Source organism: Myotis myotis, unplaced genomic scaffold (genome assembly GCF_014108235.1).
Source record: "Myotis myotis isolate mMyoMyo1 unplaced genomic scaffold, mMyoMyo1.p scaffold_m19_p_20, whole genome shotgun sequence".
Classification (NCBI taxonomy): domain Eukaryota; kingdom Metazoa; phylum Chordata; class Mammalia; order Chiroptera; family Vespertilionidae; genus Myotis; species Myotis myotis.
The window spans coordinates 13,980,424-14,047,710 of NW_023416325.1; the positions used below are offsets into that span (position 1 = coordinate 13,980,424).

At 57.9% G+C, this 67,287-nt stretch overlaps 4 protein-coding genes across 26 annotated transcripts in view; 2 read left to right on the top strand and 2 right to left on the bottom strand.

Moving 5' to 3' along the window:
- PITPNM2 (phosphatidylinositol transfer protein membrane associated 2) overlaps positions 1-8,053 on the top strand; it is a 102,940-nt gene extending 94,887 nt beyond the window's left edge. For 8 of the 10 annotated variants that reach the window (XM_036353609.1, XM_036353611.1, XM_036353616.1 and 5 more), the window contains 9 exons: positions 1-4; positions 831-979; positions 1,984-2,100; positions 3,246-3,362; positions 3,476-3,624; positions 3,726-3,875; positions 4,828-5,011; positions 5,095-5,223; positions 5,316-8,053. The exon at positions 1-4 is cut by the window's left edge and continues 140 nt beyond it. In XM_036353609.1, coding sequence (XP_036209502.1) covers positions 1-4; positions 831-979; positions 1,984-2,100; positions 3,246-3,362; positions 3,476-3,624; positions 3,726-3,875; positions 4,828-5,011; positions 5,095-5,223; positions 5,316-5,639 — 1,323 coding nt within the window. In that variant the 3' untranslated portion in view covers positions 5,640-8,053. The remainder of the gene's footprint in view (positions 5-830; positions 980-1,983; positions 2,101-3,245; positions 3,363-3,475; positions 3,625-3,725; positions 3,876-4,827; positions 5,012-5,094; positions 5,224-5,315) is intronic. The other 2 variants (XM_036353615.1, XM_036353618.1) reach the window with 1 other exon arrangement.
- Positions 8,054-8,433: 380 nt separating this feature from the next.
- Positions 8,434-10,719, bottom strand: ARL6IP4 (ADP ribosylation factor like GTPase 6 interacting protein 4). 3 transcript variants are annotated; one of them, XM_036353622.1, is made up of 6 exons: positions 10,576-10,719; positions 10,017-10,190; positions 9,359-9,652; positions 9,159-9,276; positions 8,774-8,843; positions 8,434-8,694 (listed from the first exon to the last, which is right to left on the bottom strand). In XM_036353622.1, the coding sequence occupies exons 2-6, from the start codon at positions 10,177-10,179 to the stop codon at positions 8,638-8,640; spliced, it is 702 nt and encodes a 233-aa protein (XP_036209515.1). In that variant the 5' UTR covers positions 10,180-10,190; positions 10,576-10,719; the 3' UTR covers positions 8,434-8,637. The 3 variants fall into 3 exon arrangements, with proteins under 3 accessions (XP_036209515.1, XP_036209514.1, XP_036209516.1); XM_036353621.1 differs by having other exon boundaries at positions 10,450-10,585; XM_036353623.1 differs by lacking the exon at positions 10,576-10,719 and adding an exon at positions 10,311-10,382.
- Positions 10,720-11,261: 542 nt separating this feature from the next.
- On the bottom strand, positions 11,262-16,072 carry OGFOD2 (2-oxoglutarate and iron dependent oxygenase domain containing 2). 2 transcript variants are annotated; one of them, XM_036354076.1, is made up of 8 exons: positions 15,840-16,072; positions 15,389-15,445; positions 14,568-14,681; positions 14,378-14,477; positions 12,839-12,966; positions 12,334-12,591; positions 12,012-12,259; positions 11,262-11,845 (listed from the first exon to the last, which is right to left on the bottom strand). In XM_036354076.1, the coding sequence occupies exons 1-8, from the start codon at positions 15,969-15,971 to the stop codon at positions 11,713-11,715; spliced, it is 1,170 nt and encodes a 389-aa protein (XP_036209969.1). In that variant the 5' UTR covers positions 15,972-16,072; the 3' UTR covers positions 11,262-11,712. The 2 variants fall into 2 exon arrangements, with proteins under 2 accessions (XP_036209969.1, XP_036209970.1); XM_036354077.1 differs by lacking the exon at positions 11,262-11,845 and having other exon boundaries at positions 11,876-12,259; positions 15,840-16,069.
- A 7,044-nt stretch (positions 16,073-23,116) lies between these two features.
- ABCB9 (ATP binding cassette subfamily B member 9) lies at positions 23,117-49,642 on the top strand. Of its 11 annotated transcripts, XR_004974855.1 has the most exons (13): positions 23,117-23,272; positions 27,865-28,572; positions 33,247-33,361; positions 33,825-33,955; positions 34,880-35,085; positions 37,750-37,947; positions 39,165-39,293; positions 39,863-40,051; positions 40,499-40,672; positions 43,381-43,540; positions 45,998-46,134; positions 48,259-48,438; positions 48,518-48,660. XR_004974855.1 is itself a non-coding variant. In XM_036353835.1 (12 exons), the coding sequence occupies exons 2-12, from the start codon at positions 27,966-27,968 to the stop codon at positions 48,793-48,795; spliced, it is 2,304 nt and encodes a 767-aa protein (XP_036209728.1). In that variant the 5' UTR covers positions 23,117-23,272; positions 27,865-27,965; the 3' UTR covers positions 48,796-49,642. The 11 variants fall into 11 exon arrangements, 10 of the variants coding, with proteins under 10 accessions (XP_036209728.1, XP_036209731.1, XP_036209730.1 ...); XM_036353835.1 differs by lacking the exon at positions 48,259-48,438 and having other exon boundaries at positions 48,538-49,642; XM_036353838.1 differs by lacking the exon at positions 48,259-48,438 and having other exon boundaries at positions 48,518-48,746.
- The last annotated feature ends 17,645 nt before the right edge of the window (positions 49,643-67,287 follow it).

Here is a 67,287-nt window from a genome sequence, read left to right on the forward strand (position 1 = left end):
GAAGGTACCGGGCATCACATGCCCTCCACGCACACGGCGCCTCCTCTCACTGGGGCACTGCTGTTTCCAGGCACATGTCACTGCGGGCTCTGCTCACCTGCCCCGCTGAGGCCTAACCGGGGAGCCAGAGGCTGGGCTGGGAGCCCTTGGACATCCAGGGAGGAGGCAGGAGCAGCTGGAGTTGGGGGACCCATGGAGCTGGAATGAGGGGGTGGGGGGCCAGGACTGTGGGTCCGGCAGGCTGCTGGCAGAGGGCAGGGGGTCCCCTTTACTGAGTTTCCTGGGCATTTCCTGCACGTGTGGCCACCGGGAGGCACTTTCCAAGCCTCATCTCTAGCCGGGGTGGTCGCCAGCCCCGAGTGGGAGTGGAGGTTCACTCACCTGTCTGACCTCACCAGCTCCCAGGTGCTGAGTGGGCACAGGTCCTGCCTGGGGCCTAGGAATTAGAATAACCACTGATGGGAAGCCTTTCACATCCTTGAGGCCTGGGGTGGACCGGCCCAGGAGACCACAGCAGTAGGGCCCAGGGCAGGATCACCAGGATCGGCGACAGGACCAGGGATAGGAGTCCTGCCTCCCAAGGGCTCTTCCCCTCCCCCTCTGAGTCGCACCCCCACCTGCCCCTGGTGCCCCGCCTGCTTGCCCCTGTCCTGCCTCCTGGCCCTTCCTTGCTCCCCTCTGTTACCCAGCCTGGCAGAGGGACTCTCGCTTCGGCCGCTGCCCTTTCCCTGGTTGGAGGAGGGTCTCCGTCTTTATGCTGAGCCGGGCCTGAGAGGCCAGGGACTCTCTGGGGTCCCAGCCCAGTCACCGCCCCTGCCTCCTCCTGTCAGTTGCTGCGAAGTGGTGGGGCCAGAAGCGGATCGACTACGCCCTGTACTGCCCGGACGCCCTGACGGCCTTCCCCACCGTGGCCCTGCCACACCTCTTCCACGCCAGCTACTGGGAGTCCACTGACGTGGTCTCCTTCCTGCTGAGACAGGTACGGGGCGCCTCCGCCAGGCACCCAGAAGGGCTGCTGCCAAGGAGGACGGTGGGGACCCTGCCCTCTGACCCCCTGGGACAGGAGCCAGCAGGATGGAAGAACCTGTGGGGAAGTTGAGACGGGGTGAATGCATCTGCAGTCGTGGGACACATGTAAAATTGGGGGGCCCAGAGGGTGGGCTCTAGTGGGTTGAATAGTGCCCCCCAAACCCTCACAGCTTCCTATTTTTTTAATGTTTCGTTTTTTTATAATCCTCACCCGAGGATATTTTTCCATTGATTTTTAGAGAGAGTGGGAGGGAGAGGGAGAGACAGAGAGAAACACCGATGTGAGAAAGACACATCGATTGGTTGCCTCCCACACACCCCCGACCAGGGCTGGGAGCCTGCAACCGAGGTACGTGCCCTTGACCGATATCGAACCCGGGACCCTTCAGTCCACAGGCCGATGCTCTGTCCACTGAGCCAGACTGGCTGGGGCAGTGATGGCGAACCTATGACATGCGTGTCAGAGGTGATACGCGAACTCATTTTTTTGGTTGATTTTTCTTTGTTAAATGGCATTTAAATATATAAAATAAATATCAAAAATATAAGTCTTTGTTTTACTATGATTGCAGATATCAAAAAATTTCTATATGTGACACGGCACCAGAGTTAAGTTAGGGTTTTTCAAAATGCTGACACGCCGAGCTCAAAAGGTTCGCCATCACTGGGCTAGGGCAATGTTGTTTTTTAATTGATTTCAGAGGGAAGAAGGGAGGGAGACAGAGAAACATCCATGATGAGAGAGAATCATTGATCGGCTGCCTCCTGCACGCCCCCTACTGGGGATCGAGCCTGAAACCTGGGCATGTGCCCTGACCAGGAATCGAACCGTGACCTCCTGGTTCATGGGTCACTGAGCCACGCTGGCCGGGCAACAGCTTCCTCTTTTCAGATCCTAGAACAGGAGGCCCAGGCTCCAGCCTGCTCCAGGTGCCTTCTCCCCCTCCCTTCCAGGTCATGAGGCACGACAACGCTAGCATCTTGGAGCTGGACGGCAAGGAGGTCTCGGTGTTCACCCCCTCGAAGCCCAGAGAGAAGTGGCAGCGCAAGAGAACCCACGTGAAGCTGCGGGTGAGGGTCCTCTGGGGGCCTGGGCCCCAGGCGTGTTGTCCTGGGGAACCCTCACAGGGAGACCCATCTCACAGATGCGGTAACTGAGTCACGGGCAGCGTGCCGTCTCTACCCTCGGTCTGTGGGACGGAAGCCATTGCCCCGTGTACAGACAGGGAGGTGCAGCAGGCTTCCTCGTTTCCCCCAGGCCACGTGGCTCCGCGGTCGAGCTGGACTCGAACCTGGGCTTTCTGGCCTTCGGCCCTGCTGGGGTCCAACCCCAGCAGGTCCATGGGTCCCCAAAGGTGTTGATGGAGTCGGCGAAGAAGGAATGACACGGAGACAGCGTTCAGTTGATCAGCAGCCTAGCCAGGATCTCTAGCCAGGATCTCCAGCCAAGTTCTGGTCTGGATCTCCAGCGAAGTTCTGGTCAGGATCTCCAGCCAGGTTCTGTGTCCATGTTCTCTTGCTAGGTTCTCCAGCCAGGTTCAGTCACCAGGTTCTAGTCAGGTTCTCTTGCCATGTTCTATCCAGGTTCTGTAGCCAGGTTCTGTCTCTAGGTTCTTCAGCCAGGTTCTCTTGCTACGTTCTGTCTCTAGGTTCTGTGGCCAGTTTCTGTCCAGGATCTTTTGCCATGTTCTCTCCAGCAAAGTTCTTCTGTCTCTAGGTTCTGTGTAGGTTCTGTGTCTAGGTTCTGTGTCTAGGTTCTGTGTCCTGTTGTCTTGTTACATCTGTATTTATACCAGTTGATTCCAATCCTATCAATCTCTATTCCAAAGGTTAGGGCGTTTCTTATCTCCATTCCAGGGAGTAAAGATTATGTAGCTTAAGCATGATTGTTCGTAGTTAAAGTGATTAATTACCCGCCTGGCACTTAGTTAAGGGCTTTTATTCCCTCCCTAACTTCAGGGGAAAATCCCTACCTGGGGAAACAACCTTTCTCAGAGAGGTGACCTTGGTTAAAACACATAGTGCCAAGAAGGTGAGCAAACATATTAAGAACAGTATGCCATATATGCCAGGTCCCTTGAAACAGCAAGGATGGACGGGCTCCCGGCACGGCCCAGCTCCCCCCACAGGCCCACAGGAGGCCTGAGCTGAGCCCAGGAGACCCCCACCGCCCCTCCATCCCCCACCCTGACCCAGCCTCCCCCTCCCCTTCCCAGAATGTGACAGCCAACCACCGGATCAATGACGCAGTGGCCAACGAGGACGGCCCCCAGGTTCTGACGGGCCGGTTCATGTACGGGCCCCTGGACATGGTCACCCTGACGGGGGAGAAGGTGAGGACACGGGGAGACGGCGGGAGCCCATGCCTGCCTGCCTCCCTGTGGTCGGGGGTGGGGGTGGGAGGCCAGGGGCACGGCCCACTCGTGACCAGCCTGCCCGGCTCCAGGTGGACGTGCACATCATGACGCAGCCGCCCTCGGGCGAGTGGCTGTACCTGGACACGCTGGTGACCAACAGCAGCGGGCGCGTGTCCTACACCATCCCCGAGACTCACCGCCTGGGCGTGGGCGTCTACCCCGTGAAGATGGTGGTCAGGTATGCGCCTCATGGGACGGCAGGCGGGCGGGTGGCCTCCTCGGGGACAGAGGAAGGGGCGCTGGTGAGTGCTGATGAGCGCCCCCCCCCCCCCCCCCCAGGGGAGACCACACGTTTGCCGACAGCTACATCACGGTGCTGCCCCGGGGCACGGAGTTCGTGGTCTTCAGTATCGATGGCTCCTTTGCCGCCAGCGTGTCCATCATGGGCAGTGACCCCAAAGTGCGGGCCGGGGCCGTGGACGTGGTGCGGTGAGTGGTCCCAAGGGGCGTGGTGGGTGGGCCCGGGTGCCAGAGGAGGGGACATTTGGCAGGGAACTTGAAGATAGCACCACCGCTTACTAGCTGTGTGACCTTCACTTGACCTCTTTTTTAAAATTTTTTTTAAAATTGATTTTAGAGAGGAAAGGAGAAGGGGATAGAAACATCAATTATGAGAGAGAATTATTGATTGGCAGCCTCCTGCATGCCCCACCCTGGGGATCAAGCCCGCAACCTGGGTAGGTGCCCTGACCAGGAACCGTGACCACCTGGTTCATAGGTCAACGCTCAACTACTGAGCCACACCAGCCCGGCTTCATTTGACCTCATTTTTTAAAAAATATACTTTTATTGGGGACCCTTTTCCCCTCCCTACCTGGGAGTTCATTTTGTAGACTTCCCTCTCCCCACGTGGGAGTCTGTATCTATTCTTCAATAAATTTCCACCTTTGCTATACCAAATATATATATATATACTTTTATTAATTTCAGAGAGGAAGGGAGAGGGAGAGAAATAGAAACATCAATGATGAGAGAATCATTGATTGGCTGCCTCCTACATGCCTGCCACTAGGGATCGAGCCTGCAACCTGGGCACATGCCCTTGACCGGAATCAAACATGGGACCCTTCAGTCCGCAGGCCGACGCTCTATCCACTGAGCCACACCAGCTAGGGCTCATTTGACCTCTTGATGTTGATGCTTCAGTCCCCTCCCTGGAAAGTGGTCCTCACAAGACCGGGCGCACTGTGGGATGGTGTGGCTTAGGCTGTGGGTGCTACACAAGGGCCGCCACCACGTTGTTGCTACTGTTACTGTTGGAGCCGGGCCAGAGATGCCCTCTTCTGTGGCCCAAGTAGGGGCTGGCTGGGCAAGGTGACGGGCGGCCCAGGAAGGTGGTCGGGGTGGCTGTGGAACACCCAGGCCTGCCCCTCACCCCCAGGCACTGGCAGGACCTGGGCTACCTCATCATCTATGTGACGGGCCGGCCCGACATGCAGAAGCAGCGGGTGGTGGCGTGGCTGGCCCAGCACAACTTCCCCCACGGCGTGGTGTCCTTCTGTGACGGCCTGGTGCACGACCCGCTGCGGCACAAGGCCAACTTCCTGAAGCTACTCATCTCCGAGGTGGGTCCTGGGCAGAAGGGGTGGGGTGGGGTGGGGGTGGAAGGTCATGCCTGTTCCCGGGCCCACACCGGTCTCGCCCATAGCTGCACCTGCGCGCGCATGCGGCCTACGGCTCCACCAAGGACGTGGTGGTCTACAGCTCCATCAGCCTGTCCCCCATGCAGATCTACATCGTGGGCCGGCCCACCAAGAAGCTGCAGCAGCAGTGCCAGGTGAGTGGGCAGAGCGTGGTGGGCAGCACAGGCGGGCAGCCACGAGAGCCCTGCCCTGTGACAGCCGCCACCTCACTGCCCCTCCCCTGCAGTTCATCACAGACGGCTACGCGGCCCACCTGGCCCAGCTCAAGTATAACCACCGGGCGCGGCCGGCCCGCAACACGGCCACCCGCATGGCGCTGCGCAAGGGCAGCTTCGGCCTGCCCGGCCAGGGCGACTTCCTGCGCTCCCGGAACCACCTGCTCCGCACCATCTCAGCCCAGCCCAGTGGGCCCGGCCTCAGGCACGAGCGGACGCAGAGCCAGCCGGACGGCGAGCAGCGGGGCCAGCGCAGCATGAGCGTGGCGGCTGGCTGCTGGGGCCGAACCATGGCCGGCCGGCTCGAGCCAGGGGCCGCCGCGGGCCCCAAGTAGGGCGCCCTGAGTGAGGTGCTGTGGTCTCCATGGTGCTAGGCCAGGCGGCCAGCCCACCAGGAGGCCTGGCCTGGGCACAGGCGTCGGCTGGGGACAGACTTGTCCCAGGGCCCAGCAGAGGACACCGGCCGTGCCACACAGCCCTCCCACGCGTCCTGGGGTCTCCAGGGGTTCCCGTTGGAAGCTGGCAGGACGGCCAGCCCCAAGACGACAGAGGGACCAGGACCCCCCACGTGGGCCAGCCTGGAAGGTTCTCCGGGACAACGGCCTGGGCCCGCCTGCCACCTCCCCGGCCACTAGCTTGCCCTGACCCCACATCCCCTCCTACCGGGTCGCAGCTGCTGCTTGTTGATGCCAGTTAACTCTCCAACCTCACTGGTTTTGCACTGATTTCTGAAAGCAGAGACCCATCATCCCCTCCTGTGGCTACAGACGCGTTCACCCGCCTGAAAAATCAACTTTTGCGGATCCAGGACCTCGTGCCACACGGAAGGCCCCAGGGCAGCAAATCCCTGTGCAAGCAGGAGAGAAAGGCCATATCTTAATTTCTGCAGCTCCGCCTGGAGCCCAGGGAGGCCGTGGGCCTGGCATCGTCGCCGGCTCTGGGCACAGCCCTGGCCCAGCCTGGCTGCCTCTCCTCGGCCCGGCCCGCCCGCCCATGTTTCTACACCTTTCTACTTCTCCGATCTGATTTCTACGAGGTTTTTTTAAATGAGCAATCCTGGGCTGCTTCCCTTTCTTAACTCTTTCAGTACCAAGCGCAGCCCATCCACGTGGGAACACCCAGCACTGTGAGGGAGTCCAGCCCGGCTCTGGGTCCCAGGCCCAGCCTCCTGCCCCTGCAGAGGGCTGTGGGCTCCTGCCCCACCTGACCCCACTGAATTTCTACTTGGGTGGGTGGGGCACACACTTAGGTTTTTCTTAATGCCAGTTCCGCTCCGATGCCGAGTCTGAGAAGCCACAACTCCTGTCGTGCGCTTGAGGGCAGGCAGCTACGGCTTCCCGTCCTGCCTGGTCCAGACCGGGCTGTCCTGCCAGGTCTGCGCGCCAGCCCTCCCGCCCCAGGCCCGATGTGATCTCAGCTGTGGCGCTCGGCTCCAGCGTGGGGGTGCCCTCTGCGGCTCCTCCACCTTCTTCAAGGCCGGGGAGCCTGCCTGACCTCCCCGCCGTCCAGCCCGGGGCTCCATATCTGAGAAGCTGCTGCCAACCTGGATACGGCCTCGGGGCCTCACGGGCTGGGGTGCGGAGGTGCCCCGCCCGCCGTTCCCATCTCCCCGTGTGTAGATATGTACAGCCAAAGGGTCGTGTAAATGTTCCGCGAGGGGGGGTGTTCTGCGAGGGGGGGCTACACAGGGAAAGCTATTTATTTTGTGTAGAGAAAAGTGTCTGGAGGGATGGGACCTTCAGTTTATTCGTATTTAAGATGTAGCTTTTTTGTTGTTGTTTTGGGCCTTATGTATAAAGCAACGATTATTTTATAGACCGAGTCCTAATGTAACTGTTGCAGTTGGAAGTGCAATATCTGACCCCCCTGCTCCCCAGCGGGGAATTGCTCGGCCGACAATCAGCCCCGCGAGGGGCCCTGTGGCCAGTGCCGCCGCCTCTACTGGCCCCACCTGGCCCGTCGGGCCCACGCCTGGATGACTAGCCATCGGAGAAGCACCTGGAAGAGCTCGGCCCGCCTGCAATAAAGGCTGAGGCTCCTGGCCGGGGGAGGCCGTGTGGGCAGGGGGCTGGCCTCTCCCAGCGGGCAGCCCCCCACAGCTCTGCGCTCCCCAACTTCCTGCCCAGCCGCCAGCCATGCCAAGGACAACAGCAATAGCCCCGGGCCTCTCCTTAGCCATAGATGGCGAGACGGGCAGCCCGGCCTCCCTGCCGACTTCTCTTCTGTGCCCAGGTGTGCTTCCTGCCTCCTCACCATTCTTTCAGGCACAGTCTCCTTGAGGAAGCACCAGTTTTTCAGAAACTACGAGAGGGAGGGCAGAGTCCTTTAAAAAATACCAAAAATGTTTACAGCGTCGGGTGCTGAGCTGCAGGGCTCAGGCCTGACTCGTCATTACCAAAGGGTGAGGCGGGCCTTGCTGACTGCCCCCCACCCGGGCCTGTTAGGGTAGCCGCCTTAGCCCCACCCCAGCCCACCCCGCCCCACCTGCCTTCTGGATCTTCAAAGAGGGAGTCAGCAGAGACCCACAGCCCGCCCAACTCTGTCCGAGCTGCCCACCCGCCAGCCACGTTGGTCTCTACGTCTCAGCCCCCTCCCGTCTGTCTGTCTGTCTGTCTGTCCAGGCCATGTGTGAGCCGTGTCCTGACTCCCCCGCACCCCCCACCCTTGCTGTCCCTGCACCATCGGGCCTGAGTGTGCTCTGTATACAGTGCCATTGTCTGTCACACAAATTAAAAAGCTCAAAGGCTTCCTTCTGGGTCTCGTTACTGCACCAGCCACCAGAGCAGCATAGCTGGGGGGGGGGGGGGGGGGCACGGCCTGTCCCGCACACAGTGCCAGCTGCACCCATGGGAGCACTGGACCGCCCGGCCCAGCACAGGGACTCCTGGCTGTTGTCACCTTCGGACCGAACACACAAGGGCAGCAGTCTCCCTCCCAGCCTGAGGGCATCGGGTCAGCGAGCCAAGTCTCTGGGTTTGGGATGCGGCTGGGGTGGGGCGGTTCTAGGCGGGCTCACTGAGGAGGAGCGCACGACCACCAGGCACACCCGGCTTTCCCTGCAGCCCTGTTGGCCCCTGCAGTCGGCAGCACCCTTCCCTCCCTCTCAGCACAAGAAACAACAACTGCGCATGAGGTCTCAGCCAGGGGACGTTTAATACCGGGGAGCTGTGCTCTTTCAGGAGGGAGCTGAGTAGGACAGTGACCCCGTCCTCCATCCCTGCATCTGAGAGCAGAGGCCGGTCCACAGGAGAGGACAGACAGCACCCATGTGGCCTCCTGCTGCCCACCCCGTCAGGCCACCAACACCGCCCACAGACCTTGGTCAGCTGGCCCTCAGGGCAACAGCCCCGCTCGCATCTGGAAGGCCAGGCCGTCCCCTCGGGTGGCTTGCTAGGTGAGAGAGCACACAGGAGGGGGCGTGTCACAAACAGAGCAGAGGCTGAGCCCTGGGCGGAGGGGCGACACCCACCTTGTTGATCTCCCGGTGCCGTTCCTTGGTTACGATTTCCTCTAAGACCTCGCCATCTCCCTTAATGAGCCTGGGGGAGGAGGGGAGCAGGCTGAGCCTCTGACCCAGAGCACCGGAACAAGCCCCAGCCCTCCGTCTCTCCCACCCTCGGGACAGGGATACAGGTGGCCGGGTGGGCTCTGCCACCTGCCACCGGATCAGCCGAGAATGGCTCTCCGATGACCCTCGCGAAGGCCCTTCCAGCCCCTGCAGCTGCTTGGGGGGGAGGAATGGCCTCAGGAGTCCAGCAACACGTGACTTTCCCATCCTCGGCCTTTTCATAGCAGCCACCACCCCTCCTCCTGCAAGTGCGGGCCGGGGGCTGGGCCTCGTGCCCACTCCCCACCTGGTGCGGCCGGTCTCCGGGTCCACCACCTTGCGGATGACGCTCTGCCGCGCGTCCCACTCCTCCTTGGTCATGGGCTTCATGGCCTGGATGCGCGATTTCTGCTCATCCGTCAGCACTGGGAGGGGAGACGGCAGGGAGGTGGGGGACGGCCGCTGGGCGGGGACCCTCCTGGTCCCGCACGCCCCGCAGCACGGTACCTGGGCCGTCCTCCTCCTCCCCGGCAGGTCGGTGCCACTGGTCCAGCGAGGGGCCTGGTAGAGCCTCCGGCGGCTGCGCCTCCGCCTTCTCCTTGCCTTTCTTCTTCAGCTTCTTCTTCCTCTTCTTCTTCTTCTTCCTCTTCTTGTCCTTGTGCTTCCCCCACTTCTTCCGGCCGTGGCTGGAGGAAGAGGAGGAGGACGAGGAGGACGAGGAGGACGAGGAGCTGGAAGAACTGGAAGAGGAGGAGGAGGAGCTGGAACGCCGTCTCCTCCGGGCCTGGTGTTTGCTTCTCTCTGTGATGCGGGGAGAAGGTGAGGCTGGAAGGCCGGGAGGGGAGTAAACCTGCCCCCTTGCTCTGGACAGAAGAGCGAGGCCTCCTGCAGGGACCAGCGCTCTCCCGGGAGGGCGGCACCGGCTGACCAGGTGCAGGGCGGCCAAACCCCCAGCTCAGGCCCCGCTGCACGGACAGCAGGCCTCCGCGCTCGCACGCAGCGATGCACGCTCAAGGGGCCGGCCCTGCCCCTGGGCCCGGGGTGTCGATCAGTCCCGACGCCCACGCTGTGCTCTGCACCCCTCTGACCACCGCCCCCCGCGACTGCCCTGCAACCGTCCGCAGGAAGCCCGCCCAGCTGACCTGCCCACGCCCCGCGGCCTCACCCTCCGCCCCCGAGGAGGTGGTGCTGGCCTTGCGGCCGTGGGACCTAGAAGCCGAACAGCTCCCCCGGGCGTCCTTGCTGCTCTTCTTCCTTCTCTTTTCCGACCCTCGGCCCCGCGAGCGGCTGCGACTCCTCGAGCGCTGGCGAGAGCCGACGGGAGCCATAGCGCCGCGCTCTGCAGACGGGGAGGCGCGGTCAATCGGAGGCTCTCAGCCCGCAGACTGGGCGCCCAGGTCCTCGGGGCCCCTCCCCGATTCCCGCCCCGGGGCAGGGATGGGAGCCACCCCGCAGCCACCTCACGATCCTCAACCACCCACTACCCGCAGGGGACGCCGGGTCCGCCGCCGCGGCCCCTTTAAGGGCCCGCCCTCGCCGGGAGGCTCCACGCCTGCGCAGGCGGCTCCGGCGTCCCTGGGAACGGCCGCGACCCTCACCCGCCAGGTGCGTTCGGAACCCGTCTTCAAGCGCGCCGACCCGCACCCTCCCGCCCTCCGCCTTAAGGAAGGTCCCCGGGGTGGCCCGTTCCCTCCTCAATTGACCACCAGGCCCAGCCCCTGCACCACGCGCTTGTGTGAGGAAGCGGTGGCGGCGAGGCGACTTCCGGCCGGGTCGGTGCTCCGAGAGGCCGTCCGGCTGCGAAGCGGGGCTGTGCCTCCTTTAGTTCCGTCTCTGGGGCATCTTGGGAAACGGGAATCTGGCGCGCCCACCTCCGTTTCAGAGGCGAGCCGGAGCCCAGGTTTCACCCCCAGGCCGGTGCGAGGCCGTGTCTGCTCCCGCAGCTCCCGGCCGAGAGACGTGCTCTGCGGCCTGGCGCCACCCCCCGAGCTCGCAGGCCCTTTGCTGCAGTTGTGCCCTCTTCCAAGATTGCCCTTCCAGGGCCCCCCGCAGAGATAGAGACCCCCCTGCGCTCGCTTCCCAACCTGGGTTGCCTGCCCGCCTGTCCACTCCATCAGGCCGTGAGCTCCAGGGCTGAGGCGCCCTGGTCTTTCTCCAACGTCCCCATGTGGAGAGGGTCAACTCAAATGTCTACATGGGGCCAGAGATCATGGCAGTGAATGAGGAAGGGACCCCTCTGAGGGGTGCACGTCTGGCGTCTCCAGACCTTCCCACCTTCCCAGGGAAGCCAGAACTCAGGATTTCCATATGGAGATGCCTGGTTTCCAGATGTGCCGCCCGTGTGCACAGCTGCTCTCCTCACCCAATGTGGGGGCCAGCCCTTCAATAACGACACCAGCGAACGCAGGGGGCTGTTATAAAGCACTTTATAAAGCTTATGTATCATTTGACTCTCACAACAGCTCTAAGACATAGGCACTTTCCAGATGAGGAAACAGAGGCACAAAGAGGTCAAGGGGCTCACCCAGTCACAGGGCTGGAAGTGGCAGAATCAGAATTTGAACCCAGACAGTCTGGCCAGGCTCTTAACCCCTCCACACCATCTACGAGATGCTACAGGTGACCCACCCAAATTCCCTTTATAGACGGCACTCACCCCAGCTGTCGAGCCAGATGCTGACAGCTACACCTGGACGTTCCACTGGGAGCCACCTGTGCTGGAGTCGGACATCTGGGAACTTATTCACACACATCCCCTCCCCCCCGCCATGCCCTCTCCCAACACAGCCTGTAGCCAATCACCGATGCTGGGGCAAACTGGTGGATTCACGCTCCAGAGCTCCCAGGGGATGGGCCTGAGTTTACTTTAGATGCATCTGAACCTGCCCCTCGGCCCAGCTCCTTCCTGCCTTGTCCTGCTCCGTGGACTCCCTCCTCCTGAGGGCGCTCCATCGATAAGCAGGAACCCCCATCTCCGGTTCTAAGCCAGCCCACCTGCAGAAAGAAGGACCCAGAGCCTGCTTGTCCTTTTGAACCAAGAAGTGCCAAGGGCTACAGGGACTTTATTTCTGCCCTGCCCAACCCAAGCCGAGGTGGCAGAGCCCTCTGCCGTCACGCCACCCCCGACACAGGTCCCCACCAGGCTCAAGTCATCACACACACGTCCACTGTGGGGGGCTCCTCCCGGGTGAAGCCGTCACCGAAGCCCTCGTCGTCCACCAGGTCGGGCTTGCGGCAGCACATGGGGCAGAGGCGGTTGCGCACAGCGGAGGCCCGGAGCCAGACGATGAGGTTCCATCGCTCGCCCGTGCCCAGGGGCCGGGCCCCGTGCAGCTGGCCGCCCCGATGCAGCACACCCTGGCCCACCACGTGCTCCACCTCCAGGGGGCTGGCCAGGGCCGAAGGCGCCTGCGGACAGCTGGGGTCAGGCCTGGGCCCTCGCAACTACCCCAGGCCCTGCCCCGGGGGTCACACACACTCACCTGGAAGAGGCCCCCGAAGTATAGGGCGCCCCCGGTGAAGACCTTGCCCAGGGACACGTTGATGGTCAGCTCGGCGTTGTCATAGTGGCAGCCCAGCTCCCGGTCCTGGCCTGGTGCATACTTGACCACGAAGGCTCGGTGGCTGTCGAGCCAGCCTCCGCCACAGTCTGGGTAAAGGAGGGCCATCAGTGGCTGGAGGAAGCGCTCCCGCAGCGGCGTCACCAGCGGCTCGTCCAGGCCCAGCTCATGGAGCAGCACCTGGAAGGGGGGTTCCAATGAGGCCCCGAGATGGGGAGGGATCAGCCGGGAAGCTGGTGGGGCCCCACCCTGGGTCCCTGGGGTGACCCTTGAGTTGTTTAACTTCATAATCCTGTGATTTTCATTTTACAGACGGAGAGACGAAGGAACAGAGAGGGCTACACAGCTGGTCCATAGCGCTGCAGGTCAGTCTCCCCAGACCCATGTGTCCCTGCCTCCTCAGCCCGCCTGGCTGAGCCGCACCCACCCCATAGTTGTTCATGGTGTTGGGTCTTCCCTTGGGCATGTCCGACTGCTCGAAGTGCTCCAGCTCCTCCAGCAGCGCCTGGCAGAACGGCGCCGTGAACACCGGCATCCGGTAGATCCGCTTCTCCTCTGCAGGGAGGACAGTCTGTCGGCCAGGAGCTTCGGGCTGCGCTTCAATCTCCCCGAGCTGTGTGAGCCTGGGCATGCCTTTTCACTTCCCCAGCCTCAGTTTCCTCATCTGTATAATGGGGATAACTCTACACCCCTCTCGGGGCCATTATGAGGATTAAATATGCATGGTATGCACAGCCCGGGGGGGGGGGGGTTCTATTCTCCAATTCACACACCCCCCTCCCCCCGCCACACACACACTCATCCCTGGAGCCCCTCATCCTGCTTCCAGGGGTGCCACGGTCTAGCCTTCAGACTCAAATGTGAGTTCTGATGAGGCGCTGAGATGGGGAGGGATTAGCCCAAGGACACCCAGCAGGCCAGCCGCAGAGCCAGGCCAGGACAGAGCCTGCTCGGGCTCTCTCTGCACCCCTCCCCCCAGTGAACCGCCAAAGTCTGCACCCCAACTCAGAGGTTTCTTGGAGTTTCTGTTCCCCACAAGGAAGGCTGAGGGGGGCTGCTTTTTTGTAGGGCGCTGGTGGGGGGAGGCGCGGCTCAGAATGGAAACGGGGACATTCTTGGCAGACACACACGTTTGGGCCAACTCACAAGCAGCCCCAGCCCCACCCAAACAGCCTCCTTACAGTTTCGGCTGCTCTGGAGTAGATGGCAATGAGTCCCCTCCCAGCCTGGAAGGGGAGTCTCGTTCTACCCTGCGCCCCCACAGGATGCAGGTGCCCGGAGGGGCGTGGCTTTTACCTCTGTCCCCCCACCGTATCCCCCAGACCCAGGATAACAGTAACCGGAAGACCCGGAGAATTCTGGACACATACCACGCTCCAGCCTCTCACCCGATCATCACGGCACCTTTCGAGATGGGTGGTATTATCGTTCCCATTTCACAAAGGAGGAAACCAAGACAGATTAAGGCTCCCTGGCCTAGGACTTCTGCTGGGTTTAGCCAGGGGAGGCCCCAGCAGGAGGTGGAGGGCAGAAAGAGAGACGGGGCATTTTGGAGTCTGGCGGGGCTGTGTGCTCCTGCCGGTTGTCTGGCAGCCCCTCCCACAGCTCCAGGTCCCGGCAGCGTCAAGAAACTTCATCTTGCCCACTCCTTCCAGTGCAGAGACGGGAACGCTCCCCTCTATTGCTGGCCCTGCTAGGGTCCTTCACCTCCCTTGCTGATCCTTTTAGCTCAGCCCACACTCTCAACTATCCCTTCCTTAAGCTCTTCAGTCACCCCAACTGGTTCATGCCTGACAAGACACTGAACAGCTGTGTCTCTTGGGTGAGTGCATGGATGGACATAGATGCCCTGCTCCTGTGCCTTCCAGCCCCTGCTGGTTTGATTTTTGGAGGCACACATAATGGACAGAGGGGACCCCAGCCTCCCACCCCCTAGTCCTGCCAGGTCATGGGGCCAAGACCTCACCCGACACCGTCTCCAGCCGCTGGAGGAGGCCCTTGAGGTCTGCACCTGGCAATGCGCTGTACTCAGCTGCGGCCAGAAACTCGGGGGCCAGAGCCACATCCTGGGGGAGAGAACACACACCCACTGTGGGGCAGGCAGCCTCCCCAGCCTGGATACCTCCTCCTCCCAGTAACCTGCCCCTGCTGGGTACCTGCAGTGAGTTGTAGATTTCAGGCCGAGCCGGGTGGTAGGAGCTGGCGATGAGGGCTTTCCTGGCAGCTGACTCCTGCCCTAGGCGCTTCCGCCGCTCCACCTCCTGCTCCAGCTGGGGTGGCACAGGGCCTGGTTACCAGGTCAGGGCCTCTCATCCCCTCGAGGCCATTGTACAGATGAGGAAACTGAGGCTCAGGAAGGCCAGAGCAGGGCCCAGGCCGGGAGCCAAGTCTTCCTATGCCCCCGACTCTGATAGGGTTGATTGCGGGTGCCACGCTATTAGCTAAAGGGGACTCCTTCCAGAAGGGGGCCCAGCCCACTCTGGGCTATGACAGCCCTGCGATGCCCCTCAGCCAGCTGGGGCCATGCAGGGAGGGGAACAAAGTCCCAGCAGAGGGCTCTCCCGGGAAGCTTCCCACCATTAACCCCCAGGTGAGGGAGGAGGGGTGAGATGGGGAGCAGCCCTGGTGGCAAGGGAAGCAGGGTCGGAGGGAGCCTGGCAGCCCTGGCAGGACCTCAACCCCAGGGGCTGTGAAACCTTGAGCAACGGACTCCCCTTGTTGAGCCCATTTTTTTCATCTCAAAAGAGCATGAAGTAAGGCAACTTGGCAGCCCGCCCTCTTTCTCCTTTTCTGGTGCCAGGCCCCGGCTGCTACAGTGAGTGGGCACAGGAAGGGGGAAAGGAGGGTTTAAGGAGCCCTTCGGTGATCTGGGACTGGCAGGCCTGAGGCTGGGACACCCCTTCAAGCCGCCGACACAAATCTAAAATGGAAGGTCTAGGCCGGGTGTGTAGGGGCGTTGGAGGGTGGTGAGTGTTACCTCTTCTAACAGCTGCTGGAAGTCCTTGGGGGTGACACAGCCTCGGCTGCGCAGGATCTAGGAGCAGAAAGGTCAATGCACCCGACTACATGACCCTGGGCAAGTCACTTAACATCTCTTGAGTCTCAGTTTCCCCTCCTAAAATGGAGATGAGAGCCCGGACCGCAGGGGACCACCGTGAGGATGAAATACGATGAGCGCTAAGTCCAGAGCGGGGTTCCCTGAGCCAGGCCCTGCCCTAAGCACATATGTTAGTTCACCCTCTCGACAGCCTCACTAGGGAGTTACGCTTATCCCCAGTTAAGGGGAGAAAACTGGGGCACCGAGAGGGCAAGCCACTGCTGCAGTCAGATGTGAGCACGCGGGCAAAGCCAGCGACCGCGGGGACAAGGGTCCCTCCTCCGCCAGCCCTCCCGCGCCTTCCTCTGCGGAGCCGATGGAGGCCACTCACGGGGCCGTAGTCCGCGCGCAGCTGCTGCTCGCCCCGGAAACGCACGTGCAGCCCGTAGCGCGCCACGTACAAGTTCTCGGAGCAGAAGCAGGCGCAGCGGCAGAAGCGCTGCGGGACGCCCGCCGTCGCCATGGTGAGGGGGCGCGCGCGGCCCCGCCGGCTTCCGTATGAGCACTTCCGGGTACGCCCACTTCCGGCAGCCAAGGGTCCGGTCTAAATTCCCGCGCGCAGAGAAGAACGAAGACCCCGCCCCGCCCCCCGAAAACGGTCTGCGGTGTAGAAAGATGTTCCCGGGCCTTCCAGTGCCGCCGCCTCACAATGTCCCCATCCTCGAGGCGGGGACTCGGACCCCCCCCAAGACCTTTTGCCACCTCCCTTTTCTGCTCGGAGCTTTTGAAGACCCAGCCAACTCCACGGGGACAGTTAAAGGCGCCCTGAGGTTCCGTCGCGTTTCCTCCAAATGCTATGAACCATCCAGTTCTGTGCGTTTGAGCTTGGGGTTTAGCATTTTTACCCGGTCCCTGTCCCCGCTCTCCCGTTGCCCCCGCTGTCTCCTAGGAGTCACCGCCGGTTGCCACAGTGTCTCCACAAAAAAACGTTCCGTCCGGCGTGACTTCCGGTGGCAGTCAGGTGTGGGGCGGGGGAGTAGGGCGTGGTCTTCCGCGGCCACACCCCGCACAAACCTCCCAGATCTGCGCAGCCGCTGTGCGAGATGAGTGCTATTTCTCTTCGCGTGCAACCCAACCTGAGAGAGACCCATCGCCGCACACACCGGGACCCCGTCATGGTCCGCCGTGCACCCCCCCAGGCCCAGGTCTGCAGAACTGGAGCAAGTGGCTTGGATTGGATTGCAAACCTATCACCGAGATGGGAGAACTGAGGCGCGGAGCAGGGGAGGAAGTCCCTTCCCCTGGAATTGGTCCCTGACCCCCGCCCTAGCGTTTCCTCCGTGACCGCGTTATGCGGGATGCGGGTGGGGAGGAAGACTCTGGGCCGCAGGACTTCCGCCCAGACCCCAGATACACCGGTGACTGCAAGTGACGGCGCCTGTTGTCCCCGCTTCCTCCCCCCCGGACTTCTGGATCCCTCACCCGCCTTTCACCCCTACAGCAAACCCTTGAGCTGGGTACTGTTACGTCTTCGTGTGCTACAGATGGGGAAACTGAGGCTCCGAAGTGCGGGGACCGGCCCCAGGTCACTCACCTGTAAGGGACACGCATGGGGTTTGAACCCCGCAGTCTGCTCTCGGACTCCCCTGTTCACCGCCACGGGGGGTCAGTGGTGAGGGTGAGATGCGGAGGGAATTTGAGTTTTCTCTTTGTGCTTGTTGGCATTTTCTGTACGAGTCTGCTTTCCTTTCCCCTGTTCTTACATGTCTGCGGGCCACCGTAAGCACATGTCCATGCTAACACATACGGCCATGCTGACACATTTACACGCAACCACACATGCCATCAGCACACACCCTCGCGTACACACCCTCGTGAACACATTCCACATACAGTGATGGTTGCACACTCGTGCACACACCCCCCCACACCTACTCACCCACATTCACATCCCACTCACCTGCCCACACGCACACGGGCAGCACAGCCCGGTTCCTCTCTCCTCTCTGCGACTTCCGCTCCAAGACCCACCGTTGCTCGGACTGAAGCCCCGGAGCCCGAAAGGGAGACGGAGACCCTCACGTTCTGTGATTCGGTGTCTCCGTCAGCACGTTTGGGGATCCAGGGCTCCAGCCAGCGGTGTCCCCGCCTTTCCCCAGTGCCTTCGGGGACCAGGAGAGGGCGCCTGCTCTCTGGGCAAAGCCCAGCCCAACAGCCCGAGTGGTTTTCACAACTGGCTGGCCAGGGGCTTTCAGACCTCCCTGCGTGTGTATGTCCGCGCGTGTGTGAGTGTGTGTCTGCGCGTGTGTGAGCTGTGCACGTGCAAGTGTGTTTTGAGTGACAGACAAGGTCCTTGCCCTTCTGAAGGTCTGAGTCAAGTGAGGGGAGACGGGCAAGCGAGGAAACCATCACATGATGGGGTTATTCTCACTTGGTTGCGAGTGCCAGGAGACACAGTGGGAGGGGCCTGGAAGTGGCTTCTTTGGACAGCTGGCCAGGGAGGCCCCCCCAAAGAGGGACATTTCAGCTGAGCCCTAACTGCGGCAGCAAGGTCTGGCAGGAAGGGTCGTAGGCAGGGGACAGAGTGCAGGTCACTTAACATCTGCTGTGGGCTGGCCTTGACCAGCAAGGACCATGAGAGGGCAAGCCGGAGGCAGTGGGACCAGGGTGGTATTGGGGCCGAATCACTGGGCATAGGAGGCCACGGTTAACATTTAGAACTTTACCCTCCAGGCAAAGGGCAGCTGTTGAATCCTCACAGCAAACCCTATGAGACAGGAACTATCCTCATTTTACAGATGTAGAAGAAGAGGCTCAGAGAGGTCCAGTGACCCACCCAAAGTCACACAGCTCGTAAGTGGTGGAGTCCGGAATGGAACTCACATCTATCTGACTGCTGGCTTGTTTATAAAGGCCTGCATGGGCGCCCCTCCCCCTCAGGCATACAATCAAGGTCACTGGGCCACGGGGACCTCAGTTCCAGCCCAAGCCTGCTGAAGCTACCAGTCTTCCTTAAGGAGAACGGCCGCGGGGGCCAGCTTCCTTTTCAAGGACCCAACTCCCCAGCCCAGAGCTGTGTGGCCTGAGAAGGTGTTTAAAGTTTCACAGGCATCTTGATTGCCCAGCGATAGTGAAGGGCCCTACTTGCCAGCAAAGGATCTATTTCCCCAGCTCGGTGCTCAGCACCCCCCTCACTGCCTTCCCCCCCAGCAGGCCCTGGGCAGGCCAGCTCCCCAGCCTGCCACCGCGCTGGCCTGGCGCGAGCCGCCTCCCCCACCCGGTCAGGTTTCTCCCTTTCGCAGCAGTTTGCAAGATGAGCCTGCTCTGCCTGTCAGCTTAGACTGGCCCTCCTCGGAGACAGCGTCCCAGCCCCCAGCCCGCCCCAGCCTGGCTCAATCGCGAAAGAGAACCCCAGCGAGAAGAATATAACAGTAAGCACCCAATCAGCGTGCCTCCCAGCCAGCAATGACTCATTTTATTAACCGCAGCAGGTGTCTCCATTACCTCCATTTTACAGATGAGGAAACTGAGGCTAGGGGAAGTGTAGGGGCCCTGTCCAGGGTCATAAACCCAGTGAGAATTAGAACACCCATCCTGTGTGGCTCCAGAGTGGCATGGGTGGTGTGTGCACGCATACACATGTGTGTGTCTCTGTGTGTATGCACATGCATAGGTGTGTGTACATACGTACATATAGCACATGCTTTTGCATGAACATGGAATACCCACACAAAAAGGGTACAAATCATAAGTGTACAGTTTGGTGAATTTTCACAAACCGGACACCCATGTGACCAGCACCCAGGTCCAAAACAGAACATTGTAGCTTCCCAGAAAGCCCCTCCCCATGTCCCCTCACCTCACTCACTACCCATCTCCCAAGGGTCTTAGGAGCAAAGACCTGTTCTCGAGCTTGCTACAAAGAAAATCGTATAGTAGGAGTATTTGTATGCTGCTGCTTTCACTCGGCATTCTGTTCTTGAGGTTCTTCTGTGGGCTGTGTAGCAGCAGTTCATTCTTTTTCATGGTTGCGTAGTATTCCACAGGGGTTGCGCATTCTTCGATTCGCTGAGCCATTCTGTAGCTAATGGGCTTTTGCATTGTTTCCCGTTTAGAAACATTCTTTTTTTTTTTTTTTTTTTTTTGCAGTAAAATAGACATGATGAAAATTTACCATTTTAACCATTTTTAATAGACTTTTTTTTAAGAGCAGTTTTAGGTTCACAGCAAAATTGAGCAGAAAGATTTCCCATATACTCTCTGCTCCCCCCCTATACATACACATCCAGAGCCTCCCCCACTGTCAACTCCCTGAACCAGAGTGGACATTGGTTACAGTAATGAAAGCCCATTGACACATCCTCACCCAAAGTCCACAGTATACAGTAGGGTTCCCCTCTTGGAGTTTTATAGTCTCAGGTTTGTGACCCTGTATAATGACGTGTGGCCACCATTGCAGTATCACACAGCATTGTTTCACTGCCCTAAAAATCCTCTCTCCTAAATAATAAATTTAATTTTAAAAATTCCTCTGTGCTCTGTCTATTCGCCACTCCCTCCTCCTAACCGCTCGTAACACTGGCCTTCTTCCTGTCTCCATAGTTTGTAGCCTTTCAGGCGGCTTCTTTCACTTGGGAAATAAGCATTTGAGGTTCACTCATGTATTTTCCTGGCTTGACAGCTCATTTCTTTTTAGCGGTGAATAACGTTCCACTATCTGGATGGACCCCAGTTTGTCTGTTCACCTGCTTTCTTCACGATTTGTTTAAAAAAAAAAAATACCTTTGCTCCATTGTATTGCCTTTGGTTCTTTGTCAAAGATCAGTTGACTATTTTTATGTGGGTCTATTTCTGGGCTCTCTGTTCTGTTCCATTGATCTGTCTATTTTTTGCTCAAGACCACATTGTGTTCACTTCTGTAGCTTTACAGTAAGTCTTGACGTTGGGTAGTGTCAGTCCTATGGCTTTGTTTTTCTCCTTCGATATGGCGTTGGCTGTTTTCACGCAGCAAAAATGACAGAGCCTAGATTTGGACCCAGATCTGAGTCACTCTGACTTTTATTTTTTATTATTATTATTATTATTTTAAATATATTTTATTGATTTTTTACAGAGAGGAAGAGAGAGGGATAGAGAGTTAGAAACATCGATGGGAGAGAAACATCGATCAGCTGCCTCCTGCACGCCTCCCACTGAGGATGTGCCCGCAACCAAGGTACATGCCCTTGACCAGAATCGAACCTGGGACCCTTCAGTCCGCAGGCCGACGCTCTATCCACTGAGCCAAACCAGTTAGGGCCACTCTAACTTTTAGATAAACCATCCAAGATAGGCTCTTCAGGTGCAATCATATATTTGCTTTTGTTTTTGCACAAACAGTAACACACTTCAACTGTATTCTGTCCTTTTTAAAATATTTTTTGAGAGAGGAAAGGAGAGAGAGAAAAAACACACACATTGATTTCTTGTTCCACTCATGCATTCATTGGTTGATTCTTGTATGTGCCCTGACCAGGAATCGAACCTGCAACCTTGGTGTATCAGTTGGTGATGCTCTAACCAACTGAGTACCCAGCCAGGGCTCTGTCCCTTGTTTTGACTCAGTACATTTAGGTCATTCCATACCTTTACGTAACTATGTATAGGGAGGCTCATAGATTTGTCTCCACTGCTGTGCGGTATTCCGTTGAGCGATGCTGTGTAATTATTCGGCCAGTTCCCTATGGAATGGGAGGATATTTAGGTTACTTCCAGACTTTGCTACTCCAGTAACTGTCCACAAGCCAGTATCTTTGCTCCCCTCTCCAAGTCTATCTATAGAAGAAATTCCTACTGGGTTAAAAAAAAAAAAGTGCACTTTAAATTCTGAACTTCTCCAAATTCCCCTTGAAAGAGGCTCTCCCATGTGACTAGCAGAGGCTGTTTTATTTTTATTTATTTTTTAAAATATATTTTATTGATTTTTTTACAGAGAGGAAGGGAGAGGGATAGAGAGTTAGAAACATCGATGAGAGAGAAACATCGATCAGCTGCCTCCTGCACACTCCCTACTGGGGATGTGCCCAAAACCAAGGTACATGCCCTTGACTGGAATCGAACCTGGGACCCTTGAGTCTGCAGGCTGACGCTCTATCCACTGAGCCAAACCGGTCAGGGCTATTTTAAAAATATATATATTTTTATAGATTTCAGAGAGGAAAGGAGAGTGAGATAGTAACATCAATAATCCTCGACCTCCTGGGTCACAGGTCGATGCTCAACCCCTGAGCCATGCCAGCCCGACTAGCGGAGCCTGTTTTAAATCAGAGGGCGCTGCCCAGCCGGGTGGCTCAGTGGTTGAATGTCGACCTGTGAAGTGGGAGGTCACAGTTGGATTCCCGGTCAGAGCACATACCCAGGTTGCGTGCTCGATCCCAGTGTGGGGTGTGCAGGAGGCAACTGATCCATGATTTTCTCTCATCACTGATGTTTCTATCTCTCTCCCCCTCTCCCTTCCTCTCTGAAATCAATAAAAATATACTTTAAAATACAAATAAATAAATCAGAGGGCGTTGTAAGCCTCTGACTGAGGGAGGAGGGCGGTGGAGGTATCTTGCCCCACCTGCTGCCCCTCTGGGCCTTGACCTACTCTCCCTGGCTCTTGGTTCAGGCCACACTGATCCCTTTCTGTTCCTCAAGTGGCCAGGCAGCAAGTTCGGACATGAGAGCCTTTCAGCTTCGCCTGGGATGCGCTTCCTCCAGACCCCTCCCAGGCTCACCCCTTCTCACCTTTCACCTTTCTCCGGGAGCCCTTCCCAGTTACAGTAGCCCATGCTGCACCCCGTTTTATTTCCTTTACAACCCTTATCAGTATCTGAAATCATCCTATGTATTTATTTGATTTCCTGTCCCCCCCCCCCCCCGCTTCCCAAAGGAGGGGGGAGAGGGAGGTTGTCTCTTTTCCACGCTCAGCTGGGTTCCAAGCTCCCAGCACTCACTCAGCACATTAGTGCTGCCTCCCCTCTCCCAATCCCCTGCTACTCTGCCCTATTTTTCTTTTCTTTTTAATTTTTTAAAAAAATATTTATTTCAGAAAGGAAGGGGATATATTTATCTATATTAATGATGACATAGAATCAGTGACCGGCTGCCTCCTGCATGCTCCATACTGGGGATCGAGCCCACAACCCCCATCATGTGCCCTCCGAACCGTGACCACCCGGTTCATAGATCGAGGCTTAAGCACGGAGCCACGCAGGCCGGGCTCTGCCCTATTTTTCTCCATAAAGTGTCTCCCCTTCCAACACATAATTGTCTTATTCATTCATTACAGGTATCGCGGGGTCCCGCACTAGAAGGTCTAGCTCCAGGAGGGCAGGGACCTTGTTTCTTCACTGTTGTGTCTCAAAGGCTCAGGATGGTGCAAGGCACACAGTAGGTGCTGGGCGTGTGTCTGTTGAATGAATGAGGACCGTAACCCCGCCCTCCATCCGGAGAAAAAGGCCGGCTCAAGAGCAGATGAGGCCCTTTCCCCGTGAGGAGGCCCGGGCTGCGCGGATGGGGCGGGGCCCGTCGCAGGTGGGCGGGCGGCCAGCGGTGGCCCCGCCCCCAGGCCCCTCCCCGCCCCGCCCTCCGCCGGAGGCCCCGCCCCACCTGTCAGCCGGCCCGGGGCCCGCCCCGCTGGGCTCCGACCTTGCTGCCGCGCACCCGGGGCGGGAGGCGGGAGGAGCGGAGCCAGCGCTGCGCGGGGTGCAGTCTCCAATGCGCGGCGCGGAGGCGCCCCCGACGATCCGAGCCCGCTGCGCCCCCTCCTCACGGCTTACCTGGTGCCAGTTAAGGTAACAGGTAAGGGCGCGGCGCCCGGGACCCCCGGCCTGGGTCCTTTCCAGGCCGAGCTACCAAGCGGGGCGCAGGCTGGGGGGCGCCTGGGTCCCCCTTCCCCGGGGGTGGGGTAGGCATCTCCGTTGAAGGCGGGAGCCTCCTGAGAGTCTTTCTGGCCCCCGCCCCGGTGCCCCGCGCCCTCGGCTGCCGGTCCAAGCCCCCCACGCCTGCAGCATCCCTTCCACGCCCCGGCAGGGTAAATGTTGCATTTTTTTAACCCCTCGGGCGCCGCCGCCTCTTGGAAAATGGTGGGAATGCCTTTGGGAAGGATCCTGGGATGTCTGTCCCCCCCCCCCCCCCCCCCCGCAGGATGGGGCTGACCTGTCTTCTGAGGGCTCCCTGCCCCCCACTGCGGGGCTGCCCACACATCCTAAGCGCCTGGGGTCTCCTGAGTCTGCCTACCTTAGCAAACCCCTTCCCTCCGTCTCCCCAGCTGGCCGATGGCCTCATGCATTCACCCTGGCAGTTAGGCCTGTAGTCCCCCCCCCACACACACACTTATTCCTGGGCCTCTGTTAGAACAGGGTGCCCCCGCCCAGGCCCGATCTTGAAGCTGCTCCGACAGGATTCCCTGCCCTCTGCCCACTGCCCCACCCCCTGGAGATAGGCTGGTTTCCATCCCCCTCTTCAGGTGGGACCAATGCCAGGTGGCAAGAGGAGGGTTGTAGGAGGGCCATGGCAGCTCCGTGTGCCTCACGAGAGAGAGCCGGGGGAGCATGGGAGGTGGGGGCTCAGCGATGCTGGGAGCCAGGATGGAACCAGGATGGTGGACCCAGCTCCGTCCGTCCTGGCCATGCGTCCGGAGACCCCACGGTGACACCATCCCACAGACCTGGCCTCGCTCAGCCAGGGTCCCCTTCCCAGCACTGGGTGATGCATGGCCACTGGGGTGAGAAGTTCACCAGGTTAGGGATGAACCTGGCCTTGGGCCACCAGGTTCTTCAGGATCCTGTTCTTTTGGTCCCTGGGCAAGGTCCCCCCCCACCCCTCCAGAGGGAAGTGTTGAGTTTCAGTCCTGCCTTTGCCTGCTCTCTGCCTGTCACTTCACTTCTGCAGGCCTCTGTGCCCATCTGTAAAATGGGGGTGAGGACTGGCGGCTCGCCCGCCCGCCCGCCCTGGGGTGGTGGTGAGGATTAACTGAGATGCAAGGTGCCAGGCACTCAGCACTTAATGGCGCCCATAAAGGGCAGCTGTTGTGAGTGTAATTATTATTATTAGTAATTATCTCCTGGCTGGCTGTTCCAGACTTCCCTTTTGTGCTGTGCTGACAGCTGGAGGTGCCCTGACCTCCATTTCTTCTGGGAAGAAAAGCCTTTGACCGGCAGAACCCCTGTGGGGCAGGGTCCCTGGCTAATCCAATATTTGGGGTCGAGGCCAGTTGCCCCATCTTCCTGGGGCAGGTCAGGCCCTGGGCGGTGTCTGTTCTGGCCTCTGGCCACTGCCGTGTGCTTGTCCCTCGGGCCACACGCACGATTTGCCCTCCAGCCTCCCCTGGCCGAGTCCTCCAGCTCAGACAGCGGGAAGAGGGACATGCCTCCTGGCGGTCCTGTGGCCCTCATTCTCCCCTCCTCACCGTCACCTCACGGCTGGTGGTCTGGTCCCCTCCACCCTGCTGCTCGTAACTTGAAAAATAGCAGAGCAACCTGTCCCGAACGAGGGCTGTAACCCGGCCCGACTTGGATCCGGCCCCATCTGAGCCGGGACTAGGAGGACCGGGCACTTGGGAACCGGGGACCACAGTGCTGTCGCTGCTCTGCCTCCCGCTTGCTGGGTGACCCTAGACAAGCCTCGCTGCCTCCCTGTCTGGACCTCAGTCTCTCCATATGTCAAACAGGGCTCAGATAGTGTGTGATGCTGGAATGCAAAATGTTGTTTGTTTCGGTATCAACAACCGGGCCTCCCCAGTGGCTGTCCAATGGGGTTGACATTACCCGAGGCAGAGAGGTGTCAGGAAGGAAGTTCCCCAGTGACTGAGGGTGCGGGGGCTGGGGTGGGGGGGCACCAGGAAGAGCTAGCAAGCCCACGGGTTGGTCTCTGGCAGATCTCCTCCGGTCCCACTTCTGAACCCCAGAATCTTTCTGGGGGCTGAGGGACTCCCTGTGCCACCAGGAGGGGAGCAGCAGCAACGCGGCTGCAGGGCCCGGGCGGCCAGCAATGGCTTGGCCAGGAGGCCTGCCGCCGCACCAGGCCAACAGCACCCCTCCCTGGGCTCCGACTCGACTCATGCTCACCCACTCACCGGGCTCTGGGGCCTCTGCATTGCAGCAGGCAGGAGCTGAACCAGCAGCCCGGCTAGGGCTGGGGGCGGAGCAAGGGCTTGGCAGGGGGTGTCTCCCCTGCCCCCACACCTTTGGTCCCGCTCTGCTCTGGCTTCCTTGGGAGGGGCAGCTGCTGACAAGGCAACCGCCTTCCCCGGGACAGACTTGAGTCTGGCTGGTGTACTGGTGTGTAGGCAGGGCCCAGGCTTGGGGACCAGCACGCCCCTGGGTCCTCTCTGCATCTCAGACCCCTCCTGAGTGTCACTGGGAGAGGGTGTTTTGAAGGATTAGGACTTTGGAGTTGAGGGCACAGACTTTGGACATCTACAGGCTGGGTTCGCATCCAGCTCTGCCACTTCTTAGCTGTGTGACCTGAGGCAGGTCGCTTAACTCTCTGTGTCTCAGTTTTCTATAAAACGGGGATAATAGGACCGACCTCTGAAGATTCTCGTGGGCATGAATGCGTGTGCTTCACTTAGAACAGGGCCAGGCACACGCTCACGTCGGCAAGTGCCACCCGCCGTTACCGTTACTGTTGCCGTCATTGTGGTCATTACTGTCACCAGCTCCGCTTGGCAGAACCCCCGCTCACGGAGACTCTCTTTTCCTTGGAGGAACACCCCCTGCAAGCACTTGCCGTATCGATGAGCGTTCTAGCTTAGCGGTTTGGAGCCCACGTAGGGAGCCAGACAGGTCTGGGTTCAAATCCCGGCTCTGCTGCTCCCCAGCTGTGTGAACTCCGGCAAGTTAGTAGCTTCCCTGGGCCTCAGTTTCTCCACCTGCTCACGGGGGTGATGTCAGCTCACATCTTCGCAAAGTCGTTGGGAGGATCAAATAAGCGGACACGTGTAAAGCGCAGGGTGACACAGGGGGCCGGGCCCATGGGAGCCGCTGGCTGGGCTCCACACCCGTGCTCGCGGCGACTGAGCACCGGCTGTGTGCCCGGCGGGCGGCACAGGAGTCCAGTCAGCCGCCGGGATCCTCACGCACAGGCTCAGGTCCTGGCTCGGGCCTCTGTCGGCAGAGCGTTACGGGGCATATGCTTTTGCCGTTCTGTGCCTCAGTTTACCCAACTGTAAGTGGGGATGTGGAAACACCGGGCTGGTGTTTCTGTCACTCTGGTTACCCCTCCTGTTGCCCCGTGCCCCACCCCTTAAGTACCCCATTTTGCAGATGGGATAATAAAAACTCAAGAGAGGGTCAGACCCAAGTCAAGAGGCAGCATTCAGAGGCACTCCCCAGCCCAGCCCCACGCCCACGCTCACGCCACCAGGTCCCCGTCCCACAGGGTCCCTGCAGCTCCGGGGTCTCCCAGGGCCTGGCTGAGTCCGGTAGGGCTCACTGTTGGAGGTGCTCTAGACAAAGCAGACATCAAGCTCTAGAAAACCAAAAGATCCTAGGGCTGGGGGCGAGGGCCAAGATTCTGGAACCTTCCGGGCAGATGTCAAAGTCCCTGGGTTGCTCTAGGGCCTACAGCCACCCTCTCTTGGTCTAAGAAGATAAAAGTTTATTTGGGGAGGAGAGACGTGAACAAACACTTATTAAGCACCCACTGTATACGGTGATAACCACCGGCAGCGGTTATCACGTTCCAGGCACTGTGCCCAGATGTTCATGCTAACGTTTTACAAATGAGGAAACGGGTTCAGAGAAATTAACAGCAGTAATAGTTGTAGTCGAACAGCAGCCATTTACTGTACTCTTTGCTTGTCTCAGCTTTCATCTGCAAAGTCCTCCAGACCCCTGGCCCCTCACCTCTCTGACCTCGTGGGGCCTCCCCGCCTCCCTCAAGCACATCCGCACAGTCCGACCTCAGGCCTCCGACCCTGTCTGTTCCGCCCGCCCAAAATGCTTTTCCCAGAGATCCACATGGTGGACTCCCTCACCTCTTTCAATCTTGCTCAAGTATTACCTTCACAGCTCAGTCCTCCCTGGCACCCCTCAGCCCCATGGCCCTCCATCCTCTACCCCACTTCCTCCCCGCCCCCCAGTCCTATCCCTAACATACTAAATCATCTACTTACTCCGTTTCTAGCATGAATGTGTCATCGCTACAAGAGCAGGGGTCTTTGTTATTTTTGTTTATTTGTTAAATCCCCAACACGAAGAACAGAGTCTAGCCCACAGGGTGCGCCAGGAACTAGTCCTTGGGTGAACGGAATCTTCGCAACGCCCCTTCTCTTGTCATTGTCACTTTACAGATGAGGAAACTGAGGCTCAGAGAGGCCGAGTGACTTGCTCAAGGTCACACAGCCAGGAGGTAGCAAACCCTCACCCCTCGCCCTTTTGCCCCAACAGGTCTGGCCTCACCCCACAGACAATGGCTTTGCCCCCCATGAGCTAGAGCCTGCTCCCCTCCCCCGGTGCCGGCCCCCCGCCCCACCCCACCAGCCAGCAGGATGCAGCTGTGGAAGGCGGTGGTGGTGACCCTGGCCTTCATGACCACGGACGTCGGCATGACCACGGCCATCTACATCTTCAGCCACCTGGACCGCAGCCTGCTGGAGGACATCCGCCACTTCAACGTCTTCGACTCGGTGCTGGACCTCTGGGCGGCCTGCCTGTACCGCAGCTGCCTGCTGCTGGGGGCCACCATCGGCGTGGCCAAGAACAGCGCCCTGGGGCCCCGGCGGCTGCGGGCCTCCTGGATGGTCATCGCCCTGGTGTGCCTCCTGGTGGGCATCTACACCATGGTGAAGCTGCTGCTCTTCTCCGAGGTGCGCAAGCCGGTGCGGGACCCGTGGTTCTGGGCCCTCTTCGTGTGGACCTACATCTCGCTCGCAGCCTCCTTCCTGCTCTGGCGGCTGCTGTCCACGGTGCGGCCGAGCGCCAAGGCCCTGGAGCCGGGGGCGGGCGCCGAGGCCGAGGCCGAGGGCCTCCCCGCCGAGGACCAGCCGGCGTCGGAGCAGGCGTCGGGGGCCACGCTGCAGAAGCTGCTGTCCTACACCAAGCCCGACCTGGCCTTCCTCGTGGCGGCCTCCTTCTTCCTCATCATCGCGGCTCTGGGTAAGTGCGCACCTTCGGGGCCTGGCGGGCGCCCAGGAAATGGGCTTTCTAGGCCTGTGACGCCTCCTCTTTCCTCTCAAATTTGAGCATTTACTTACATGGTTCAAACACCAAACTGACATGAAAAGGTAACCGCAGAGTTTCATTCCTAATGCTGCCTCTGACTACCCTGAGCCCCAGAGCTAACTAGAGGAAAAGGTTCCGGAATCTTCCAAATGGGCAGGAAAACACTTCACTAGTAGATTCATTCCCCGTCTATGCTCCCAGCGTCTCCTCGTGCAGCTACAGACAGATAAGAACACCAACACGTTACTCGCTCCACCTCGTACAACGTTTTGTGTCTTGCTTTTTTCACTGAACAGTATATTCTGGAATTTTCCAATCACTATCTCGGTCTTTTATTTGGCTGCATAATAGACCACTGTGTGGTCACACCATCATTATTTAGTTCCGTCTCCGGTGGTTGGACTCTTGGGTGGTTTTGAGTCTTTTTCTCTTGCAATAAGTAGCCCTATTCATGCACATTTCCTATAAATGTGGGCATTAATAGGATAAATTCCTGGAAGTGGGAGCTCTGAGTCCAAGCATTTTTTGTAACGAAGCAGAACAGAAAAAAGGCCATTCGAGTATGTTGTCTGCGGTGAGGTTAAGTATTGTTTCGTGGAACTTTTGTTTCAGTTATGTGTGCCCGTGTGATGTAAAATGTATTTGCTATTGTCGGTCCAAACAGCTCGAAAGCCACACTCCAGCAAGGCCTGGGTACAAGCCCAGTCTTTATTTTTATTTATTTATTTATTTATTTATTTATTTAAGAGAGAGAAGGGAAGGGGGAGAGAGAGAGAGAGAGAGAGAAAGAGAGAGAGAGAGAGAGAAGCATTGATGTCTTGTTCCACTTATTTATCATTCGTTGGTTGATTCGTGTATGGACCCTGACCGGGGATTGAACCCACAGCTGTGGTGTATTGGGATGAGGCTCTAACCAGCTGAGCTACCCAGTCTTGCTCCTTCCCTGGCCTTGTGATTGTGGGCAAGTCATCGAACACGTCAGAGCCGCCTCCTTCTTCTTGTTTGGAGGAGGGATTGTTAGTGTCCCTGTTTCACGAAGTTGTAAAGCTGGAATACAAACAGGAAGAGGTCAAGTTCAGAGCCCAGGATGGCATGGTAAGTGCTCAGGAATGTTGGCTGTGATGAGTCATTACCCGTTCAACTCACAGGGGCAGAGTCTGGGAGTGGCCACAAGCCAGAGTATTCTCAGAGAGGACAGGCAAACCCCAGAGGTGGCACGACCCTGCAGCCCCTCCCTCGTATTGTCCACCCTCCGTCCGCTCAGTCCCGGCCCCTTAACCGCTGTGTGATTTAGGCAAGTTACTTAACCTCTCTGTCTCAGACGGGTCACCTGTAAAATGGGATAACAGTACCCGTCACACTGGGGCGTGTGAGGGTCAGCGAGTTAATAGAGTGAGACACCTCGGCAGCTCCTGCACAGGGACGGCTCCCAGTAAATATTAACACCTGTGAGTATGGGGACCACCCTTTTTTTCGTTAAAATATATTTTTATTGATTTCAGAGAGAGATAGAAACATCAGTGATGAGAGAGGATCGTTGATCAGCTGCCTCTTGCACTCCCCACAACTGGGGATCAAGCCCACAACCCAGGCACGTGCCCTTGACGGGGAACTGAACCGTGACTTCCTGGTTCATAGGTCAACGCGCCACCACTGAGCCCAGCCGGCTGGGTGGGATGGCCTTTTTTAAAAAATATATATATATTTTATTGATTTTTTACAGAGAGGAAGGAAGAGGGATAGAGCGTTAGAAACATCGATGAGAGAGAAGCATCGATCAGCTGCCTCCCGCACACCCCCTACTGGGGATATGCCTGCAACCAAGGCACATGCCCCCCGACCGGAATCGAACCCGGGACCCTTCAGTCCGCAGGCCCACGCTCTATCACTGAGCCGAACCGGTTACGGCTGGGATGACCTTTTTCGTGTATCCAGATAGTTTCTCCTACTCACGCTTCGAGGCCCAGCTGTCCCCTCCTCTGAGAAGCCCTTTGCGCCTTAGTAACAGCATTGGTGGCGCAAGAATCAGAACCCTGCTGCCTCCCCTCCAGACTCTGGGCCCCTCGGGGGCTGGCACCGGGCCTGACTCACCCGGACGCCCCGATGCCCGGCCCAGAGGCAGGCTAGGCTCAGAGTCAATGAACAAGTGACCATCCTGCCCGTGTGGGCAGAGGCTGCCCCGGGACCCCATTTCCCGCACCTGCCGGGGCCCTGTTGTCAGCTGGCGTGTCCTCGGGGTCACCGATGTCCTGGTACAGCTGAGCAGGTGTGGGCACCTGCAGGACTGGGTCGAGGGGAAGGCTCGCACTTGATCAGGCCCCCGACGCCCCTGCTAACTTCAGGCAAGCTTGCATGGCCTGGCCAAGCTTCGGTGCCTCATCCAGAAATGGGGGTTCACCGAGTTATTGAGAGAATTCAGGCAGATGAAGCATGGTGCCTGGGAAAAGTGGGTGCTCATAGAAGTTAGGTGCTGTGATCATTATTACTTATGCCTCAATCAACAAGCACCCAGGAGGGCCCAGCTTTTTCTGATGCCTCATATTCTAAAAGAAACACTGCCCATTGGGGAAAAAGGTTCGTTTGAGTATCTCCTGTTAAATTGAGATTCTCTTTTAAAATTTATATTTTTGTTGATTTCAGAGAGGACGGGAGAGGGAGAGAGAGATAGAAACATCAGTGATGAGAGAGAATCATTGATCGGCTGCCTCCTGCACGTCCCCCACTGGGGATCGAGCCCGCAACCCGGGCATGTGCCCTTGACCAGAATCAAACCCGGGACCCTTCAGTCCACAGGCCGACTCTCTATCCACTGAACCAAACCAACCAGGGCTAAATTGAGATTCTTGAAGATGAATTTTGTGGCAACCCAACTGCATAAACTTGGACAAGTGACTTAGCCTCTCTGAGCCTCAGTTTCCTCATCTGTAAAATGGGAAGAAGAAGGCCACCACACCTGTAGGACTATTGGGACTTGAAAGAGATGAGGGAGCAGATATGTGGGGTGACAGTGCTCCAGGCAGGAGCAGCCTGTACAAAGGTCCCTAGCAGGAAGGTGAGTGAGGGGGAGAGTGGAAGATGAGGTCAGGTCAGGGCGCTGTGGCCCCTGCGAGGACTTTGTTACCCTGGATGCGATGGGAACCGTCGGACTGTTTTGAGCTGAGAGACGACAAGGTTTTATTTCGGCTTCACCGGCTCCCGCTGTCCATGGGTGGAGAGGCTGATGGGCGCGAGGGCGGAGCAGGGGGAGCCAGGAGCTGCTGCTGGGGTGGCCCAAGCAAGGCCGGCAGCGTGGACGCGGGGGGGCAGGAGGGGCAGTAAGAGTGGTCGGGTTCTGGAGATGTTCTGGAGGCGGAGCCGCGGGTTTGCCGGCTGGAGAGCTCCGTGTGGCTCTTGTGCTGATGGACAAGGGGGTGTGCTTAGCACGGCGCCCGCACCCGTAAGGGCTCCGTGAACACGTGTGTGGTCACTGGACTTCACTGGTGCTGGCTGCGGTCAGTGCTGCTGGAGCTCGCCGATGCCTCTTCTCCCCGGGGTAAGCTGAGGCAGACTCCACAGCTGTGGCTGGAGACTCCATGGCAGCTGCCACCTTATGGTCCCCGTCCCACCACCAGCAGAGGGCACCAGAACCCCACAGAAGGCCTCCCTGTCCCACCCAAGCCAGTCCTGTAGAGCTGCCCAGGATTCATTCACTGACCTTTATGAGCGCCGGCTGTATGCCCAGCCCCGAGCCAGGCTGTGGCCTCGGGAAAGATCGGCCTTGAAGACAGGGGACCCAGCCTGGTCTGACCACGTTCCACTCCCTGCCCATCATTCCCGCAGAATGCGAGTGGGCACCCGGATTTGGGGGAGGGAAGGGACAAGGAAAGACATCCCCCCAGATTGGAAGCTGGTTTCGATGTGTGTCCTGGCCCTTTCTCTTAATTACCGTGTGACTTCTGGCAAATTACTCAGCCCCTCTGAGTCTCCCATTCCCCCTCTGTACATCCACTCTCCCCACATCTGCCCAGGGCTGTTGTGAGGATACAGGACAAATGGGTAGGACATAATCGGCAAACTAAAGTGCCCACCAGGAGGGGCGGGGCAGTTCCCAGCCAGGATACCAGCATCGCTGAGGCTCTAGAATGCAGACTCGAACCCCCCGCCAGCAAGAAAGCAGTGAGCTTTGACGTCCCTGAGCCTGAGCGAGCGCCATCTCAGCTCCTCAGCGTCACTTTCCTCAGCTGTGAGGTGGGGTGACAACGGCCAACCTCAGAGTCTGCATGGAGGGAATGCAATGCCGCCTGGGTTCTGTGGCCCCGTGACTCCGTGACTCCGTGACTCCGTGGCCCCGTGGCCCCCGTGGCACTGCGACTCCATGGCCCCGTGGTCCCCATGACTCCATGGCCCCGTGGCTCCGTGGCGGGTGCCTGGTAGCTGTGATTAATTCCCACACACTCGGTTCAGATCCAAGTCCGCGTGCCTCCTGTGGCTCTTCTCTGAAAAGTGGGGGCATTCGGCATGTACGGCCCCCCCAGCCCCCGCCATGGGGAGAGGAGAGTTTGTGGGGGGCTCGGGAGGAAGGGTGCGGGCTCCCCGCTGCAGGCGCCCCCTGAGCCCTGTCTCCCGCAGGAGAGACGTTCCTGCCCTACTACACCGGCCGCGCCATCGACGGCATCGTCATCCAGAAGAGCATGGAGCAGTTCAGCACGGCCGTCGTGGTCATGTGCCTGCTGGCCCTTGGCAGGTAGCCCTCCCGCCACGCCCGCCCCCCAGGCCACAGCAGGGGCAGAGGTCGGGCAGCTCCTGGGGGAGGGGGGCGAGGGAATGAGCCAGAGGGGCCCCAGAAATGCCGCTGGTGGGCCTGTCCCTCAGCTGGTCCCCATAGGAACCAACAACTGAACTAGCTCAGCACCCATGTCCACTTGGTTGAGCCACACCCTCCTCCAGGGCTCCCCCGTCTGGTTTTCCAGGGCCAGCCTGTGCGCCCTTGAGGGGTCCGGCTGGCGAAGTCGGGTCCTGGCCCCCAGTAAACACAGCCCCCTCTTCGCCCTCACCTTGGGGGCTCCAGTGGGGGACGGAGCCCTGGGAGTGGGTCAGGGTTGGGTCAGGGGTGGGCCCGGGCCTGCCAGCAGCGGGAGGGCGGCGGGCGGGTCGTCGGTTGCCGGAAGGACGCCGTGCCATGTATAACATCTCTTATCTGCAATTAGCTCATTTGCCGCAGGTATTCGGGGCGGCATTTTTACCCTCATATTTGCCAGACTGAACATTCGCCTCCGGAACTGCCTCTTCCGCTCGCTGGTGTCTCAGGAGACGAGCTTCTTTGACGAGAACCGCACAGGTGGGCTCGCCTCGCGGGGCCTCGGGGACCTGGGGGCCGGCTCAGGCGGGTGGGCTCGCCTCCCGCTGAGAAAACAGTCAGGCAGGCTCGTGGTCTCAGCGATGCTGGCTTTTCTGCCGCCCAGTTCTGGGTGGACTCGTCCCAGGAGGCGGGCTCAGGCCCCGGGGAGCTGGGCTGCTGGCTGAGGCTTTGGTGTGAGCTGTGGCCGCTGTAGGACCCTGGCCAGGCCACCCGAGGTCCCTGCAGCAGCCAAGGCCCTGCTTCCCCTGCCCTGTGGGCACCGCAGGGGCCAAGACCACCCACGCCTGCGGCCAAAAGGGCCCAGATCCTCTGGGTGAGTGAGGTGGGGCGGGGGGTACAGGGCAAAGCAGTGCAGCATCCGGCCGAGATCACCGTCTCTGGCCCACGTCCAAGACCTGGTTCCACCGCTCGCTCGATAACCACCCCTGGGCCTCTGTGTTCCCATCTCTAAAATGGGAACAGCAGGAGTAGCCACCCCGTGGGGTTGTGAAGCCCTTAGCCCAGCAGCTGGTAGGAGGCCCCAGCTCCTTCCTCCACAGCCCGGCTTGTTATTTCTCCGTGTGAGGGAAGCGGGGAGTCACCCCCTCTCCAGGGACGGGGAGAGGCACGGGTTTGGCTCCAGCTCAGTGACGGGCAATGTGTGTGGCGCTGAGCAGGCATCCTCCCCCCTGAGTCTCGGTCCCTCCTCTGTGCTATGGGTCTGACAGCATAAAATGCTGGTGGCAAGGGTCGGGCTCAGAGCAGCCCTCGAGGGGGCATCGACTCATCTTCCCGCCCCCCCCCCGTCCCCCAACTCCCCGGCGCCTCCCCTCAGTGTCCTTGTTCCTGCCCCCCCCCCCCCACGTTCCTGCCGCCCACGGTGGCCCCATGGCCACAGCGGGTGCTGAGCTGCCTGTGTTGCAGGCGACCTCATCTCCCGCCTCACGTCGGACACCACCATGGTCAGCGACCTGGTCTCGCAGAACATCAACGTGTTCCTTCGGAACGCGGTCAAGATCACGGGCGTGGTGGTCTTCATGTTCAGCCTCTCCTGGCAGCTCTCCCTGGTCACCTTCATGGGCTTCCCCATCATCATGATGGTGTCCGACATCTACGGCAAGTACTACAAGGTAGGCGGCGGGCGGCGGCTCCAGAGCCACCCTCAGGGGGCTCCCGGGTCCCGTGGGGCTAGCGAAGGACTTGTCAGCCAATAAATACGCCATGAGCACCCCCGATGTCCCAGGCACCAAGACGCATCGATGAGCAGATAAGGCCCCCCCTCAGGGAGCTTATAGTCTAGTGCAGTGGTCGGCAAACGGCGGCTCGCGAGCCACATGCGGCTCTTTGGCCCCTTGAGCGTGGCTCTTCCTAAGCCTTAGGAGTACCCTAATTAAGTTAATCACAATGTACCTACCTATATAGTTTAAGTTTACAAAATGTGGCTCTCAAAAGAAATTTCAATCATCGTACTGTTGATATTTGGCTCTGTTGACTAATGAGTTTGCCGACCACTGGTCTAGTGCAGTGGTTCTCACCCTTGGCTGCACATTAGAATCACCTGGGAATCTTTTTAAAATCCTGATTTCTGGGCCTCACCCTCCGGAAATTCTGTTTCTTTGTGATGGGGTGGGGCCACAACATTAGTAACAAAGAAACAGAATTTCTGGAGGATGAGGCCCAGAAATCAGGATTTTAAAGAAATTCCCAGGTGATTCTAATGTGCAGCCAAGGTTGAGAACCACTGCTCTAGTGGGAGACGAGGAGGGTAAGTGACAGCAATCATACTAACACGTAATGTGGTGAAAGACGGTGAACAGCGAGGTGAGGAGAGAGAGGTTGGGGCAGCTGCAGCTTTAACTAGATCTTTCTGAGAAGGTGACATTTGAGTCAAGAGTCAGCCATCTCGCCCGGCCGCATGGCTCTGTGGTTGAGCGTCGACCTGTGAACCGGGGGTCACAGTCCGATTCCCGGTCGGGGCACATGCCCGGGTTGGGGGCTCCATCCCCAGTGTGGGGCGTGCAGGAGGCAGTGGATCAGTGATTCTCTCTCATCATTGATGCTTCTGTCTCTCTCTCCCTCTCCTTTACTCTTAGAAATCAATAAAAATATATATTAACAAGAGAGAGAGTCGGCCATCTGAGGGCAGGGCCCGTGCAAAGGCCCTGGGGTAGGAGCATGCCTCCGAGGAGGAGCCGCCGGGAGCTGGGGCTTGAGTGAGGGAGAGGGAGGGAAACGGGGGCAGGGAGGGGCTGGGCCCTACGCGGGGGGCCTCTGTGAGGACTCTGGCTTTCGCTCTGAGTGCAAAGGTCGCGCTCTCTGTGGAGCGTCTGTGCCTGTGGGGGTGGCTTGGTTCCCATGAGTGAGGCCCTTGCTCACGATGCAGGTACGGGCAGGCTGCAGTCCCTTCCCGCCGGCCCGTGCCACTGCCTCTGCCAGGACGGTGGGCTTGGGGGCCAGGCCCCTGGCTCCCCCTCCTCTGCTTCCCACGTTGGTGGGTGCCCTAAGCCCTCCGGGACCCGGGCTGGGTTCAGACAGCAGCAGAGGGCCCTGCCCCAGGCCCGGATCAGCTCGCAGGAACCTCTGGCGTCTGTGACCTGAGGCCAGGTCCACCATGAATCCGTTCCCCGGAACCCACGTGCCCCAGGAGGGCCCTCGCGCCCGCGGCTCTGGGTCACGGGCCTCCCCGTTCCCTCGCTGAGTAGCAAAAGTAAATGCACTCACTGGCTGGAGTCACGGCCAGCTGGCTTCCTGCGCTCCCCACCCCGCCCTTCCTGCCTCCCCGCCTGTCCCAGCCCCTAGGACAGGGCCGGAACCGCCCCCCCCCCCCCCCCCCCCTGCTCCCAGCCACCGCCTCTGTGCACACCTCAGGCCTCGCCCAGGTTCAGTCCCTGGAGCCTCAAGGACGCTCTTTGTCTGTGGCCTTCTCCCCGCACCTGAATGTGCTGAATATAGCCTCCGAGTCACCGCCACAAGCCACACACCCCGCCCACAGCCAGACGTGACTGGGGCACAGCCGGCCGTCACAGCCGGCCGCCGGTGCTGACACACTGCAGGGTTCCGACCGCTGGGCATGTTCCGACCGCTGGGCATGACGCAGAGGTCAGGCGACAGGGGTCCGGCTGGCCTCCCGGAAGGGGCTGGGTGGAGAAGCCCAGCGCGGTGACTCTGGCAAAGCCCGAGCAGCCCTGCCCAGGGTCCCCTTCCAGAACCCCCCGCGGGCAGCAGCCTGGGGGTCGCGCACCTGGGCCCGCGTCTCAGCCATCTGTCCCCTCCGCACACGACCCAGGCAGACGTTCCAGTCCGTGCCCTCTGCCGCCACCTGGAGCTCGGCTGGCAGTTCCGGAGCCGCCGTGCCCGACCCTCTGGCTCTCACATGATTCAATGTATGTTGATGATGTAAGTGGCACCTCTCATATTTAAAAAAATATGTGTTTTTATTGATTTCAGAGAGGAAGGGAGAGGGAGAGAGAGATAGAAACATAGGAACAGCCCCCAACTGGGGATCGAACCCGCAACCCAGATATGTGCCCTGACCTTGACCTCCTGGTTCATGGTTCATGGTTTGATGCTCAGCCACTGAGCCCACTGGCCGGCTGCAGTCTGTTCTGTAGGTCCATCCATCCAATCAGGCTGGAAGGAGAGGGGGAGAGGGAGCTCGGTCTCACCCTTCTGCCCCGGGTCTCCCTGCAGAGCGCTCACTCGCGCCAACGAAGGGCAGAGAAGCCCAGAGGCCTGGGGCGCAGGTCAGGAGTGACACTGTCCGTGGGGTCTCCTCCCCCGCTCTCTGTCCACAGAGGCTCTCCAAGGAGGTCCAGAACGCCCTGGCCAGAGCCAGCAACACGGCCGAGGAGACCATCAGTGCCATGAAGACCGTCCGGAGCTTCGCCAACGAGGAGCAGGAGGCGGAGGTGTACTCGCAGAAGCTGCAGCAGGTGTACAAGCTGAACAGGAAGGAGGCGGCCGCCTACACGTACTACGTCTGGGGCAGCGGGGTACGTGCCCCTGGCCCTGGGCGGGTCCGACCACGGGGACGGACGCGAACGTGGGGGCCCCTTGCTCGGGACATTAGCTGGGTCCCTGCCCGGGGGGCAGGCCGTCCCTGCTTGCTGCCTGTGCACAGAGACGCTTTCTAGGAAGAAATGCAGTCTCCGGGTGAGTGTCCCCACAGGGATCTCGCTGCCCCTGCGCGTGGGGTCCTGGGCTGAGCTCTCTTCTCAGCTGGGGGAACTCCCTGCCAAGGCCAGAGTCACCCCAAGGCCAGCCGGGGCCCAGCCTAAGCCCCTTTCTGGCAGGACCGAGGCCACCACCAGACAGGCCGGTAGAGGGCCTGGCTCACTCCCAGGGATGGAGGTCACAGCCCCTCCCTGGGCACTGGGGGCACATGGACCCTGTCCTGTCTGCGGCCACATCTGGACGGCGGGCTCATCGGGAAACGGCTGGGCTAGGGAAGATGAGGGTTTGGTGTTCAGGGGAAGGAGGAGCTGGTGTCTACAGGGGACCCAGGGGACAGGGACAATCGGGGTCCCCCCCAGAGCAGGCCACCCCTCAGAAGTGCCCAGCCAGGAAGGGAAGGGCCTGAAACTCAGCTCAGCCAAGCCTCCCCGAGGTCTGTCCACCAGCAGGGTGCCCCTGGGGCTTGAATGGGTGGTCAGGGCTGCTGTCTCCACTTCTCCCCCAGAAACTGCCCCAGGCGCTGGGCAGGGGGTAGGGGCAAGGGTGCTGGGACTCAGCTCCTTCTTTGTGGAACCTGCGGGGGGCGGGGGGGCGCGTGAGGAAACGCAGACCTCACTGCCCTGCCAGCCTGGCTGGCTGTGTGACCCTGGCCGGTGCACTCAACCTCTTGGATCCATGCTCTTCCCGTGAGGACGAGGACTGACGGCTCCCGCTTGGCCGAGCCGAGGGTTTGGGGTCCGGTGCGTGTGCCAGGAACTCACAAAGACAGCCCTGTTCTCCGCCGGGCCCACGGCCAGCCCCAGCTGGGGATCTTTGCAGGGAAAACTCCACAGGGGAGGAGGGAGGGGAGGGCGTGAGTGACAGGCGGGCACCAGCCTGTGGGAGGGCGCTGTTGGTGGGGTTCAGTGTGGGGCGGGAGTGCAGGGCCCACGGCACCCCTCACCTCCCCCTGCAGCCCGGGGCGGGGGATGGGGCCGTGGGAAGGTGTGAGCCAAGCCTCCCGTGACCAACGCGCCCCCCCGCCCCCTGCCCCCAGCTCACGCTGCTGGTGGTCCAGGTCAGCATCCTCTACTACGGGGGCCACCTCGTCATCTCCGGGCAGATGACCAGCGGCAACCTCATCTCCTTCATCATCTACGAGTTTGTCCTGGGAGACTGTATGGAGGTGAGGGGCCGGCTTGGGGCCGGGGGTGCAGGGGGGAGAGAGGGCTGTGTGATCTGGGGGAAGTTCCTTGAGGTCTCTGTGCCTCAGCTTCCTCCTCAGCACAAAGGAGATAAGGGTAGCATACCCACAGCACCCCACAAACTGTGCCATTAATACTCACATGTATATTTCACCCACGGAGATGTATAGTATAAATTAAGACACACACACCCCTTATTTTAATTGAAATTTTTCCGACGCTGTGGCCCCTGAAGGAGGAAGGTTCCGTTCCCCGTCCGCCACATTCTGGCCGGTTTGGTTCCTTTAACTGCTCTGCTTCCCTTTCCTCGTCTGGGGGCGGCGCTGAGGTTTAGCTGTAAACCTGGCCCCTCGTGTATCAGTATTTGTCACTCCTGACCCCATTGGTCCTTGTCATGAACTAGCAGGCGGGGCCTCCCACAGCCCCTCCAGAATGGGTGCTGCGTCCTCGCTCTCCTCTCGCCCCCCTTCATCTCCTGGCACCATGGGTGGGGCGGGGGTGTCCCCCGGAGCGGGGTCAGTGGGACAGGACATGTCTCCTCGCCCCGCAGTCCGTGGGCTCTGTCTATAGCGGCCTGATGCAAGGAGTGGGGGCTGCCGAGAAGGTCTTCGAGTTCATTGACCGGCAGCCAACCATGGTGCATGATGGGAACTTGGCCCCTGACCACGTGGAGGGCCGCGTGGACTTTGAGAACGTGACCTTCACCTACCGCACTCGGCCCCACACCAAAGTCCTGCAGGTGAGAGGGGGGCGCAGGCCTGCCCCCGGCATCCTTTCCCGCACCCTGTCTCTCAGGCCTCCCCCACACCAGGCCTCCGGCCTCGGCAGTGCAGCCAGGAGTACGCGAGGCAGAGGCCCTGCGCCCGTGCAGTTTGGGCGCTAGTCAGGAAGGACTGAGCATTCGCAGAAGGGTGGTGTGATAGGAGTCATGCAGGGATGAGGTAACATAGCAGTCAAGGAGGGCTTCTCGGAGGAGGTGACATTTGAGCTGAAACCTGAACAAGACGCAGGAGCCAATCCAGGTTGCTCTCTGCAGAAAGAACATTCCAGGCAGAGGAGACAGCTATGAAAGTGCGGCCAGGTCCTGGGAAGGAGAGCATCCCGGGAGCCAGCGGTGCCCAACCATGGCAAAGGGGCACGAGCACCTAAGCCAGGGGTCCACACCGTGTCTGCGTGTTCCTTGCAGGACGTCTCCTTCAGCCTGTCCCCAGGAAAGGTGACTGCGCTCGTGGGGCCCTCGGGCAGCGGGAAGAGCTCCTGCGTCCACATCCTGGAGAACTTCTACCCCCTGGAGGGGGGCCGTGTGCTGCTGGACGGCAAGCCCATCAGCGCCTATGACCACAAGTTCCTGCACCGCGTGGTAGGTGGTGGGCCTTGCTGCCCGCTCCGCCCTCTCTGTGTCCCAGCCGCTTTCTCGTGAGCAGAGAGGCGATTGGTGCAGTTCAGGGACAAATCACCACATAACACCGCCCAGGTCACGAACAGAACACCCTGCCCCCCGGAGGCCCCCTTGGGGCAACATCTCACCACCGTTAGGATCATAATTGTCTTTCTTTTTTTCAAACACGAGCGAAAGTTTATTTAGAAAATCACAGAGGCCCTGGCCAGCGTGGCGCAGTGGTTGAGTGTCGACCTATGAACCAGGAGGTCAGGGTTTGATTCCCAGTCAGGGCACATGTCCAGGTTATGGGCTCGAGCCCCCGTGTGTGTGTCGGTGTGTGTGTGTGTGTGTGTGTGTGTGTGTGTGTGTGTGCAAAAGGCAGCTGATCTATATTGAAGTTTCATTAATGTTCCTATCTCTCTATCCTGCTCCTTTCCTCTCTAAAAATCAATAAAAACGTATTTATTTTTTTAAAAAGAAGACGAAAGCCACACAGGTAGGAAAAGTGAGCCAGCCGGGCGGTGTGGGCTCAGGAAACAAGTTATGGCGGCAGCAGAAGGGCCCTTGGAGCTGAGAGAGAGAGGAGCCGGGATCACAGCACATGCATTCATCCGTGTCTTGCTTCTTCCCTCGACGCTATTGGGAGTCATCCGGTCGAGGCTATGGTTGTAGCTCATTCGTTTTCGTGGCTGGATGATAATCCACGGTAAACATGTCACAATCGATTTCTTTGTTCTGCCTCTAGAGGATATTGGGGTTATTTCCTGGTTTGGCTGATACCGGCAGCACTGACGTGGACAGCGGTGTCGTGTCCTGGTGCACGCAGGCGTGCCGCCCCTCGTTCCTGCCACTGGGCTGGTCGTGCCCCTTCACACCCACCAGCAGTGACGAGGGACCCGGGGTCCCCGCTGACCTCGCCTCCAGTCCTTAACGGAGGCTATGGTGACCCCTCTGTACCTGACGCTGTGCTGACAGGGAGCAGGCACGCCCTGCATGAGAAACACCAGCTGTTCAGGACGCACCGTTCGCATCACCGACATACACTAGGTCACGGGAGGGCCTGGGTGGCGGCAGAGGCCATAGGTGGTGGAATCTGCCCACCCGTGTGCACAGAACGTGGGGTGGGTGGCTGAGAAATGGTCTGAGGCGTGCGGCCACCAGCTGCTGCCCCCCGGCGTTCTGGAAGGGTCACTGGGCTGAGCTGCTCAGGTTTGCAGGGGCGGCTACCCTCAGACACGCGACATCCTGGTCCATCCTCGACTGTAGCCCTTTGGTGGGTGGGTAGAGGGGCCTCATGGCGGTCTTTTGCATTTTTCTAATGACATCAGGGTATTCACCACTTGGATTTCCTCTTTTGTGAATACCTTTTCTTTCCTTTAAATTTAACATTTTTTAAAAAATATATTTTTTTATTGATTTCTTACAGAGAGGAACGGAGAGGGATAGAGAGTTAGAAACATTGATGAGAGAGACACATCGATCGGCTGCCTCCTGCACACCCCCTACTGGGGATGTGCCCGCAACCAAGGTACATGCCCTTGACCGGAATCGAACCTGGGACCCTTCAGTCCGCAGGCCGACACTCTATCCACTGAGCCAAACTGGTCAGGGCTAAATTTAACATTTTAATTCTCATAAATCCAAAACAATAAAGTACAACATTCTAACCACAGTCCCGATTACTGGGGAACTTTTATAATTCAGTCATGGGCGTCCCTTCCACCTCACCTTCCCCATTCCACCCGTGGGCATAGCCAGTGCTAGCAGCTTAGTCAGTGTCCCTTCCTGCCTGTTTCCTATCTGTATACGAATGTGTCCATGTGCAAAGGCCCATGTGTCGTTTTTTAAAGGAAAATAGACTCTGCCGTGTGTGGGTATGACGATTTGATTTTATGGGTACACGGTAAGTAATCCCCAATTTACGGACAACTAAATTTTTAAGTTTTTTAAATTTTGCTATTTACAATGTTGCAATGCTATCCTGAGTCCATACAATCAGTTTAAAAATATTTTTTTTTATTGATTTCAGAGAGGAAGGGAGAGGGAGATAGAAACATCAATGACGAGAGAGAATCATTGATCTGCTGCCTCCTGCACGCCCCACACTGGGGATCGAGCCCACAACCCAGGCCTGTGCCCTGACCAGGAATCACAGGTCGACGCTCAACCACCGAGCCATGCTGGCCGGGCCATACTATGGTTTTTGTGGACCAAATTCCTAAACGAGGACCATGAGGCAGGAGGGAGGTCTGCGGCCGGGGCGTGCTGCACCTTCCTACCTCCCGGCAGGAGCAGCCTCACTCAGAGCTGCTCTCTGCCTTCTTTCTCTCCTTTTCCCAGGGCAGGCAGACCCCGAGCTCTGCCGGAGGTCAGGGAGCTTGGCTTAGCCCCGAGCGGCAAGCTCCACGGGCCCCAGTCTGTGGGTCCGGGGAGGCCCAGGGTTGTGCAGACTCCATGGTTGGGAAGGAAGAGAGGTAGCTCAGTGCAGAGCCGCGCAGGCCCGATCAGATTTCAGACCCGAGACCCCTGGCGTCAGCCAGCCGGCCGGGGCTGGCGAGGCTCCTGGTGACAGCTGGCTGCACAGTCCCGGCTTCTCAGATCGCCTCCCTCCTCCTCCTCCTCCTCCTCCTCCTCCTCCTCCTCCTCCTCCTCCTCCTCCTCCTCCTCCTCCTCCTCCTCCTCTGCAGATCTCCCTGGTGAGCCAGGAGCCGGTGCTGTTTGCCCGCTCTATCACGGAGAACATCTCCTATGGCCTGCCCACCGTGCCCTTCGAGATGGTGGTGGAGGCTGCTCAGAAGGCGAACGCCCACGGCTTCATCATGGAGCTCCAGGACGGCTACAATACAGGTGCCTCCTCTGCGGGGCTCCCCCGGGGGTGACCCCTAAGCTACCCAGGTACCTCCACTGGGCGGGGCTCCCCGAGGTGTGACCCCTGAGCTACCCAGGTACCTCCACTGGGCGGGGCTCCCCCGGGGGTGACCCCTGAGCTACCCAGGGCCTCTGCCAGCTGTTTTTATTATTGCAGGTGAGATTCACATCACATAAGTGCAACCACTTTCTTTTTTAAAAAACGTGTTTGTATTTATTTTAGAGAAGAAGGGAGAGGGAGAGATAGAAACATCAGATGAGAGAATCGGCTGCCTCCTGCACTGGGGATCAAGCCCACAGCCCAGGCATGTGCCCTGAATGGGAATCGAACTCTGATCTCCTGGTTCATAGGTTAACCCTCAACCACTGAGGCACGCCAGCGGGCATAGTACTTTTTCTTTATTCTGTATTGGTTTCGGGTTGTTCATAGTATTCTTTAACTAGAGGCCCAGCCTGCACCCTCTCCAATCTGGGACCCCTCGGGGGATGTCTGACTGCCGGTTTAGGTCCAATCCCCAGGATCGGGCCTAAACCAGCAGTCAGACATCCCTCTCACAATCCTGGACTGCTGGTTCCTAATCGCTCACCTGCCTGCCTGCCTGCCTGATTGCCCCTAACTGCCCCCCGCTGCTGGCCTGGTTGCTCTTAACTGCCCCCTCCCCCACCGGCCTGGTCACCCCTTACTGTCCCCCCTGCTGGCCTGGTCGACTCTAACTGCCCCCCTCTTCTGGCCTGATTGTCCCCAACTGCCCCCCCCAGCCTAATCACCCCCAACTGCTCCCTGCCGGCCTGGTCGCCCCTAACTGTCCCCCCCCCCCCCCCCGCTGGCCTGGTCGCCCCACACAGCCTGCTGTTCAGTCGTTTGGTCGTCCCTCACCAACCCCCCCTGCCGGCCTGGTGGTAGGCAGCCATCTTGTGAGGGCGTGAGAGTTAATTTGCATATTACCACTTTATTATATAGGATGATCCTTTGCATTCCTCTGTGATGCCAGCTGTAACTTCTCTTTCACTTCTGATTTTATTCATTTGGGCTCACTCTCTTTTGTTCTTTATGAGTCTGGCTAAAGGGTTATCAACTTTGTGTATCTTTTCCAAGAACTCCCTCTTTTTTTTTTATAAATATATTTTATTGATTTTTTACAGAGAGGAAGGGAGAGGGATAGAGAGTTAGAAACATCGATGAGAGAGAAACATCAATCAGCTGCCTCCTGCACACCTCCTACTGGGGATGTGCCCGCAAGCCAGGTACATGCCCTTGACCGGAATCGAACCTGGGACCTTTCAGTCCGCAGGCCGACGCTCTATCCACTGAGCCAAACCGGTTTCGGCCCAAGAACTCCCTCTTAATTTCATTGACCTTGTCTGTTGTTTTTTTAAATCTCTGTGTCGTTTATTTCCACTCCGATCTTTATCATTTCCTTCTTTCTACTTCCTTTGGATTTTGCGTTCTTTTTTTTTAAACAGCTGCATAGTATTCCAGTGTATGAGTTTTATAATATTTTACTTAATAAGTAATTTATTCCGTTTCCTGTTGATGGACACCTCAGTAGGTCTTTGGGTCCTTGTGGGCTTTTTGCAGTAACGCACTGTGGATCACGCACAACCTGGGCCTGGGCCCTGGGCCCTGTGCCTGCGCCCTGGGCCTGGGCACACTGCTCTGTAGGGAAACTTCCCTGGGGGGGTTCGCTGGCAGGAGGGTTGTGCACTGTAGTTGGGACTCACAGACCTGCTCAGTACCAACTGAGAGACAGAGACGTGTGCCCTGCAGCCGCATTCCTGGAGTGATAGGGGTCCCCCAGGGAGATGGGGCGTGCCTGTTTCCCCACGGCCACACCAGCACAGTGGACTAGCAAACATTTGGATTTTTGCCAAATTAATGGGCGAAAATTATTATCTTGGTGCCATTTGCATGTCATCGTAATTTGCATGTCATCGTAATTTGCATGCCTCTCACGAACTGGAGGGAGAGCAACCTTTTGTGAGTTTGTGTGTGTGTTTGTTTATTTTGTTTTTTTGGTAATTTCACCCGAGGATATTTTTTCATTGATTTTTAGAGAGAGTGGGAGAGAGAGAGACAGAGAGACAGAGAGAAACATCGATGTGAGAGAAACACGTCGATTGGTTGCCTCCTGCAGGAGCCCTGACCAGGGCCCGGGCCAGGGAGGAGCCTGTACCTGAGGTAGTGCCCTTGACTGGAATCGAACCCAGGACCTTTTGGCCCACAGGCCGATGCTCTAGCCACTGAGCCAAACTGGCGAGGGCCCTTGTGTGAGCTTGAACTGCTGGTGGTCCCAGACGCTGGCCCTGGTGACCACACTTCTCCTGGGAGGGTAGCCCCGCGGCAGCAGGGGAAGCGGAGGACGGGCCTTCTCGCTCACCCGCAGGGCTGCCTGGCCTCACCGCCCGCCCGCTTGCCCCTGTGCCTCTGCCACACAGAGACGGGGGAGAAGGGCGCCCAGCTGTCGGGGGGCCAGAAGCAGCGGGTGGCCATGGCCCGGGCTCTGGTGCGGAACCCGCCCGTGCTCATCCTGGACGAAGCCACCAGCGCTCTGGACGCGGAGAGCGAGTTCCTGGTGAGTTTGGGGTTACGGGGGGTTGGGGGGGCGGGCGATGCTGGGAAGGGCTTGGGGGTGCCCCGGGGGCTCCCCCAGACCATCAGCTTCGTAGACTGGGGCATTTCGTTTTTTGTTTTTAATGTTGATATTTCTTTTCAGAGAGAGAGGATGGAGAGGGAGAGAGAGCGAAACATCGATGTGAGAGGGAAACCGGTCGGCTGCCTCCTGCACGCCCCCTCCAGGGATGGGGTCCACAGCTCAGGCGTGTGCTCCGACCCAGATCAAACCGGCGACCTGTCCATGCCGGAACAACGCCCAGCCACCTGGGCCACGCCAGCCAGGGCCGTTTCGGTTTTGAGAGGCCCCATGTACTTGACCCTTGTCTCCCCGTGGGTCGGTTAATTTGTTAGGCCAGTATTTATTTATTTTTTTAATCCTCACCTGAGGATGTTTTTCCATTGATTTTTAGAGAGACTGGAAAGGAGGAGAGACAGAGAGAGGAACGTTGATGTGAGAGAAACACATCCATTGGTTGCCTCCTCCATGCGCCCCAACCACGGCCGGGGATCGAGTCTGCAGCGGGAGTACGTGCCCTTGACCAGGATTGAACCTGGGACCCTTCAGTCCACGGGCCGCCGCTCTATCCACCGAACCAAACCGGCGGGAGCTAGTCCGGTATTTACTGTGTCCTCCCAGGCGCCAGGCCCCGATCCAGGCACTGGGGGTACAGTGGCGGACTGACCGGCCAGACACACACTCTGCCCCCACGGTATTTCCATTCCTGGGGGCAAGACAGATACTAAACAAGGACCCAAGCATGAGTGCAACCTGGGGCCTATGCTCCGTAGAAAATGAAGCAGTCATGTGACCCAGAGATCGGGAGGGTCACCATTGTCGAAGAGAAACTGCCGGGCAGTAGTTAAGGCGGGAGACACAGATTTCATTCAGCGACTCCTGTCCGCAGGGAAGAGCCGGGCTCAAGGGGAAACCACAAAGGGTTGGTCCGTGTGGGTGCGGCCAGGCCAGCGGGGCCTGCCCCCGGCAGCTGCTGAAATTGGGATTCTGTCCTCCCTTGGAGACGGGGACCGAGGCCCTGGCCACCCTGATGATTGCGCTGCCAGAGCGTGGCCTCCGGTCCTTGAGAAAGACGCCCCCGCGGTTAGGGGGCTCACAGACGCTTCTCAGAGGCTCAGAGGACGTGTGCGAGTACAGCCCTTCGTAGTGAAGGCTCTGAGAGTGCAGCTTCAGATGGAGCAGACGTGCCCCGAGTCTGCCAGGCCCACAGCCAGAACCAGGGTCCTCAGCTACCACTTGAGCCGGGACCCGAAAGGGAAGGAGGGAGCCAGGGGAGTTCTGGGGTGAGAGCATCCCAGAAAGAGGGGCAGCAGGTGCAAAGGCCGGAGCAGGTTCACAGCCAAGTCCAAAGGCCAGTGTGTCGCCCTCGCCGGTTTGGCTCAGTGGATAGAGCGTCAGACTGTGGACTGAAGGGTCCCAGGTTCAATTCCGATCAAGGGCACATTCCCGTGCTGTGGGCTTGGTCCCTACTGGGGGATGTGAGGGAGACAGCCGATCAATGATTCTCTCTCATCATTGATATTTCTTTCTCTCCCTCCCTTCCTCTCTCTGCTATCAATTTTTTAAAAAACATATCTTAAAAAAATTAATAGATTTGAAATTTTAGAGCAGTTTTAGGTCTCAAGAAAATGGAGCAGAAAATTCAGAGAATTCCCATATTATTGTGGCACATTGTTACAATTGGCAAGACAATGTTAATGCATTCTTACTGACTAGGGTCCGTGGTCTAAACTGCAGATCACCGTTGTGTTGCACATTCTGTGGGTTTGACAAATGGAGAATGTTGTGTGTCTGCCATCATAGACAGAGTTTGGGTTTTATCCGAAGTGGGACAAGAAGCCAGTGGAGGGCCTGGAGCCGGAGTTCAACAAGAACTGATTGGACACGTTAACCAGTGTGGGGAATGGAACAGGGGGCGGGATGCGGGGGAGGTGGAGGGTCGGAGCAGAGCGAGGTAACTGGGGAGACAGCGTCCACAGGACTCGCTCTGAGCTGGATTCGGGCCCCGAGGGAGGTTGAGGAACGGAGGGTGATGGTTTCGTTTCATTGGCATGGGCTCGGGGGCAGATGGGGAGACCACCCACCAAGGCTGAGGTCGGCGGACGGAGCAGGAAGGCCAGGTGGGACCCACCTGTCACTCACCGGGCTCCCCCTGCTGCTGGGCGCTGAGCCTGTCCCCAGGGACAAGAGCCCAGAAGCAGGTCTTGCCAAGTCCTGGCTTTTCAGATGAACCCAGCTCGCGAGGAGGTGGGAGAGCTGGGGTCCAGGCGGGTGGGGCGGTCGGGGCCGGGGAGGAGGAGGGATGAGGCGGGTGGTGGGTGGCCAGCCGGCCTCCTGTCTCCCCAGATCCAGCGCGCCATCCACGGCAACCTGCAGAAGCACACGGTGCTCATCATCGCGCACCGGCTGAGCACGGTGGAGCGGGCGCACCTCATCGTGGTGCTGGACAAGGGCCGCGTGGTGCAGCAGGGCACCCACCAGCAGCTGCTGGCCCAGGGCGGCCTCTACGCCAAGCTGGTGCAGCGGCAGATGCTGGGGCTCGAGCCCGCCCTGGACTGCACGGCCGGCCACAGCGAGCCGGGCAGCGGCGGCCACAAGGCCTGACCGTCCGCCCTGCCTGTCCCGTGGGGCAGAGGCCCCGCGCCCACTTGGCGGATGTGCCCACGGAGGGCAGCCCCTGAGCCCAGGCCCACGGCCCTGGCGGGCGGCTTGCCAGGCCCCCGTGTCACTGCTTCCTGCATCTTGTCCTGGTTCCCGCGGTTCCCGGCCGCCAGCCCCAGGCCGCGAGCCACTCCCTCCCGTCTGGACAGTGGGGGCGCCGCGGTCTCCCCACCTGATCTCCGAGGCGAAGGCAGCGTCACCTTTTCACACCAGGATCTCACCAGGGATTTTCACTGTTTGGTTGGATGGTCCCTGGCCAACTCCCAGATTTCAAAAATATTTTCTCATTGGGAGTAATGGCGGGCAAGGTCACTGAGACGTTCTAGAAACTTCTGAGCCAGGAATGAATGACCTTTCCCAACAGCCTGGGGGAGGTCAGGGGGGAACTAGGCCTCTTCCCTTTGCCCCTCTCTCCCTCTTCCCAGCTTCGTGAGTCAGGCCCAGGGCGGGTGGGAGGATGTCCGCCGCCCCCGCCGCCTGCCCAATCCGAGCCAGTCTCACTGTGAACCACTACGAACCTTAACTGGGGGAGTGGGGGGCTGGCCAGGCCTGGCGGAGCCTCGGGGTGACCCCAGCCCAGCACCCAGCTTTAGCCCCTCCCCGGCTCCCCACCGCTGGCCGCCCCACCTGCCCCCACCTGCCACTCTGCTGCTCCCAGGCCTTTGATGTTTGGGACACCCGTTCTCTCCCCTGACCAGTGGATGGGACAGTGGCAAAGTCCAGGGTCTGGCTTTGCAGGGAGGTTGCAAGATGTTGGGAGAACCCAGTCAATAAAGTGTACTACCTCTGACCCCTGACCTCTGACCTCTTCCTGGGGCATCTGCCCCATTACCTGGTTAGGTCTGTCCATCAGACCCAGCTCTCCTCCGGGCCCTGCCTGGGGTAGTTGTGGAGAGACTTTGGGGGCCTCGGGCCTCCCCCTCACCCCGTGTCTGGGTGCCCCCAGGTCCTCCAGTGCTGACACTCACGTCCCTGACACTCACGGGGCTGTGCCGGGTAATAGAGACCGGTCCCCTCTGAGTCCCGAGGCTCCTGAGGCTCCCAGGGAGGCCGAGACCCAGCCGATACCACCTGCTCTTTTCCATCAGGACCAGGCCCCGCACCCTCGCCAGCCCCTGGAGCTACAGGACAGCGGTCAGTTCCTTTGCTCCCTTGTCCATCAGTCTTCCTCTGGCTGCTGAAAACCCTCCCGCAGCCTCTCAGCCCATCAAATGCAAACACCTCCGGTGGCCCCGGGGCCCCGGCTACCTCTCGGCCTCAGCCTTGGTCCTCGTTGCTCTGCCCCAGCCACACTGGCCTCCTCCCTTCTGGTCCTTGAGAAAGTGTAGCTCGTTCTCGCCTCTGAGCCTCTACACTGGCTGTTCCTTCTGCCCAACACACTGTTCCTTCCACTCGGTTCCCAGCGGGTTCCTTCTCACTCCTCTCTCAGCTCACGTGTCCCACCCCCCAAACAAGTCCTGAAGGTGGAGTTTCCCGTCACCCTGATCTGTCGTCGTCACAGCCCCTGTCACCCCCTGACATTTTCTGTCTTGTTTGCTCTGTTCCAGGCACAGGTCTACACGGTTTGCATGAACTCTATCACGTAATCCTCACAAAACCCCTAAAAGGTACATACAATATCACGCCCACTGCCTGGAGCTAGTCCATCCTTGCTGCTTGACACAGTCGCTGCAGGGAAGAAACATCTGCACAGCATATGTTTCAAGGGACCTGGCGTATATAGCATACTGTTCTTAATATGTTTGCTCCCCTTAGCGCTATGTGTTTTAAACAAGGTCACCTCTCTGAGAAAGGTTGTTTCCCCAAGTAGGGATTTTTCCCTGAAGTTAGGGAGGGGATAAAACCCCTCAACTAAGTGCCAGGTGGGTAGTTAATCACTTTAACTACGAACAATCACGCTTAAATCTTTACTCCGTGGAATGGAGATAAGAAACGCCCTAACCTTTGGAATAGAGATTGATAGGATTGGAATCAACTGGTATAAATACAGATGTAACAAGACAACAGGACACAGAACCTAGAGACAGAACCTAGCAAGAGAACCTGGCTGAAGAACCTAGAGACAGAATCTGGCTACAGAACCTGGATAGAACATGGCAAGAGAACCTGACTAGAACCTGGTGACAGAACCTGGCTGGAGAACCTGGACAGAACCTGGCGACAGAACCTGGCTGGAAAACCTAGCGAGAGAACATGGCAACAGAACCTGGACAGAACCTAGCAACAGAACTTGTCAGGAGAACCTGGATAGAACCTGGTGACAGAACTTGGCTGGAGAACCTAGATACAGAACCTGGAGAACCTAGTGAGAGAACCGAACCAGAACTTGGCTAGAGATCCTAACCAGAACTTCGCTGGAGATCCTGACCAGAACTTGGCTAGAGATCCTGGCTAGGCTGCTGATCAACTGAACGCTGTCTCTGTGTCATTCCTTCTTTGCCAACTCTGTCCACACCTTTGGGGACCCCTGGACCTGCTGGGGTTGGACCCCAGCAGCCCACTTTACAAAGGAGGAAACTGAGGCACAGAGAGGTTTTGCGACCTCCCAGCTGGTAAGGGCTAAAACCAGGCCTCACACCCAGGAAGCGAGTGTGTGTGTGTGACCCCAACCACAGGACCCCTGTGAGCAGGAAGCTGGAGAGGGCGTGTCGGCACTGCAGCCAAGGCCAAGCATCAGATACTAGACCCGGGTTCTCAACACACGTCCCCAGGAAGCCCGCAGCTGCCCCGAGGGCCGCCAGCCGGCTGTGAGGAGCCGCGGACCGCGTTCGGGCGGCCTTGCTTTTCAGCGTCTGCCGTGGTTACCGAGAGAGCTCCCTGCTCCACTAAAAGCAGAATCTGGCGCAAGCTTGAAGCTAAGTGGCAACCAGAGCTCCGCGTCAGGGATGGGTGAGGAGAGGGGAGGTGGGGACTGTGGCTAAGGGAGCTCGGATCCAAGGGCATGGCTGGGCCTCGCAGGAAGGCCGGTTAGCAGATCTCAAGATGTTTCCAGAGAAGTCGGAAGTTTCCATTTCAGTATGAGATCAACTGCTTTTTATAGATGGGCCCAAGCTATTTTTACAAAACCAGGGGTCGATCAACCACGTGCAGCCCAGTCACCAGCTGCAGCCTGCACGCTGGTCCGGTCTTGCCGTCGCCCCACCCGCCCCCGCCCAGGCTGGGAATTCCAGGCTCTCCTCCCTGTCCCGCCAGCGTCAGCTCCAGACCCCCAATGTGCAAACCCAGACCCCGAGGGGTCCCAGAGGCCACGCCAGCCCCTCCCCCAGGAGAAGGCAGATGGGCCTTTTCATACTGGGGTGGCCACACAGGCTCACAGTTGGGCGTGGCATTCTTTTGAATGAACAAAGCTACTGTCTCACCGTAACCTGCGTGTTTTTCCATAAGGAACAACCTTTCCAGGCTCCCCCACCCCGCACATTTGTTAATCTGGAGTAATTCCAGACTTACAGCACAGGCCCAGCTAAGCCAGCGGCTTCCTGCCCTGTGCCTTCCCCCAGTCGCCCCTACGTTAGCGTCTCACGTGGCCCAGGTACATTCGTCACAGCCGGGAAGCCAGCCCTGGCGACCGCTGGCAACGAAACCCCAAGCTCCTGTTGTATTTTCTCCAGTCTTTCTTCTTTTTTTTTGTTAATTAAAAAAAGTACTTTTATTGACTTCAGAGAGGAAGGGAGAGGGAGAGAGAGATAGAAACATCAGTGATGAGAATCATTGATTAGCTGCCCCACACTGGGGATCGAGCCCGCAACCGGGCACCTGCCCTGAATGGGAATCGAACCGTGACCTCCTGGTTCATAGGTCGATGCTCAACCACTGAGCCACACCGGCTGGACTTGACTTTCTCTGTTAGGATTAATGTAACTGATATGGCTGTCTTCCTTAGTCCTAGGCACCATGCTAGGCAGTCACTATAGTGGGAGCACAGGGCGGGCGGGGGTGGGGGTGCTGTGGGGACCCCGAGCCCTGGTGTGAGGACCCAGGGGCAGGGAGGGACAGAACCAGCTTCACGGGGTGCAGGTCCCCAAGCTCAGAAGGGCCCGCAACTTTGCTTAATGCCGTGCAGCTGCCACCTTCAAGTTCTTCCGAATGTTTGCACGAGGCCTGCGTTTTCATTTTGCCCCGGGCCCTGCAGATGGCGTGGCTGGTCCTGGGTAGTGGTCTCAGCTGGGGGCAGGGGCCTGGGGAAGCCTGTCCCCACAGCCGTGTCTTTGGCATCTGGGGAGGGGGCTTAGAGAGTTCTAGAACCAGCACTCAGGCCCCCACTCCAGGCCCTCCCCCTGGGCCTTCCTCAGGCCATGCCCTCCCTTTCCCCTCCCCCTCCCTCTTCCCAGCTGGTCCCTGAAGCTGAATTAGTGCCTTAAGGGGCAGCAGGTGGGTTTTCCCAAACGGTGGTTGGTCGGTTGGTCGAGGCAGACTCTGACCCAGAGCGTGTGTGTTGGGAGGAGGCTATGCATCTGATTTGGGGTCACAGTCAGAGCTGACAGCCGCAGGGACAGAAGCCCAGGGCCTTGAGGTGCCGCTCCCAGCTGCAGAGCTGGGGAGGACGCTGCAGGTGGGCGCCTGGGGCCGAGCACCGCACCTGGGCGGCAGGAATGCTGGTCCCTCCGCGGCCTGTTCCCGTATCCATCGCACGGAAGCCGTGCCAGGGCTCGGACCCCACCTCCCCCGGCAAAGCCCCCAGGTCTGCTTCTCTCTCCGAGTCTGGCTGAGACCTTCCCTGCCCCCGGGAGCATCCGGAGCTAATGGGCTCGGATTCCATCCGTCCGCCTCCTCTTCACCAGGCTGCCTGGTGCGGCTGAACAGGTAGGTGGGCTGCACAGGGTGCTCAGCTGTGAGGTGGAGCCCCACCCGCACCCCTTTACACCAGGGGCAGGTGTACCCAGGGAGTACACAGGCCAGAGGGGGGCACAAGTGAGTACATGGGACCAGCTGTAAGACATTAGGGAGCGCTGGGGACTGTGGTGAAATGGAGACCTCGTTCCCCCTTTAAAGGGGCCGCCGGCTGCTCAGCTGTGCCCACTTTCACCACCAGGAAATGTGTCTACACGGGGCCTGGTTCCCCAGTTTTTCAAGGGAAGTTGGCCAACCACATGCGGAAACCTCCCGATGTTAACTGGAGGCATCTCGTTCCAACTTTCAAAAATACGAGTTGGCCAAACCAAGCAAGTCCTTGGGCCCCTGGATGGTGACCTCTGGTTTCGACCCACAATTTAGCTCCGAATCTTCCTTGCGATGATTTTTCTCGTGGGTACGAGGCGGTGGTGTGGGGGTGGGGAGGTAGAAGTCCTCATTCTCTGCCCTGAGCAGGAGGAGTGGCTGGTTTTAGGGAGAAAAACGCGCCTTTGAAAGCTTCCTGAGGCCTAGGCTGCAGTGGCTTTCAGAACATTCCCGATGTCTGAAACCACCATTGCATCTAGTTCCGGAACATTCTCATCACCCCGGAAGGAAGTCACTACCCATAACAGTCGTTCCCAGTCCTCCCCCAGCCCCGGCAACCACTTGTCTGCTTCCTGTCCCCATGGATTTGCGTGTTCCAGACATTTCATGTACGTAGAATCCTACAACGTCCTCTGTGCCTGGCTTCTTTCCCTAAGCGTCATGCTTTCAAGGTTCACTCGGATTGGAGCTGCCAGGACTTGATTCTTTAAAAAAAAACAAAAAAAAAAACCCCTCACAAAATAGTTCTTATTGATTTAGGAGAAAGGGAGAAGGAGAGGGAGAGAGAGGGAGAAACTTTGATGAGAGTGAATGGTCGGCTGCCTCCTGCATGCCCCCTCCTGGGAATGGGACCCCGAACCCAGGCGTGTGCACTGACCAGGAATCCAACCTGCGGCTTTTCTGTGTTTGGGGCGACGCTCAGCCATCTGAGCCACACTGGCCAGGGCTATTTGTTTTTGGGTTCTGTTTCTCAAACTAGGGGCCCTGCCAGGTGTCTCGGTTGGTTAGAGCATCCTCCCAATACACTGAGGTTTCGAGCTCAGCCCCCCAACAGAGCACGTGCAAGAATCCACCAATGAATTCATCAATAAGAGGGACAACAAATCCATCCATCTCTCTCTCCCTTCCTCTCTTGCTTCTTCTCTCTCTCTAAAATCAATTTTTTAAAAATTTAAAAGCACATTTATTCTCTCTTTTCGCCTGAATGCCCAGCCCGCAGAGATGAGCACTGAGATGGGCAGATGCTGCTGCTGCTGATGATTATTCTGGTAAAAAAAAACAACAACACAAAAAAAGGCATTTCAATGCCCCAAGCGCCAGTGAGCACTCAGCACTCTCTATATTAACTCTTTTAATCCTCACAAACTCGAGAGACAGCTACTACGATGAACCCTATTTTTCTAAAAGACGAGCTTGAGTAGCCGGCGAAGAGCCATACAGCTCAGTGGCAACGCTGGGACTTGAACCCCGGCAGCCCGACCCCCTGAGCCCCACACTGAGCCCTTCACCAGCGGCTCAGGCTGACCAGCAGGCTGCCGTGCGCATCCGACTCCCCACCCACATGCTTTTCCTCCTTCGTGGGTGATTTTTTCTCTCCTTTGCAATGAGTTGCTCAGGGTTCCTTGTTCCAGCCCAAGGAGTCGGGGATTGCTGAGTCACTGGGGCAGGATTGAGAAGCTGAGTCACTGAGGCAGCTGGAGAAACAGCCCCAGCCCAGCTCCCCCCCCCCCCCCCCCCCCCCGCTCCTGCTCTGAGTCACCCCAGGGCGGCCCGCGGCACCTAAGATGCCCGCATCCTTGGAGCTCCTCACCTGAGATCAGCTGTTCAGCAGCGATTACATCAAGTGCCCCTACTGAGTGCCAGGCGCTGGGCTAGGCTGCAGTCGCCACGGGAACTAGGGGGTCCGGGTCACTGATGTTCTTACGGATCATGAACCCCAAATGGTGACGACGACAGGAGAGTGACGGGGGAGAGGGGGAGTTTGAGCCCAGTGGCCTGAGGTGGTCTCCAGCCCGGGGCGGGGGGCGGGGGGTGAGGGAGAAGAATGAGCCAGACAAGGATGGTGCTTCCTCCGAAAGTGGAACTTGGAGTCACCGCAGGACCCAGCACGCCCACAGCTAGGGGCAGACCCCGAAGAATGAAAGCAGGACCACGCGGAAACCTGTACCCGATGTTCATACAACTCTGTTCACACGGCCTAAGGGTGGAACCCCCCCCAGGTGCCCCTCAACTAGTGGACACACAGACTGCGGCCGCGATGCCTGTGCTTCCCCCATAAAAGGAGAAAGCTCGGCAAGTGCTACAACCTGGGTGAACCTCGGAAACACGGCGGCCGTGAAAGACGCCGGGCACAGAAGGTTGTAGGGTTCCTTTCACGGGATGTGTTCAGACTAGCCCCCCAAGCCACCTACAGACAGACAGACAGACAGACAGACAGACAGACAGAGAGCAGCTCGGGGCTCGCACGGCGTGGGGAGGGTGCTGGGAAGGGCCTGCTCTCATGGTGCAAGGCGTTTCACCGGGGATGAGAACGTTTTGAAACTCGAGACGCCGGGTGGGTGTGTAACGTCCTTAATGCGCTAACGCCAAGGAACATGTCCGCTGGGGAGCGCCTAGCTGCATGTTGTGTGCGTTTCATCTCGTTTTTAAAAATGTTTTTATTGCTTTTTAGAGAGAGAGGAAGGGAGAGGGATAGAGAGCTAGAAACATCCATGAGAGAGAAACATCAATCAGCTGCCTCTGCACACCCCCTACTGGGAATGTGCCCGCAACCAAGGTACATGCCCTTGACAGGAATTGAACCTGGGACCCTTCAGTCCGCAGGCCAATGCTCTATCCACTGAGCCAAACCGGTTAGGGCTCATTTTTTTTAAAAATAAGGTAAGAGGTGCAGGGTGAGGGGATTGATCCAGGCAGAGGAGTGGCAAGTATGAAGACCACAACCCAGGCAGAAGGTGGACAGGGACGGATTTGCGCCTTCTAGGAAGGTGTCACTTCTTCCGTGAGGACTGGGGAGTATTGAAGGACTGTTATTGTTGTTTTAACATCTTTTTATTGATTTCAGAGAGGAAGGGAGAGGGCGAGAGAGAGAAACATCAATGATGAGAGAGAATCATTGGTTGGCTGCCTCCTGCACGCCCCCCTGGGGATTAAGCTGGCAACCCGGGCATGTGCCCTTGACCGGAATTGAACCCGGGACCCTTCAGTCTGAAGGCCGATGCTCTGTCCACTGAGCCAGACCGGCCAGGGTTCATTGGAAGGTTCTGATCCGGGTGAGACGTGACCGGTCCCCTGGCTGTGCATGGAGAACTCACTGGACTGGTCAGGGCCCAGCGAGGCAGGCACCGCACTCTGGGGGCCTGTGTGCGGGTAAGTCAGCCTGGGAGAGGGGGTGGCGTTGTTTCATCATCGGGCCTTCCGCAGCCCTTGCTCAGGACATCCGGCTGTTATTTATAGCTGAAGGGCCCTGGGAGTTGAGAAACACTTCAAGGAATTTTCTGCTCTGCATGCAGCCAAAAGCGGCCGGGCAGTCGGCGCCTTGGAGCAGCAACACAAGCCCCAGACAGATAAGCAATAGAGGCCCTTCACCTCTCCTGGCCCCGGAGCCCAAGCTGCACCTCACAGGGGCAACCAGGGACTCCAGGGCCCCAGAACTGACTCATGGCAGTTTCATAACCAAGGCCTGGTCCGCTGCCAGACGTTTCCGACCTCTGACCCTCGATTATCTAGCTTTTCTGGACATCGGCCTAATTTTTCAAATGGGAGCCTGGCTGGAAGCTAGGGTTGATAAGTGGTTAGCGTTGGTGAAGGACGGGCTTTTCCAGAACAGGAAGGTGGCTGATTTGGGGACATGGTTTGTGCCCGCCGCCTCCAGGCAGTCTCCCCTGATTTCTCACTGCCCAGCTGGTCTCTTCCATCCTCGTTTATTTCACCTATCACCGCTTCTCTGGCATGTGGCTTGCTCTTTGAACATACTAGAAGCTCCTGAAAGACAGGACCTGTGCCTTTTCACACATAGCAGGTGCTCTAACCCAAACCGCCAGAGGAATTCGCACAGCTCCCCGCCTCCCTGGAATGCCCCTTCTGGTGTCCGAAGGTCACCTCAGGCTCATGGAGGCAGAAACGCAGCCTCTAGAGATCCTCCTCCCAAACCTGTTCTTCTCGCGGCCAAGTCCCGCGCAGACCACAACCCCGTGGGCCAGCTGCTCAGGTCCGACCTTCCCTCTCCTCATCCCCTGCAAAGCCCCCCCTGGCGAGACCCTGGGGCTGTCAGCTCGACCTGCTGAGTCGGATCCTCTTTCTCCATCTCCAACGCCCCACTGAGACCGTGTCTCCCAGGCAGGCTGCGCCCATACCTCCCAGCTCCCAACTAGCCCCACCCTATAGTCCATTCCCACAGCAGCCAGCGAGAACATTCTTTTATTTTAAAAATGTATATATTAAAGCCCTAACCGGTTTGGCTCAGTGGATAGAGCATCGGCCTGCAGACTCAAGGGTCCCAGGTTTGATTCCGGTCAAGGGCATGTACCTCGGTTGCGGGCACATACCCAGTAGGGGGTGTGCAGGAGGCAGCTGATGGATGTTTCTCATCGATGTGTCTCTCTATCCCTCTCCTTTCCTCTCTGTGGAAAAATCAATAAAATATATTTTAAAATATATATATATTAAATATTTTTATTGATTTCAGAGAGAGAGAGATAGAAAGAAAATCAATGATGAGAGAGAAACATAATTGATCGGCTGCCTCCCGCACACCCCCTACGGAGGACGGAGCCCACAACCCGGGCGTGTGCCCTGACCGGGAATTGAACCCTGACCTCCTGGTTCAGAGATTCACGCTCAACCCACTGAGCCCCCCTTTTAACTGGACTTAGGACAGTTGTAGGTCTACAGAAAACCTGCGGGGTGGCACGCAGTTCCTCTACCCTGTCCCCAGTCCCCCCGTATTCACATCTTTCATTTGTATGATCCATTTGCCCCAACATCAACACATTGTTATCAACGGAAGTCCACACATTATTCAGGATTTCCAGGGGCCCCCCCATGTCTTTCTTCTGTCCCAGGAGCCCGTCTGGGACACCTCGCTACCTGTGGCCATCGTGTCCCCTCGTGGCGGCGACAGTTCTCAGACGTCCCTTGTCGTGGTGCCTTGCCCAGAGGAGGCCTGTCCTCGGTTGGAATTTGATGTTTTTCTCGTGACTGGGGCTGTGGGTCACGGGGAAGAAGGCACTGGGCAGAATGCCACTCTCACCACGTCACGGCAGAGGGGCATACTGCCAACGCGATTTGTCACTCACGCTGGGGCGTGTCTGCCAGGTGTCTGCACGGAGGTCCCTCCTGCCCCCACTTCCATACCGTCCCGCGCTGAGGGAGCGGGAACGGCCGAGCACCCAACACCGTGGACCAGCCCCTCCCGGTCAAACCCCGGACAGCTCCTCCTGCCCCTGGGAAGAAGCTGGCCCCCTGGCCCTGGCCGGTGTGGCTCAGTGGCCCCGCACCAAAGGGTCTCGGGTTCGATGCCTGGTCAAGGGCACGCACCTGGGTAGCAGGTTCGATCCTCAGCCCCACGTTCCTCCCTCCCTTCCTTCCACTCCCTCTAACAAAAACCCACGGGAAGCCTGTCACCCAGGCCAGGCCGGCGCGGCGGGTGAGAGGGCGCTGGCTGTAGCCGGAAGGGGCCCGCACAGTCACCGCAGCTGCCGGCACCTCGGTCCTGGACTTCCAGCCCCCAGGACTGTGAGAAGTAATTGTCTTGTTGTTTAAGCCAAAAAAATACATAAATTTTAAAAAGGGCAAGAATAGCCTTTGGCCAGGATTTAGGAAAAAGTTTAAAAGTCGTCATCAAGCTTGAAAATGCTTACAAGGGAGAGAGGGCCGGGAAAGCCACCCCGCGGATTGGAGAGAAGGAAGCGGCCGAGAGCTCTCCGAGGAGGTGCTGCGCCAGGTGGGAACAGCAGGAGCCAAACGGAGACCTCGAAGGCTCCAGGGGACGGTCCCTTACGCCTTTGTTTGGAATTTCAGACAGAAACTGGCCAAGAGAATGGGGCGGGGAATCGTGCGAAGAGATAGTTGCCTGGGAATGATCCAGAACTGATGAAAAGATGTCAACCTACAGGTCTGAAGAGGCCAAATATTTGCCCAGTGACTAAGTGGATGGGAGATTCCGCGATTCGTGGGCCCCGCCCCACCTCGCCCTTAGCCCTGGGCCCCCACCTGCTCTCCCGCGCTCGGCACCCCGTGGGAGCCAACCCGCGGAACTGAGGCCGGCCAGCCCCGTGCCTCCTGCGCCAGCTGTCCTTCGCCCACGGCTCAGCCCTTGTTGCCTGCCTCCTAGTTGCCGCTCGGGCTTAAAATAGACAGGAATGCAGCCCAGCTACCGTGCTGTGACCAGCCCAGCCTGCAACCCAGAACCTGCCCCTCGGGGAACAGGAGCAGGAAGGTTTTTCGTTGTCTTCCCTCTATGGTGCCTCAGGGACCCGCCCACCACCTCCCAGCTCACCTGTCAAGGAGCCATGCTTTTCTAGAAATAGAATTAATGCCTTATTTCTGCAGCAAAGGAACTGAGGCAGGAATTAGCCCCATTCTCCAGATGGGAAAACGGAGGCCCCAGAAGCAAAGCAATTTGCTTTTCTTGTCAGTTGCCAGAACCCAGGCTCTCCGGTTCCCAGATCAGCTGTTTCTTCGTCTGCCATCTCCAAGCAGATGCCTGCTGTGTCTGAGCTGGGCCACCAGACTCTGCAGGGGACAGTCGTCTGGGGTTCCCGACCCCAGGAGTGGACAGGTCACTGGCAAGGACAGGGCACGCTGGTGGGAAGGTTTCAGGCAGCTCACAAAGGAGAACGCGAAACGCACAGGTCGACGGAGAGCGAACGAAGCCCAAACTGGCTAGGGCTATTTTTTACTATTATTTTTTTGTTTAATATATTTTTATTGATTCCAGGGAGGAAGGGAGAGGGGGAGAGAGACAGAAATATCAGTGATGAGAGAGAATCATTGATTGGCTGCCTCCTGTACACCCCCTACTGGGGATCGAACCCACAACCTGGGCCTGTGCCCTGAGCGGGAATCGAACTGTGACCTCCTGGTTCATAGGTCAACGCTCAACCACCGGCCACTCCAGCTGGGTTCATCATTGATGTTTCTCCCTCTTTTTCCCCCTTCCTCTCTGAAATTAGTAAAAATATATTTTTAAAATTATGTTTAAAAATCCCCCCGAAACAATACGAAATACGCTGTATGTTTATATGTTCATGAATAAAACGGTCTGGAAGTGCACCCCAGGCCGAGGCCCTAGGCCAGCCGTGGGCAAACTACGGCCCGTTTGGAATGAATAAAACTAAAAAAAAAAAAAGACCGGACCCTTTTATGTAATGATGTTTACTTTGAATTTATATTAGTTCACACAAACGCTCCATCCATGCTTTTGTTCCGGCCTCCGGTCCAGTTTAAGAACCCATTGTGGCCCTCGAGTCAAAAAGTTTGCCCACCCCTGCCCTAGTGCCCGGTCGGCAAACCGCGGCTCGCGAGCCACAGGCGGCTCTTTGGCCCCTTGAGTGCGGCTCTTCCACAAAATACCACGTGCGGGCGCCCGCGTACAGCGCAATTGAAACTTGCCGCCTGTGGCTCGCGAGCCGCGGTTTGCCGACCACTCGGGCTGAGCGGCCCCTGAGAAAGGATGCAGAGCCGAGCAGAGCCGAGCTCTGGGGTCCAAGGAGGGCTGAGCTCGCGGTCCGTTTCTTTTTCGAGGAGGACGGTATGGCGCGCTGAGAAGCAATCCTGCGAGAACACCCGCATCCTCACCCCAGCACCTGCCCCGCTGCCTCCTGCAGCCGATGGGGCCCGGCAGGTGCCAGGCGGCCAGGACCCTGCGGCAGGCCAGCCTCCCGGTGCCCAGGCGGCAAGACCCCTTCTAAGAGGGAGGCAGGGTCGGAGGCAGGGCCGTGTGGCCGGGGGGGGGGGGGGGGGGGGGGGGGTGCGAGTGGTGCGCCCTGAACATGGGAGGGGCCACCTCCCAGCTAAGGAGAGCGGGGCCTCGAGAAGCTTCCGGAAGGCAGAAGGAGCCGGTCCTGCCAGCACCGCAGCGGAGACTCTTGGATTCCTGGCGTCCAGGCGAGAAGAGAGACAGACACTTATTCCAGCTGGTGGCGGTGAAAGCAGCCCGGGAACCGCAGACGTGGGGGTGCACATGGTACGTGTGCGGTTAAACATGACACGGATGATGAAACGAAGAGGCGAGAGTCTGGGGAGGAGGCGGCAGATTTGGGGGATCCAATAAGGCAGCCCCTCTTCAAGGGAGAGAGTGAGCCTTGGCCCGTGTGGCCCAGGGGTTAGAGCGTCTGCCTGTGGACCGAAGGGTCTCGGGCTCAATTCCCCGTCAAGGGCACGTAGCTCGGTGGCAGGTTCGATTCCCGGCCCCCAGTTCGGGGCTTGTGGGAGGCAACCAATCGATGTGCCTCTCTCCTATCAATGTCTCTCTCTCCCTCCTGCCTCCCTTCCACTCTCTCTATTAAAAAAAAAAATCAATGGAAAAAATATCCTCGGGTGAGGATTTAAAAAAAAAAAAGAAAAAGAGCGTGACCAGAAACCTGCAGCAGGAGGCTGGGTCAGGAGGTGGCGGTGACCTCAAGGCGAGATGACGTCAGACCATCAGCGCGTGCAGAGCCATCAGGACGGGAGGCGTGTGCCACATGAACCCCCATCTGTCGCGGGGGAGACGTGCAGAATGTCACAGTGATGACGGCGTTCCCGATTTAGCGCCCGAATTAACACCTGCTGCTGAGAAGAATCTTCATTTAAAAAAAAAAAAAGCTGCACAGAATTAAACACGTACGCACACACATACACGCACACGCACACACATACACGCACACACACACACGCACACGCACCTTTCAAACTATCCCTGTGCTAATGGAGGACTGCTCCCGTGGGCAGCGCCCGCCGGGTGCTGTGGGAACCGTCCCGGGCCAGTAACGTGCTGGAGGAATCGCATTCGTAAGAAGTCCATGTGTCTGATTTCACAGTGACAGGTGCTGTGCGGGTTGGACTCGCTCCCCCGTGCGCGGGTGGGTGGAGGGTGGAAACCAACGCAGGGGCTGGGACAAGCGTTGTAAAACATCCCCAGAAGGAGACACAAGCGGCTGCTAACCATGGGCTTTGTCGGACCCCTTTCTCTGCTGTTTGGATCTGACTCTATCATTTTATGCCTTTTTAAAAATATATATATTATTTTTATTGATTTCAGAGAGGCAGAGAGAGAGAGAAACATCAACGACGAGAAAGAATCATTGATCGGCCGCCTCCTGTGCGCCCCACACTGGGGATGGAGCCCACAACCCAGGCCTGTGCCCTGACCGGGAATCAAACCGTGACCTCCTGGTTCGTGGGTCGATGCTCAACCACGGAGTCTCGTTGGCCGGGCTCATTTTATAACTTTTTAAAAACTAGAAAGCACGGGGAGCATAACTCCCCACCCACTAGGTGTGGGCTGTGCCTAGGGACCTCCCACCACAGAGGGGAGTGTGGGACCTGGGGGGAGATGGCTCTGACGGGAGGTGATGAGAAGGGCACCTGGGTCCATCTGTATATTTTGTCACGAAAGACGCCAGGTTTTCCGAAAGAGAGAGAGAGAACCGTATCACCCAGTTAAGAAACGAAAGATGCAAATTATTTCTAGAACTGAAGAAAAAGAAAGAAAGAAAAACTGAAGCCCTAGAAAGGTTCTTTTTAAAATACCACCTTGGGCCCTGGCCGGTTTTGCTCAGTGGATAGAGCGTTGGCCTGCGGACTGAAGGGTCCCGGGTCCGATTCGGATCAAGGGCGCATGCCCGGTTGCAGGCTCAATCCCCCAATAGGGGGCGTGCAGAAGGCAGCCGATCAACGATTCTCTCTCATCATTGATGCTTCTCTCTCTCTCCCTCTCGCTTCCTCTCTGAAATCAATAAAAATATATTTTAAAAAATAAAATCAAATCAAATACCACCTTGAGACAGTTCCAGTTTCTCCCCGAGCGAGCAGTGCCTGGGAGCCGGGCTCTCGCTGGCCCTACGGGTGCGTCTGCTCCAGCGTCATAACCTCATAGCCGCGCTCAGATGCCAGCTGTCTCTAGTCTCGCCAGCGCCGGAGGCGAAATTCGGAGCTGAGTTGGTTTCTTGGTGCGTGAACTTAATCTTCCTGAAGTTGTCGGCATATTGCAGAACAGACCTCTCATAGCCGCAGGGTCAGGGCAACCACAGGCCCACATACCCAAGGGTCACCTTCAGAAGGCCACGCTGGTGACGAAGACACCGTTCTGGGATTTGGAAACACCTGGGTCCCCTCGAGGGACGACCTGTGCGGGTCCCCCTGGGACCACAGGGACTCAGACCTCTCTTCGCACACCAGCGTTCAGGGCAGCACCGCTCGGCATAGCCAAAAGTTGGAGACAGCCCACCTGCCCGCAGCCCGTGGGTGGATAAATGAGATGTGGTCCATACAGTGGAATATTATTCATCCTTTAAAGCAAGGAGTTGGGGGGGGGGCCTTTTTTTTTCTGCCAAGGGCCATGTGGATATTTGTAACATCATTCAAGGGCTTTACAAAATTATCAACTTAAAAATTAGCCTGCTACAAGTGGTCAAACATTTAATTAACTCACCCCTAACGGCTGGGCAGGGCCAGACCAAAGGATTTCTCGGGCCTCATACGCCCCCTGGGCCGGACGTTCCCCACCCCTGCGTGAAAGGAAGTTCTGACACATGCTACAATAAAACAACAAAAACGACTGTGGTACTGCTTCGGAGCACAACGTCCAGTAAAGCTGAAGGGTACACCTCCCCGACCTCCGCCAGTGGAAGGATTTTAAAACATGATCATATATGTATAAAACAGAAGACTTCACAGTTATGGGGGGAAAAGAATGTTTCCGACTAAGCGAATCAGCAAGGATGCATTTCAGAAAGGTAACGTTGGAACAAAAAAGCAAGTAGCAGGAAGATATCTGTACGTATCATTTTTATTACGTTTATGGATATCTATGGTAAAGTCCTTACCTAGGACAGTGGCTACCCCCTGGAGAGGGAGAAAGGGTGGGGCGGTGTTCCCACGGTGTCTGTGATGTGTGTTCCTTAACCCGGTGCGCACATGAGTACTTGTTATCGTCCGTCTCTTTTTCTGTGTGCCTGAGGCTGTTTATTAAACCCACCGGGGGAGCAAAAAGCTTTAAAAATCCAAAAACCAAAAGGGCCAAGCCTCAAACCAAAACAATCAAGCTTCCTGCACCTCCCACCTTTATAACACACCACAATGATATCAACCTTAACTGTACTTTTGAAAACACTGCTTTATAGTTTTATTTTTTAATATATTTTATTGATTTTTTACAGAGAGGAAGGGAGAGGGATAGAGAGTTAGAAACATCGATGAGAGAGAAACATCGATCAGCTGCCTCCTGCACACCCCCTACTGGGGATGTGCCCGCAACCCAGGTACATGCCCTTGACAGGAATCGAACCTGGGACCTCTGAGTCCGCAGGCCGACGCTCTATCCACTGAGCCAAACCGGTTAGGGCTATATTTTTATTTTTTTAAATCCTCACCTGAGGAGAGAGAGAGAGAGAGAGAGAGAGAGATATGGAGATGAACCCAAAACTCAGGAATGTACCCTGACTGGGAATTGAACCGGCAACCTTTCGGTGCACAGGACGATGCTCAACCAATTGAGCCACTCTGGCCGGGCGGCTCTATATGTTTCTCTCTCCTCTCACCCTCCAACAGCAGGGACTCTGCCTAAAATGATTTCTTTTTTTCCTTCTTGATGAGTGGTGCTTGGGTAATGCTGGGCATTTAGGTATTCGCAGACGACAGTGACCAGGGTGGCCACGTCAGGCTGTGCGTCCTGAGAGGGGCGTGGCCGTTCCACCTGCCGCCCCTCCCCGCCCCACCCACAGCGGCGCAGCCTCTGCTATGGACACCTGGTCATCAAGTCAACCCACGTTTCCTCCCAGCTCTTCCAACTGGAAAACATTTATGAACAACCCTCCTACCTTGCCTCAGAGAGAAAACGTTCTAATCTCAAGGCTAGAGGATTTTAAGGCTCAGCTATGCGAAGGTTATGCACTTTTTTTTTTTTTTCTGGAAGGGTGTTTTTCAAACAGTTGCCGGTGTTGTGTAACGAGAGAGTCATTTCTGGGGTAACAAGGCTTCTATTGAGGCGGAAGCCCTGGCACATGCTTATTCTGCCCTTGATTTGCCAGTGCAAGACCTCAGTTAACCCACAAAGGTGACAGGCAGCCGGCCGGACGTGCGCAGAGGACGGCCAAGGCAGCATCAGCCAGGGGAAGGGGAAATGCACACGTCCACCCACACGTGCAGTCGACAGGTTTGACACCAATTCAAGGGTTGGCTGTGTCTTTTCTATTTTCGACCACTTTTAAGAAACATCAAGAAGTTTCTAGGGCGGCAGCAAACACGGTTTGTCCTGCGGTTGGCCCTGTTTGACAAAGGAAGTGGTGTGTGACGCGAAGAGGTTGGTGGCAGAACACAGGTCTGAGAGGAGCCGTGAGGAGGACTGGGCAGGGCTGAGATGAGAAACCCGTGTTCACTGAGCATCCGAACCCGGGCGTGCTGCACCGTCCAGAACCCCGCGTGTTCTTGGTGGGTGTTCTTGGCGAAGGCGCTTCATCCCTTTATATTCTGGGACATTCTGACTCCTTTTTCTCACCTTCTGGGAGGATTGGGAGGAATTTCTGCACATCTTAAGCTTCACAAGTGAGAATTTTCTGGAAAATACAACTATTCGTCTCAGTTTGGCAGGTCCATTCTTTTCCTGGAGAGAAAAGAAGAAAGAAAGAAAGGAAAAAAAAAAAGGTAGCTAGTATCCAGACCATAAATTTGACTTTCTACTTTCCCTTCCTCTTTTTTTTTTTGTGTGTGTGGCCTTTCTTCCTCAAAGCCACATTTTTAAATTAAAATTTCATTTATTTTTAATTCCTTTGTTGTTGTTGTTAATCCTCACCCAAGGATATTTTTTCCATTGCTTTTCAGAGAGAGAGAGTGGAAAAGAGGCGGGGGGGGGGGGGGGAGGTGAGAGGTGAGAGACACACATCGATTGGTTGCCTCCTGCCTGTGCCCGGACCAGGGGTGGGGAGCGAATCCACAACCCAGATACGTGCCTTGCCAGGGAATTGAACTCACTACCCTTCAGTGTGCAGGCCAATGCGCTAACTACTGTGCTACCAGCCAGGGTTATTAACTATTTTTTTTTTAGATTATTTCAAAAATTATTAAATGTCTATTTTTTTATTGTTGATAGTATTACAGATGTCCCCCATTTCCACCCTTAACCCCTCTCTACCCAGCCCCTTTGATATTTTTTTTAGAGAGGGAGAGAGAGAAACACTGTTTGGCTGCCTCCTGAATGCCCCCTACCAGGGATCCAGCCTGCAACCCAGGCATGTGCCCTGACTGGGAATCGAATCGGCAACCTTTTGGTGCATGGACGACACCCAACCAGCTGAGCCA

Excerpts from the sequence above, each read along its gene's own strand:
- ARL6IP4 (XM_036353622.1), bottom strand. The coding sequence starts at position 10,179 with ATGGCTCCCGTCGGCTCTCGCCAGCGCTCGAGGAGTCGCAGCCGCTCG. Across the intron at positions 9,653-10,016 it reads CACCTCCTCGGGGGCGGAGG|AGAGAAGCAAACACCAGGCC; the intron begins GTGAGGCCGCGG and ends CCCGCATCACAG. Across the intron at positions 9,277-9,358 it reads GGAGGAGGAGGACGGCCCAG|TGCTGACGGATGAGCAGAAA; the intron begins GTACCGTGCTGC and ends CTCCCCTCCCAG.
- OGFOD2 (XM_036354076.1), bottom strand. The coding sequence starts at position 15,971 with ATGGCGACGGCGGGCGTCCCGCAGCGCTTCTGCCGCTGCGCCTGCTTC. Across the intron at positions 15,446-15,839 it reads TGCGCGCGGACTACGGCCCC|ATCCTGCGCAGCCGAGGCTG; the intron begins GTGAGTGGCCTC and ends TTCTGCTCCTAG. Across the intron at positions 14,478-14,567 it reads AAATCTACAACTCACTGCAG|GATGTGGCTCTGGCCCCCGA; the intron begins GTACCCAGCAGG and ends TCTCTCCCCCAG.
- ABCB9 (XM_036353835.1), top strand. The coding sequence starts at position 27,966 with ATGCAGCTGTGGAAGGCGGTGGTGGTGACCCTGGCCTTCATGACCACG. Across the intron at positions 35,086-37,749 it reads TCTACGGCAAGTACTACAAG|AGGCTCTCCAAGGAGGTCCA; the intron begins GTAGGCGGCGGG and ends CTCTGTCCACAG. Across the intron at positions 39,294-39,862 it reads TCCTGGGAGACTGTATGGAG|TCCGTGGGCTCTGTCTATAG; the intron begins GTGAGGGGCCGG and ends CTCGCCCCGCAG.